This window comes from Bactrocera tryoni, unplaced genomic scaffold, assembly GCF_016617805.1.
Source record: "Bactrocera tryoni isolate S06 unplaced genomic scaffold, CSIRO_BtryS06_freeze2 scaffold_11, whole genome shotgun sequence".
Taxonomy (NCBI): domain Eukaryota; kingdom Metazoa; phylum Arthropoda; class Insecta; order Diptera; family Tephritidae; genus Bactrocera; species Bactrocera tryoni.
This window is the reverse complement of record NW_024395824.1, coordinates 19400874-19472962: the sequence shown is the minus strand read 5'-3', so window position 1 is coordinate 19472962 and position 72089 is coordinate 19400874. Positions and strand designations below refer to the sequence as shown.

At 36.6% G+C, this 72089-nt stretch overlaps 3 protein-coding genes and 1 pseudogene across 7 annotated transcripts; 1 reads left to right on the top strand and 3 right to left on the bottom strand.

The window, feature by feature from the left end:
* Nucleotides 1-23624: 23624 nt before the first annotated feature.
* Nucleotides 23625-23827, bottom strand: LOC120779930 (annotated as a pseudogene).
* A 1178-nt stretch (nt 23828-25005) lies between these two features.
* On the top strand, nt 25006-27159 carry LOC120779895 (glycine-rich protein DC9.1-like). Of its 2 annotated transcripts, XM_040112245.1 has the most exons (4): nt 25006-25310; nt 25386-25885; nt 25947-26011; nt 26896-27159. In XM_040112245.1, exons 1-4 carry the CDS (start codon nt 25113-25115, stop codon nt 27150-27152), a joined length of 1020 nt encoding a protein of 339 aa, XP_039968179.1. In that variant the 5' UTR covers nt 25006-25112; the 3' UTR covers nt 27153-27159. The 2 variants fall into 2 exon arrangements, with proteins under 2 accessions (XP_039968179.1, XP_039968180.1); XM_040112246.1 differs by lacking the exons at nt 25006-25310; nt 25947-26011 and having other exon boundaries at nt 25802-25885.
* Nucleotides 27160-47049: 19890 nt separating this feature from the next.
* On the bottom strand, nt 47050-71247 carry LOC120779486. 4 transcript variants are annotated; one of them, XM_040111768.1, is made up of 4 exons: nt 71076-71247; nt 47714-47859; nt 47443-47654; nt 47050-47379 (listed from the first exon to the last, which is right to left on the bottom strand). In XM_040111768.1, the coding sequence occupies exons 2-4, from the start codon at nt 47787-47789 to the stop codon at nt 47206-47208; spliced, it is 462 nt and encodes a 153-aa protein (XP_039967702.1). In that variant the 5' UTR covers nt 47790-47859; nt 71076-71247; the 3' UTR covers nt 47050-47205. The 4 variants fall into 4 exon arrangements, with proteins under 4 accessions (XP_039967702.1, XP_039967703.1, XP_039967706.1 ...); XM_040111769.1 differs by lacking the exon at nt 71076-71247 and adding an exon at nt 70876-70918; XM_040111772.1 differs by lacking the exon at nt 71076-71247 and adding an exon at nt 70245-70449.
* On the bottom strand, nt 52585-56518 carry LOC120779832. Its single transcript, XM_040112200.1, has 5 exons — nt 56485-56518; nt 53289-53433; nt 53021-53226; nt 52795-52948; nt 52585-52733 (listed from the first exon to the last, which is right to left on the bottom strand). Exons 2-5 carry the CDS (start codon nt 53425-53427, stop codon nt 52585-52587), a joined length of 648 nt encoding a protein of 215 aa, XP_039968134.1. The 5' UTR covers nt 53428-53433; nt 56485-56518.
* Nucleotides 71248-72089: the final 842 nt, after the last annotated feature.

Here is a 72089-nt window from a genome sequence, read left to right as displayed (position 1 = left end):
CAGGTGACGAATCATGGATCTATGCGTATGAGCCCGAAACAAAACAGCAATCGACAAAAAAAAAAATAAAAAAAAACATTTTCGTTGATAAATATGCCTATTTACATTATTAGGCCAGAAATATATATAGCAACCTACGTATTAGCGCAATGTCCGTAAATACAAAGTCCGAAGTCAATTTTAGATAATATTAAAGCTTTTGTTATATTGACAAGAGTATTTGTATGTACTAAGCAGTATTTAGAAGGAAAGAATTTAGTTATATTCAATCTAGAAAAAAGACTTACTCTAACATATTTACAATGCTCTTTGAAAGTTAATTTGTTGTCGAATATAAGTCTTAAGATTCTTAATTTATTAGTATGTGGGAGATCAACGTTTGAAAAGAATATATTAGGAAAGGAGCACTTTTGTTTCCGACATATGTGAAAAGTTTTACATTTGCTAGGCGATATATTAGCGCCTGAAATTTTTGACCAATTACTTATTTTATTCAATATATTTAAAAATATGTGTTTAACTTGGTTTAGATCTTGAGTTTGAGAGAATATTAAAACATCATCGGCATAGATGCAGTGTTTGACAGCTCCACTAGAACTTATAATTGAACTTATTTCATTGAACGCAATGGTAAATAACGCAACAGAAAGAGGTGATCCCTGTGGTATACCATTAAACAGATCGTGTAGGCCGGATTAATAATGCTTATTGGCAATAACAAAAAATTTACGGTGGTTTAAAAACGATTTTATTATATTACATAGTTTTTCGCCAATATCCCATTTTTTAAGTTCCCTGAGTACCATGTGAGGTCAAATCCAGTCAAATGCTTTTTTAAAGTCTAAACTTAGTACAGAAACGTGATTTCGGTTTGGCAAAGCCGTAGAGGCATAGTGTTCGAAAAATAACAGAGCGTCAGTTACTCCTAAACCTTTTTGGAAGCCAAATTGTTGGGGCTTTATAAAAGCGTTTGCTTTGGCAAACCACATAACTCTTACAGATATTATTTTTTCTAGAATTTTGGACATGCAAGGAAGTAAGGATATGGGTCTGTAATTTTCTATTTGAGAAGTGGGTTTATTGGGCTTGGGGATGGGAAGGATGGAAGCTGTCTTCCACTCCTCTGGATAGATTCCCTCGTTGAGGATTTTATTGTAAAGAGAAATTATACGTATTTTAAGGGGTCGAGGGAGATTTTTAAGGATGGGATAGGAAATTTTGTCCAATCCTGGAGTTTTACCAGTCATCAATGCAATTGTTACATCGAATTCACTTATGTAATGTGATGGGAGCATCTGCTTGGACGGCTCTGGGTGAGGGAAATGGGTTATTGTAGTTTTCAGAGATTGTTTGGCTTTTTAAGGTGTTGAAATCATTGTGAAAATTATGACAGTTGGAATTATCTGACCATGTGTCTGCAAACTTCTGAGCAATGTCTTGAGGGTTATAAATAAGACCTTTGGCTGAATGTATAAATGGTATGCTGGATCGTTGTAAGGAGCCTGTAAGAATTTTAATGTCTGACCAAATTTTTTTTGTGCTCGAAAATGGGTTGATATTGGCGGTGAGTGTTTCTAAAGCTTTTCATTTGGCAGATTTTAATTCTTTTCTAAACACCGCGTTCGCTTTTTTATAGCTTATGAAATTATTGTCAGTTCTGGAATGTGTGTATTTGGACCATAATGTTTGTTTATTGTTCCTTAAAATTGTTAGGAGATTTGACCAATATGGCAATTTAGCATGGAAATGCTTGGTACTGGACTGGGATATCGCGTAATGTGCTGCTGATCGGATGATTGTTTTAATAGCGGCAGCTTCAGCGTTTATGTTTTTTGCCAGGGGTTTGTTGTCCGAAAATAAAACAGAAAGACGATGAAAGTTTGCCCAATCTGCCTTCTCCGTTAAGAACTTTGATGTGGGTCTTACTTTATACTAATTAGGGATGGAAATGGAGGTTATAATCGGAAAATGGTCACTTTTATGGAGGTCTTGAAGTGTATTGGAGGAAAGTTTGGGTGCAATTGGTGTGGAGGCAAGGGTGATGTCGGGATGGGTAAACGTTTTATGAGTGGAGAAGTGACTGGGAAAGTATTATATCCTCAATGATTTCTCCTCTTTTATTACTAGCAGGAGAACCCCACAGCGGGCTCCAAGCATTAAAATCTCCTAACAAAACAATTGGGACAGAAACAGTGTTGATGATATTACTAAGGTCCCTATTATTAAAGTTCTGATGAGGCGGGATGTAGCAATTGACAATAGTGATTCTGAAGCCTATGTCAATTTCCAACGCCAAGCAGGAAATGCCAGAAGTGACCGGGAGGAGTTTATGGTTGATGGAGTTTTTAACGCGAATTGCAATGCCTTGCTTACAGGAAGTGTTTTGACTGCTATTAGAAAAGTAACTTGTGTAGTTTTTAGGAGAATACGCTATCTTATTAGCGGGGAGATGCGTCTCTTGTAAAGCAACGATTTCAGGAGAAAATTCATTAATTAAAATATTTAAATCAGGGTAATTATTAAATAGTCCGTTTATATCCCATTGTAATATTTTAATCATATTTCATTTGTATTTGGAAGTCTGTAGGGAGGTAGGATAAGGGGGGAAAAATGGAAGCGGGAGTATCAGAAGAGATAAGTTGGGAAATAAAATTTGAGATAGTTGTTGTTGTTGTTGAGTCATCAACTGGAAAAGTGGTTTGACTGGTATTTATATTGTTTGTTTGACTTGCGTTGTTTCTTTTTCTTCGTCATTTGTTATATTAATATCGGTGTTGTTGTTGCTCGAACGTATTTGTTCTGCTTGGGTTTCATTATTTTTTTGGTTTGGTTGTGTATTGTTTGATTTTTTGATAACATTAGAAAAAGAAAGAGGGGTCTCGTTAAGAGGTATTTGCATTTTTTGCATTTTGATCGCTTCGCACATAGAGCACTTACTATCTGTTTTAATCTTTATTACTTGTTTCAATTGAACAAACTTTGGGCAAGATTTACTGGAAGCGGGGTGGCTGCCAGAGCAGTTTGCGCACAAAGTACGAGAGCATACTTCTGGAGAGTGAGGAGGAAGTACGCATGAGTTGCAGGTGGATGCTTTATTACATCGCTTTGCTGTGTGGCCGAACAATTGGCAATTTTTACACCTCATGGGATTTGGGTAGTATGGTCGTACTTTAGTTGTATACCATGATCCTTCCAATTTCTCAGGCAATTGATATATATGTATCAAAAGTGAGTAAAACTACTCCGCTAGGTACTTGTTTGCCATCAACATATTTTGGAAATTTGTAAACTAACACAACACCCTGGGCTTTCAGGTTTTCAATAATTTCATTTTCTGAAATTAAGACATGGTGCGTAGATTGTGGCTTTGGAGTAATTCAGGTTGTTATGCAGCTCAATTTTTTCATTACATATCCCATGTAAAGTGGTTGTTTTATAAAACTTGTTTGCGATATTATCGTGTTTAACAAAAATTAATAAATTTCCCTCTTTTAGTTCGGATATATTGATGATTTCTGAACTAATAGCTTTTAAAGCTTTATGCACAGCAAAGCAAGAGTACTTGTTTTAAGGTTTTATTGAGTTTGATGCACTTGCCACCAAAAATCTTGGGTTTTCTTTCTTAATTAATGGTAAAGCGGGAAACAAGTCTTTAGTTATAGATTGAGGCTTTTTTCTTTTTGCTTTTGGGTTTGATAACAGGGCGAACCTGTTTTGCCCGAGAGGGGGTCCCTCAAGGGGCATTATTGCTTATGAAATATACACAATTAGTAGAAGCACACGTGGCTTACCAATGGAAGAAAATTTGTTAATGACTTTGCTGACAACACAGGAGAGAAAATTACTCAAAAAAGACTGCGAAACACTGAAATCACCTTAAGCACAACCGTACGCGTTGGGTATCAGTCGATGACTGTGGCGCAAATATACCGCCAGGTATGAGACGGAGTTAAACTAATATAAGCTCGCGCGGGAGCATTGCAAACTTCTTTTAATTGTCTTGTTTTTTAACTGAAAGCCTCCTCTTACTACAGTGATCAATTTGAAAGGTGAATTTTTAATTTATACTTCGCGTGTTTTTCGAATCGGTAATTTTTTTTTCGTCAAAATATTCTTTAGTATTTGAGATACGCGTCGATTTGTGAGGCTCTAAAAGTGAATTCATCGATTTTTACTATGTCTGAATTTATTGATCAAAGAAGTGCGATAAAATCATTAGTAGGTTTAGCGCACTACCGAACTGCAGAATGTCGAGTTAGCGTAGATATGCATATTTTGAGTACCTATTTATGCAAGAAATATGTCTTACGCTGTGTATTTGGAATATATCCAATGGTACAGAGGTGTAGAAGTTTTTCGTAATAGTTGCTTTACTGGTCTTCTCCCATATTTAGGTTTGTTCCATACAACACAATCTTACGCAATTTTTGTAACTTCAGTTTTTAACGCGAATCACCAACATGTTTGGATTATTTCTTCTTTATCGGTACCTGTGTTATGTCGTACAGATTATGTGCACACTTCGGATGTATGAAATGTTGTTCCAATTATTAATTGAATATCGTCCCACGATTGTAATGCTTCGGTAAGTGAATGACGCAAAATCGTAGCTGTTACGATCGATCTTATGGGAACACAATGTAAATGCTGTAAATTGGGGAATTACTGTCGAGCTGATAAGTTGATTATTTTCACTTCTCCGTATCATTACTTGCGTTTTAAATGTGTTTAATGGGGTTGGCAATTGTCTAATACTTCAACTTCTGAAATCTTTGCTAACTATACATATACCTTAGATGAAGTATGATTTGCCTAAATAGAGCGTCTGCTATTGCTTTCATGTCCTGGTTTATGCTTAAGAGTAGATCCATATTCTATCCTGCATTAAAGCTCGGTTGGTATAGTTCTACTTGTTCTTTTAAAACTTCCGAATGGAAGCCTGAGGAACTCATATTTTGCTCCATTTACTAAAAAAGCTTTTTCTACCCTGTCCTCTTTCTTAATCATGATCCCATTAAATCCTGATTTTAAATCTAGAGTAATATGTCACATTTCCTAGGTTTTGGTGTACCATTGTTATGTTTGGAATATAATATTGTTTTTACCAATCTATAACCATTCTTCGCTTGGGTTTTCCATCTTCACCTTCATTGGATACTGTCCATGTTGGTGAACTATAGGGACTTTCACTACTATGTTGTATTATTTTATTTCTTAACAGTTTTTCTATTTCTTTCTTTTCGAATTCATGATCTTTTATGTTTTTTGGTAGACATACCATGCTTTTACATTAATTAGTTCATTAAGTTTAATTCTTTTTGAAAACGGATAATCTAATATGTTTGCAGCACCAGAGTCTATTAATACAATATACCCGGCTTTTCATTTGGTGTAGTTCGTTTAAGTCTAGGCATACCGTGATATCTTATTAAAATTGTTCTACTTGTTCATACCCAATAATTACATTATTATACATGGAATATGCTTTTTCTCTGCTTTCGGTTAGGTGATTAATTCGTGCCAGTTGCCAGCTATTCCACGGAATGGATAAAATGCTTGACTAGGTCGCTGTGGTTGTTACAGCGTTCTTGGTAGCTGCACTACGTAGGTCAGTGATGCATGTTCTCAATTGCATGTTCTCAATTGCTTGAGTTTCTTTAGTTGCCATAACGACGTTTTCATTTATATGCGTCATTTCTATTTTAGACAAAACTACATTGAAAGATTGGTTTAAGTGGTTGAAGTACACATGCACCAGTGATAATGAGATGCCCAACTTATTCCAGTGTGAGAGCGTCTCAAAATAAGCGTTTTTTATAACATTTTCCATTGTGGCCAGATCGAACATAATAAGAATTTAAATTAAAATGCCCAATTGCACTTTCCACACCACCCAGGGGTATGCAAAACGGCGCGTTACCGAAGTTAGTTTTAATATATATAATTATTTACACATATACAAATGCCTACATTTAAATCCCAAATTCTAATTTTCCTTAAACAAAATTGCTTTCTTATTTAAGAGCCTCTTTATCCTAACTGTTTACAAAATTTTCACTTTTTTATTTTCTATCGTATGTTTAAGTTCGCTTATTGTAAACACAAAAAAAAAAAATTGAAACCTATAGGTGTGAAACACACAATTTTTTTTTTAAATTAGGGACAGAAAGGTCTTTTTTTAAAAATTTAGTTAAAAAATATATTCTAATTCTAATAAAAAGGGCTAAAACTATTTTTGGGTCACAATTATCACAACACAAAGGGGGCCTAACATCTTTCATTTTATTAAAAAGAATATCTCCTAGTCCCATTTTATGACAATTACTGTCGAATTCTTCTAAAAATCTTGTTTCAAAAATTTTTACAAATGCAATAAAATTGAGGATAAAATTTGCCTCTTTGTTATGGCGGATAATGCGGTTAAGGACTCTGTCGTGTGTAAGAACTGGTCCGATATCGCATTCCATTGGATGCCCAGTGTTTTTGTTATACTTTCCTTTTCAAAGATTAGGAAATTAGTATCCAATTTGTTATCGTTTGGTATATTTTTTAAGATACTTGGGCGATTAGCGGTGATCTTTTTTAGAGGAAACCCTGCGGTGTTGAGGGCCTTTATCACTTGTGATAAGCACTCGTATGCTTGTGAGAGGCTGTGGCTCCCAGACAGGATATCGTCTACATACGTTTGTGTTTTTAATACTTGTGTTGCCAGAGGAAATTCTAACTTTGTGTCTTCTGCCAGTTCGTGGAGTGTACGAATGGCGAGGTATGGGGCACAGTTTACGCCAAAGGTAACTGTTTTCAATTTAAAGTCGCGTAGTGGACTATTGGCAGATTTTCGGAAAATAATCCGCTGAAAATCTTGATCCTCTTTATGTACCAGTATTTGTCGATCCATCTTTTCGACATCCCCATTGAATACGTATTTGTATATACGCCAATTTAATATGAGGAGCATTAAATCTGGTTGGAGGGTGGGTCCCGTAAATAGAGTATCATTTAGGGAATTACCCGAGCTCGTGGATCGTGAGGCATTGAAGTCAACTCGAACATTTGTTGTTTTTTTCTCAGGCTTTAGTACTGCATGATGTGGCAAGCAGAAAGAGTAATATTTGCCTCTTATGATTTTTTCACATGGACTTACTTCCTCCATGTGATCTAAATGAAGGTATTCTTCTAAGACACCATCATAATGTTGTTTGAGCTCACCTTTTCTAAGTAGGTTTTTTTCCATACTTAGAAACTGCTGTATTGCAGAGGTGCGAGAGTGACCTATGGCGAGTGTATCTGGAAATTGTTGTTTAAATGGTAGTCGTAAGACATACCGACCATTTCCTGATCTATTAGTTGTGGCTTTGTAAAAGTCTTCACAATACTGATACTGGCGTTGTAATTGAAATGGGGGGGAGCTCTTCTACATAACTCCCAAATTGTCATGGTGGTAACTGATTCTGTCACTAGTCCACTTAGTATCCAACCGAATATAGTATTTTGAGCTAGAAGGGTGTTTGAAATTTTTTCAACCCCTTCTATAATAATTTGAGGTATAAGGTCGCTGCCTAATAGAAGATCTATTTGAGAGGGGGTGTTGCAGTTAAGATCTGCTAGCTTTAGGTGTGTAACCTTTTGCCAATGCTTGCTATTTATGTGATAGCTTGGAAGCATGTTCGTAAGTTGCGGTAAGACTATAGCTTCAGCTTGAATGCGCTTATCCGCTTGGGGGGAAATTAGGGTAATGGGGCAGATTTTATTTGAGTTTTGTACTACTCTTCCGCCGATTCCTGTAATTTCATAATTGGCTTGTTTTGTTGGTAGTTTTAGCCTATTTTGTGCCCTAGACGCTATGAATGATCGTTGTGATTCTTAGTCTATTAGGGCTCTCAATTTGAAAAGTTCTCCTCGGTGTACGATGGAGATAACTGCTGTGGGTAGTAGTACCCTACTTTGATTCTCGCTGTGTAGCGTTTGAGTTTTTGAAGCAATTGAATTTGCTTTCGCAATTATTGAGCTTATGTGAGTGGGATAAGCAGTTTGTACAGACTCTGTTTGCTCTGACAAAGTTGTTACTTTCATTGATATTAAGTTTTTAAAACTTTTCGCAAGCTTTCAGCTTGTGCCCTCCTTTACACAGTTCGCATGACGGTTGTTTATATTGTTCGGATGTGAACGATTGTTTTTTAAAAAAGCTTCTGTTTAAATTGTTGCTGTTACTAGCTTGGGGTCTAATGAAACTTCGATTTAGGTCGTGTTAAACGTTTTTAGTTCTGACCGTTTTTTTATCTACCCTTTCCGCAATTTCATATTGGGTAGTTAAGAAAGCATTCATTTGTTGCCACGTTGGGCATTTTCTTCGTGATGAGAGCGATTGCTCCCACAGAAGCAAAGATTTTTCCGGTAATGCTGCGGAGCATATATTTACCAGTATGAGGTCCCAATTGTGTGTGGGAATATTCTGTGTCGCTAGAACCGACAAGCAATTTGAAACAGTGGATTGAAGTTTTACAAACTCTTCACTTGTTTCTTTCTGAATTTTTGGTAAATTCATTAATATTGTGACTTGTTTGTCAACTAATATTCTTTCGTTTTCGTAACGAGCTTTTAGAGCTTACCAAGCATAATTGAAATTTTCGTCATTAAGAGCGAACTGTTTTACTATTGCGCCTGCTTGACCTTTTGTTTTGTATCGGAGGTGATACAATTTTTGCGCTTGTGATAATTTAGGATGGTTTATGTACACGGCCGTAAACATGTCCCGGAAGGACGGCCATTGTTCATAACCTCCGTGAAATATTTCTGTATCACATGTTGGCACTTTAAGGTGAATGCCGGAACTCGCCTCTTGGCTTTGAATTGGAGGCAGCTCTACTCTCGGTTGTGGAGTATGTGCAATTGCTTTTATTAATCTCAATTGATCGGAGCTCATAGCTCTCGTTTCCTCGTACTGGTCTAAGCAGTTTTCGTATTTGGAGCAAGCTAAGGATTTAAAATCTTCCAGAAGATCTGATTCGTCAGATTCTAGAATTGCGTCATACGCAGCTTGGAGACGTGTCCAGAAATTGCCTAGATTTTCTTTTTTGATTTCTAGTACCGATTCAGAATTGTCCTGAATTGTCCTGAATCGGTGAAGATGAAAATCGAGTGCAGTATCGAATTAAACTGTCACTCTCAGCAATAAACTTAGTATATGAAATATCTCTAATTTTTTTTTGCTTTGTAGCACCTTGCTTTGAGCGTGTAGCTTCAGCAGGTGTACATGGGCTCTTTTCTTCAGAAATCATTTTTTGTACTTTCAGATATGGTATCGATTTACATTCCTTAGAATCCCCGTTCATTTAGATAATAGGTTAAAATTGAAAATATGAGAAAGAAAAACTTCTCTCAGTGTATTTCTGGTAACAATAAATACGTTTGAATCTTTAAGATAAAGGGTTTGTATGTGTGTTGTATACAAAACGTATTGAACAACGAACAAGTATTTCGTTTTCCTTAATCTTGAATTTTTGTTGTATACGCAATGTACCAACTATCGAACGAGTGTTTCGATTTCCTTATTCCTAATAGTTAGTGTGCTATTAGTCTGTTCTTCTTTTCTTTCTATTTTATTTATTGCTTCGCACTCCTTAGTTTATACTTGCGTATACGGGCGATAATAAGGAAAGAGGAAAGGGTTAATGACCTTTGTATATAAAAAGATTTTTTTCTGTTTGCAATCCTGCTTGCTTGTGCTTTAGCAAGAACAAGAGGTATTGCTTGAAATATGCCGATTTGATCTTTGGATATATGTGAGAACAATTAGAGATACCAACACGTATGTAAAGTATGTGCTGGTTTTGTCTTTTATTATTATTATTATTTTTTTTTGATTTGACCGTATATCTTTTGGGGGTTAAATTAAAATATTTGTAATTGCAATTAGCGCTCTGTTTAGTTTGATTAAATTTTCAAATTAAATCCCGAAAGTTTAAAATAGTTTTAGTTTAAACGAAGGAAGTCAAAGGCAAACTGCATACCGTGTGTCTGTATGTATGATTTTACAATACGAATGACGCGGGAGAAAAAAATTGGTAAGATGCAGGTATGCACTCTAAGTACACATTGGAATATGTGCAATTTTGTAGAAATTGATATTTATTATAATATTTATACATACATAAGTATGTGTGTATGTTGTTTTCCAACATTGGTTGGTACTTATATGTCAATATATGTAAAATTAAATATAAAATATGAATATAAGAATTTGCATATATGTATGTTGTATTCTATTATTTCTATTTTTCCTTTACTGATCGAATTTGTCCAAGCTTACTATTTGCGCAATCCTGCTTATACTTTTGGAGTATAAGGGGTATTGCCGGAAAATGGGGTCAAGTGTATATTTGAATTTTTTGTTTTTTTTCAAATTTGTGTGTTTGGATACACAAGGGTAAGCGTAAATAGGACCATTTTTCTTAGATATGTATATGCCAGTATACATATAATTATATATTATATTATATACTGTTCATACATATATTGGAGGTAAATACATGTATACATATATATAGCGTACCAAACTGTTTTTCGGTTTCCGGGAAATTAACCGTAAGTTGAAACAGTTTGGCGGCAACCGTTTCCTTAAAAGGTTAACCCGACTTGAATACAGTTTTTATGAAAATAAACTGTACCAGTTACCGACATACATATATGAAAATAAAAATTTTTTAAATAAGAAGTGGAGTCGATACAACTCACTTTGAGCCGCTTCAAGGGGCTAAGGGCCTTTTTTTATGTTATTTATTCATTGTTTATTATTAAATTTTGTTCTTTTTGTTTAAATTAATTTTTGTGGTTTTCGCGCCCGATAATTGCACTATCATTAAAAGCGCCCGTTTTGATACTTTTGCCACTTTTATTTTTCGCGCCCGGTGTTTGAAGGGATTTCATTTTTTGTTTGTTTCCTTTTAACTTTCGGCTTTTGCCACTCAATCTTCAATGTTTATAATATTTTTATCACTTTATTTGTGAATATATATATGGATTTTGTTTTGTTGTTTTGGTAATTGCACTCAGGTTTTTTTTTGTTCTTTTATTTGCTTTTGTAAACAGTTGGCCCGCTTTTGAAGCGGTGTACTAGTTATACTTTTACTGCAACTGCACTTTATGCTTCACATACATACATACATATGTCGGTGTGTATATAATGTTTTTCGTTTTTGTGGTCACCGCAAAATATATATCAACTTTCACTGTTTGGATTTTTTAATGTTTTTTCTCAATAGTGCCTTTCTTTACGGCTCGAAGGACCATAGTTATTGCACCCTTGCACTTACCATTAAATTTTGCAACGTTCACCTTGTTTGGGAGTAGAAACGCTCGGGCTTATATTCTTCTTTGCGTTAGAATTTATTTCAAAAGAGCTTAGGCACGACAAAGGATTGTCCACTACTTAAAACTATATGTTAATCGGATTTATATAGAATATCTTGCACCAGCCTTGTGCTGACGCGCAAATATTTTAATCCCTCGGATTATAGTTTATAAAAATTAGAATATAAAGGATTCACACGCTTAAATGCTGGCCCGCCACTGTTTTGTTCACTGTTTTATTCACTCGGCTCAGAAATCGAAGAAAGGGTTCACAAGTAATAATGACACGCAACTGTCTGGATCACTAAAGGACGGCGATCGAAACTGGCGATATACGGGCTCGATAGTAGATTCGAAACTGAACTGCTGTGCTGCGGGGACGATCCCTTTTGTTGGCTGGTATCCCGCGCGTGTAATCGAGTGTGGTGTGTATGTGCTTGTGTGGGTGTGAGATGCTCTCACCTGTGGGTTGTATTGATGTGGACTGTGGTGTGGTGATGTGGAAGTGAATGTGGTGAGTGTAGCGTGTTGGCGATGTGTGTAGATATGGTGTGGGGCAGGCGACTAAGGCTCATTTAGCCACCCCTAGAAGTGATCTAGTGACCGATGCCCAGAGCATACTTAAATTATGGAGGGAACACTTCTCCAGCCTGCTGAATGACAGTGAACGCACAACGCCAGGAGAAGGCGAACTCGATTCCCCAATCGATGACGATGGAGCAGACGTTCCATTGCCCGACCATGAAGAAGTTCGAATAGCAATTGCCCGCCTGAAGAACAACAAAGCGGAAGGGGCCGACGGATTGCCGGCCGAGCTATTCAAACACGGCGGCGAAGAATTGATAAGGAGCATGCATCAGCTTTTTTGTAAAATATGGTCGGACGAAAGCATTTCCAACGATTGGAATTTAAGTATGCTGTGCCCAATCCATAAAAAAGGAGACCCCACAATCTGCGCCAACTACCGAGGGATTAGCCTCCTCAACATCGCATATAAGGTTCTATCGAGCGTATTGTGTGAAAGATTAAAGCCCACCGTCAACAAACTGATTGGACCTTATCAGTGTGGCTTCAGACCTGGAAAAGCAACAACCGACCAGATATTCACCATGCGCCAAATCTTGGAAAAGACCCGTGAAGGAAGAATCGACACACATCACCTCTTCGTCGATTTCAAAGCTGCTTTCGACAGCACGAAAAGGAGCTGCCTTTATGCCGCGATGTCTGAATTTGGTATCCCCGCAAAACTAATACGGCTGTGTAAACTGATGTTGAGTAATACCTAAAGCTCCGTCAGGATCGGGAAGGACCTCTCCGAGCCGTTCGATACCAAACGAGGTTTCAGACAAAGCGACTCCCTATCGTGCGACTTCTTCAACCTGCTTCTGGAGAAAATAGTACGAGCTGCAGAACTAAATAAAGAAGGTACCATCTTCTATAAGAGTGTACAGCTGCTGATATTGATATCATCGGCCTCAACACCCGCGCCGTTAGTTCTGCTTTCTCTAGGCTTGACAAGGAAGCACAGAAAATGGGTCTGGCAGTGAACGAGGGCAAAACGAAATATCTCCTGTCATCAAACAAACAGTCATCGCACTCGCGGCTTGGCTCTCACGTCAGTGTTGACAGTCATAACTTTGAAGTTGTAGATAATTTCGTCTATTTAGGAACCAGCATTAACACCACCAAGATTGTCTGCCTGGAAGTCCAACGCAGGATTGCTCTTGCCAACATGTGCTACTTCGGACTGAGTAGGCAATTGAAAAGTAAAGTCCTCTCTCGACGAACAAAAGCTAAACTCTATAAGTCGCTCATAATTCCCGTCCTGCTGTATGGTGCAGAGGCTTGGGCGATGACAACAACCGATGAGTCGACGTTACGAGTTTTCGAGAGAAAAATTCTGCGAAAGATTTATGGTCCTTTGCGCATTGGCCACGGCGAATATCTCATTCGATGGAACGATGAGCTGTACGAGATATACGACGACATTGACATAGTTCAGCGAATTAAAAGACAGCGGCTACGCTGGCTAGGTCATGTTGTCCGGATGGACGAAAACACTCCAGCTCTGAAAGTATTTGACACAGTACCCGCTGGGGGAAGTAGAGGAAGAGGAAGACCTCCACACCGATGGAAGGACCAAGTGGAGAAGGACCTGGCTTCGCTTGGAATACCCAATTAGCGCCACGTAGCGAAAAGAAGAAACGATTGGCGCGCTGTTGTTAACTCGGCTATAATCGCGTAAGCGGTGTCTACGCCAATTAAGAAGAAGAAGAAGATTTGGATAAATATGAGCATCGATTAATTTATGCGCACACCGATAACTCGACTTAGAGTCGGTTTCATAAAAATGAACAATATCCGACCAACTTAGCCGACTATTTTTAAAGAAAATCGTATTTGTTAAATTTTGTAAACAGTTACGACTACTTTTTATCAAATGGGGGCTATCGTAAAAAAATACACTTCCTTGCCATCAACATTAAAAAAAGGCTGTGTAGCGAAATTCTGAAAATTGGTGCCCTGGTCGCAAACGAAATGGCAAGGAATTAGTCCTATATTTTGCAGTTGGGTAAAGGCTTCAAGAATGTATTTCTTGAGGACATCCCTTTTGCAGGAACCTTTTACGAAAAAATAAGCCCATGGGTGGGACCAAGGCTCTCCACCTATACCCTGCACCATTATAGTCATTGCAGTAGTTGCTAATCTAGAAGTGCGATTTCCATCGCCATAATCCTCAATACCTTTCACCCTATCGAATTTCCTATCATACTGCAAATGACATTTCAGTGACATTTTATCACATGAAACCGACACGAACTTTTGTTCAAAAGTGAATCCCCTACTTCTAATATCTAACGATTTTATGCTACTTTGGGTGCAACCTGGGAAACGGGGCCAGTCTGTAACAAAGTTTTCCAAAGTACTTTCGGATGGAAAATCTAATTGGTGCTTTAAGTGCCGATAAGCAACTGGCGATAGAAAAAATACACCCAAAGCTATCGTTTTCAAAAAATTGTCATATCGCCGACCATGGGTACGGCGATTACTATTTATAAAACTACTCCTAATGCAAGCACCTAACTGAGGAGGAACTTTACTACAAAATAAAGAAAGAGGGTCTGACTGTTCCCTAAATGAGTTATTCCTTAGCTGTTCCCTACATCTTTCTAACTCTGCGGCCATTTCAACTAACTGGGCCTTTAAACTTCTATTTTCCTGCTCTTTTTGATCTATCATTGTTTTCAAAACCCTACTCTAAACTCTAAAATTCCATCTTCAATCTCATTTTCAATACTTGGAAAAAGCTGCCTCGATACATTTTGTGCATTTGAGACAGCTTCTTCAACATGGGGAGCAAAATCTTCTATACCCAATAAAATTGTATTTTTAGTTCGGAATTTGGGACGTCAAATGTAGGCTCAACTTTTAAATTTATATCTGGAACGGCCCCGAATACAATCGCTTTTCAAGGCGCATTTTAGGCGAAAAATGCCGCTCACAAGCAAAAATATGTTTAGGTGTTTCATCGGAAACACCTAAACGGTTGAGCCAACATTTACGCCTATTAAAAGAAACAAAATAAAATACAAAAAGGCAAACATTTAATTATAAAATATGTATAATAATAATAATAATAATAATGTGCAAAAAGTGTATATTAAATGAATATTTAAAGTACGACTTTTTTATAACTATCAGAAATATTCAATTGTAAATCGTTACTTTAAAATAATTTATTTAATTAATTAACGGCAATGGCAATAAATTGACAGTTACGCTCTGAACAAGTAGAGCGCGACAGACTGCAAGCGACATTTGTTAAATATTAAAATACACATGTTCTTAAGGACACAGTTATTGAGGCAGCTGCACGACTACATAACTGTGTCCATAACAACGTGTGTATTTTAATATTTGACAGATGTCGCTTGCAGTCTGTCGCGCTCTACTTGTTCAGCACATCACATTTAAAAACACACGGAAATTCAATTTTATTTTCCAAAAATACTATTTTCATTGCACAATCGAAACAATGATTTCATCGAAATTTTTCAAAAATTCACAAACACTTTTTGCACTATTTAATGTTTTTCATTCACCGTTCGAGGTCCGTTCCACTGTTTGGAAAACTAAATGTTCTTCCTCCCTCGTTGCAGCCAACAACACATTTTCTCCAGCTGCTGGTTGTTTTCGGTATTTTATTTGTAAAATAAATAAAAAAGTATTAAATAAATGCAAGTTTATTTAATAAAAGTTAAAATAGACTCTCATCTTTCAACTTACGTGCTGTTTCGCCTTCGTTATTCTTCGAACTAATGGCCGTTACAAATGGAGACAAAAAAATAAAAAATGTCTCCATTCGAATAATAATTTGGCGGGATTTTAATCTGTTCGTCCCTCTTTTCCAATTACAAAACGTCAAAACCTCCCCAATCCAGTCAACTGTCAAAGTTTAGGTGGTTTTGACGTTTAGCAATTGTTCTCCCACTTCCAGTGAGAGAGGAGTTGGACATCTCTTTATCTCTGACATGCACGGACCAACGTTGTAATGTCGCATTTCAACGTTTCTTCTTCCAATACAAATAGAGATTATTATTTCGGCGAAGTTATGTTTGGTCTTATTGTTTATTAAAATTTTGGCAGCTTTGTCTGTTATTTGTCCTCGTACAATCAAGAACCCTGCTACAATGATGGAGTCATTTTATGAGCCAAATCGTGTTTAACGCTATCTTATTTCTTTCGGGTAGAAAATATTTGAAAGTTCTTACTACTCAGTGTATAAATTATTGAAATAAATAGAATTGAAAGTCTTATTAGGATTTGATCATTTTTTAATGTAGGTGTGTACATACATACATATATGTTTTTGTAATCATATTATGGCCCACTATAATTTTTGCAAAACTGATAATAGGCAAGTACGGAGTTCGTAATTATTATGCGTTTATTTTTCAAAACACTATGGAAGCGTACGTTATAGTTGCCAATGCATTGATATGCGTTTACAGTTATAACGGTTGTGTTCAGTGACAACTACGCGGAATTATGTCCTAAATTTCATCGCGACCGGTTGGTATTGTAAAGAAAAGTTTACAGACGTTAGATTTTGAATTTTCGAAGCTGACGTTGTTGTTGGTGTTAATGCTGGTTCAAAGATAGACGAAATTATCAACGACTCGAAGTTATGACTGGCAATAGTGACGTGGGTGCCAAGTCGCGAGTGCGACGACTGTTTGTTTGAAGAAAGAAGATATTTCGTCTTGTTCGTTCATAACCAATCCCATACACTTTGCTTCCTTATTCAATCTGTAGAAGCAGAACTAAGGCCAATGATGTCACTATAATTTAGGTACGCCAGCAGCTGTACACTTTTACAGAAGATTGTACCTTCTCGGTTGAAGAAGTCACACGATAGGGAGTCCCTTGTCTGAAATATTCGGAGAGTTGCTTCCCGATCCTGACAGGAATTTGAATAGCTCGGCCAGCAATGCATCGGCCCTCGCCGCTTTGTTGTTCTTTTGACGGATAATTGCTATTCGAAATTCTTCATGGTCAGGCAATAGAACGTCTGCTCCATCGTCATCGATTGGAGAATCGAGTTCACCATCTCCAGGTGTTATGTTTTCACTGCCATTCAGCCTGGAGAAATGTTCCATCAATAATTTCAGTACCTTCTGGTCATCAGTCACCAGATCACATCCGGGGTAATAGCGGATTCTGACACCGCGTTTTGCAGTTTCAAATTTACTTGGCAAAGTGGGAGACAATGGTGAATGGAATGGAGGAGAACGGCTTGCTCTAGACTTAGTGTCCTCATATCGTGGTAGAAATGTGACTATCTATAATTTTTTTAAGAGTCATAAAATTTTATTAGTACTGCTAAAGCAAAAAATAACTATTATTGGTACAGTGAGAAAGACAAAACTGTGCTTTCATGCTATAGCAAACCAATTGCGTAAGCTTCCAATTTACAAAGATTTTTTTTCGCCCCAAAGAAACTCTCGTTACGTATGTGCCAAAAAATATAGAATGGTTTGTTTGCCTAGCACTTTTGACCATGACAGTAATATTTAACAAGATTACCAAAAGAAAACTCCGGAAAGCAATTAAAACCATAATTCGAATTTAATACTATAAGGTAGACACAATCGACCCAATGGTTCATAGATATTCGTGCAAACGAAAATAAAATCGGGTACCAGTTCTCTGATCTCTAATTTAATAGATATTTCTGCTATTAAAAATAAAATTAACAAAAAGGCGCATTATATGCAACTCGGAGAAGCATTAGCACGGGAAAATATCAGGAGGCGTAGACGGCTTCCCCGAGCAGAAGTCTCCTTATCATTATTGCGCATTTACTTTCCCCAAAGAGCAAATGCGCTTGTGAAAGGAAAAGGTGCAAATTTTGCCCATCGAAGATGTGGAAAAAGCTTCTTCTGACTGCACAACTTGCCTGTCGTGTCCATCACACCGACACAAGAGAAGTAAAACGATAACATGTTCCTACCATCTTCTTCTTCTTTTTTACTGGTGTAGACACCGCTTACGCGATTACAGCCGAATTAACACCAGCGCGTCAGTCGTTTCTCCTTTTTGCAATGTGGCGCCAATTGGAGATTCCAAGCGAAGCCACGTCCTTCTCCATTTGGTCTTTCCTATAGAGGGGAGGTCTTTCTCTTCCTCAGCTTCCCCCGGCGGACACTGAGCCGAAAACTTTTTGAGCTGGAGTGTTTTCGATCATTCGGACGACATAACCTAGGAAGCTTAGCCACCGTCTTCTAATTCGCTGAACTATGTCAATGTCGTCGTATATCTCAAACATTTCATCGTTCCATTGATTGCGATGTTCGCCGTGGCTAATGCGCAAAGGACCATAAATCTTTCACAGAACATTTCTTTCGAAAACTCGTAACGTCGACTCATCAGGTGTTGTCATCGTTCACGCCTCTGCATTATATAGGAGAACGGGAATAAAGAGTGACCTAAAAAGTTTGGTTTTTGTTCGTCGAGAGAGGACTTTACTTCCCAGTTGCCTATTCAGTCCGAAGAAGTACCCGTTGGGAAGCATTATTCTGCTTTGGATATCGAGGCTGACATTATTGTTGGTGTTGATACTGGTTCCAAGATAGACGAAATTATCTACGACTTCGAAGCTATGACTATCAACAGTGAGGTGGGAGTCAAGTCGCGAGTGCGACGACTGTTTGTTTGATGACAGGAGATATTTCGTCTTGCCCTCGTTCACTACCAGACCCATTTGCTTCGCTTCCTTATCCATTCTGAAGAAAGCAGAACTAACGGCGCGGTCATCGGCGTACGCCAGCAGTTTTACACTCTTGTAGAAGATAGTACCTTCCCTACTTAGTTCTGTACGCCCCTCAAGGTATCAAATGGCAATTTATACCCCCAAGCGCTCCTCATAAGGGCGGTTTATGGGTATCAGCTGTAAAAAGCTTCAAATCCCATTTCAAACGAGTAGCTGGAAATTACAAATTCCGAAGAGTTCACGACGGTATTTAATCGAACTCACCGTACTTTCGCAACATCCCTCAGATTTCACGGCTTTAACTTCAGGGCATTTTCCCAAAGAGCACCCATTCTTGCCATAACAACCGTTAAATTTAACAAACCGTCCAAAATAACAAAGAAAACCAACAAAAATGGTCGATCAATACGACGACCCATTCATGCCACATATGGTGGCACGATCACCCATGTCGAATTATATGACAGAAATCTATACTCAACCATCTCCTTTATACAGATTAACATGGGTGTAGATACGCCATTAACAACAATGCCAACCGCTTGGTCGGCAACCAATGTGCCACGCAGCAGGCCTACCCTAGGCTCCGAGCTGCAGTTGCAACAGCACCGGCAACAACGACGGCAACTGCGCCCGCAACGGTACCTGCACCTGTACAGATATTTAGTAAGTTCATTTTTACTTAGTAAATTTTGCAGCACATGATTTCATGTTTTTCATGGTAGACATAAATTGTTTAATACGCTGTGTAAGATTTATAATCATAGTTTTAATATGTACTTCCATTTGGAGGATTTTGCGGCAGGTGCATTTGTACAGTGTTGCCTTTCACCACATTTGCTTAGCTTCCTTGCATATTATTATTGCTAGAAGTAATAGGATGGAGTCATGTGTAGAAGTTCACGCAAGTGAGGAAAGTTCTCTGATCGCCATTCACTTGGGAGTGGCCAGAAACGATTCTTTTACACATGGCTCAAGCAGCTCACTACTTCCGGTCTTTGACCAAGTATCCTCTGGGTAGCCTAAGAACATCCGTTCGAAGGCGAGCTAATGTGAGAAGGCGAAACGTCCCCCTACATAGGGTTGTGCGCTGGGTTTGAGACCCGCCACGTAAAAAACAATACCAATGAAAACTAAACGACAGCCTCGGATGAGAGACCCCCCTTTTGATGACGACCATGGCAAACGAAATAAGGACTACGATTTGAGGGCATGCACCTGGAATGTCCGCACCCTTAATTGGGAAGGTGTCGCGAAAATAAAGGCTGACATCACCGCCGTCCAAGAAATGCGATGGACGGGACAAGGACAGAGACGAGTAGGTCCTTGTGACATTTGCTACAGTGGCCATATAAAGGAGCGCAAGTTTGGTGTTGGATTCGTGGTGGGAGAGAGATTCCGTCGCCGAGTACTATCATTCACTCCGGTGAATGAACGATTAGCCACAATCCGCATCAAAGCGAGGTTCTTCAACATATCGCTGATTTGCGCCCACGCCCCGACGGAAGAGAAGGATGAGGTTACCAAAGATGCCTTCTATGAGCGCTTGGAGTGCGCTTATGAGTGCTGCCCCCGCCACGATGTCAAAATCGTGCTTGGCGACTTCAACGCCAGGGTGGGCAAAGAAGGTATCTTTGGCACTACGGTCGGTAAATTCAGCCTCCACGACGAAACTTCCCCAAATGGGTTGAGGCTGATTGACTTCGCCGGGCCACGAAATATGGTTATCTGTAGTACTAGATTCCAGCATCAGAAGATTCATCAAGTTTCCTGGCTGTCTCCGGATCGAAAACCTACCAACCAGATCGATCATGTTGTGTTAGACGGAAGACATGTCTCCAGTGTTTTAGATGTTCGTGCGCTCTGAGGTCCTAACATCGACTCGGACCACTATCTTGTTGCAGCCAAGATTCGCACCCGCGTCTGTGCAGCAAAAAACGCACGCCAAAATACACAAGGAAGGTTCGACGTCGAGAAGCTGCAATCACAACAGACATCCGAACGATTTTCTACTTGGCTTGCACTCCTGCTCTCTGAGAGCACTCGTCAACAACTCGGTATAAGGGAACTGTGGGAAGGCATTTCAAATTCCTTACGTACAGCTGCAACCGAAGCCATTGGTTTTCAGAAAGTGCAAAAGAACAGCTGGTACGACTAGGAGTGCCGTGTCACAGCGGAGAGAAAACAGGCTGCCTACCTCGCGACGTTACGATCGACCACAACACGTGCGGGATGGGATAGATCCCGAGAGTTAAAAAGGGAAGCGAGACGCATTTGTAGACAGAAAAAGAAAGAGGCCGAAATGCGTGAGTATGAAGAGCTTGATAAGCTGGCCGACAGGGGTAATGCTCGGAAATTCTACGAAAAAATGCGGCGGCTTACAGAAAGTTTCAAGACCGGAGCATACTCTTGAAGAACCCCCAAAGGTGATCTAGTGACCGATGACCAGAGCATACTTAAATTATGGAGGGAACACTTCTCCAGCCTGCTGAATGGCAGTGAACGCACAACGCCAGGAGAAGGCGAACCCGATTCCCCAATCGATGACGATGGAACAGATGTTCCATTGCCCGACCATGAAGAAGTTCGAATAGCAATTGCCCGCCTGAAGAACAACAAAGCGGCAGGGACCGACGGATTGCCGGCCGAGCTATTCAAACACGGCCGCGAAGAACTGATAAGGAGCATGCATCAATTTCTTTGTAAAATATGGTCGGACGAAAGCATGCCCAACGATTGGAATTTAAGTGTGCTATGCCCAATCCATAAAAAAAGAGACCCCATAATCTGCGCCAACTACCGTGGGATTAGCCTCCTCAACATTGCATATAAGGTTCTATCGAGCGTATTGTGTGAAAGATTAAAGCCCACCGTCAACAAACTGATTGGACCGTATCAGTGTGGCTTCAGACCTGGAAAATCAACAACCGACCAGATATTCACCATGCGCCAAGTCTTGGAAAAGACCCGTGAAAGAAGAATCGACACACACCACCTCTTCGTCGATTTCAAAGCTGCTTTCGACAGCACGAAAAGGAGCTGCCTTTATGCCGCGATGTCTGAATTTGGTATCCCCGCAAAACTAATACAGCTGTGTAAACTGATGTTGAGTAACACCTAAAGCTCCGTCAGGACCGGGAAGGACCTCTCCGAGCCGTTCGATACCAAACGAGGTTTCAGACAAAGCGACTCCCTATCGTGCGACTTCTTCAACCTGCTTCTGGAGAAAATAGTTCGAGCTGCAGAACTAAATAGAGAAGGTACCATCTTCTATAAGAGTGTACAGCTGCTGGCGTATGCCGATGATATTGATATCATCGGCCTCAACACCCGCGCCGTTAGTTCTGCTTTCTCCAGGCGGGACAAGGAAACACAGAAAATGGGTGTGGCAGTGAACGAGGGGAAAACGAAATATCTCCTGTCATCAAACAAACAGTCGTCGCACTCGCGACTTGGCTCTCACGTCAGTGTTGACAGTCATAACTTTGAAGTTGTAGATAATTTCGTCTATTTTGGAACCAGCATAAACAACACCAACAATGTCAGCCTGGAAATCCAACGCAGGATTGCTCTTGCCAACAGGTGCTACTTCGTACTGAGTAGGCAATTGAAAAGTAAAGTCCTCTCTCGACGAGCAAAAGCTAAACTCTATAAGTTTCTCATAATTCCCGTCCTGCTATATGGTGCAGAGGCTTGGGCGATGACAGCAGCCGATGAGTCGAAGTTACGAGTTTTCGAGAGAAAAATTCTGCGAAAGATTTATGGTCCTTTGCGCATTGGCCACGGCGAATATCGCATTCGATGGAACGATGAGCTGTATGAGATATATGACGACATTGACATAGTTCAGCGAATTAAAAGACAGCGGCTACGCTGGCTAGGTCATGTTGTCCGGATGGACGAAAACACTCCAGCTCTGAAAGTATTCGACGCAGTACCCGCCGGGGGAAGCAGAGGAAGAAGAAGACCTCCACTCCGTTGGAAGGACCAAGTGGAGAAGGACCTGGCTTCGCTTGGAATATCCAATTGGCGCCACGTAGCGAAAAGAAGAAACGACTGGCGCGCTGTTGTTAACTCGGCTATAATCGCGTAAGCGGTGTCTACGCCATTTAAGAAGATGAATAGGATTTGAACTTTTATCTGATACCATGTTCAGACCCACACTTAATCACAAGATTTCGGCTGTTGAGTGGTTTATGCTACTAATCTTATAAATTTATCAAGATTTCGCCATACAAAAGTGACAGTTCAAGATCACTCGTCGAAGTGAAATCTAATAGTCCTGGCGATAAAACTCGCACACACATTTCCACATATTATTCCCCCAAAAAACCCTTGCGGGAAGATAAAGTGAGTTGTATCGTTTCCATTTATTATTGTTGCATATTATGCACGTTTGTATGTATGCCTGACGTCACAGTTTTAGGTATGTAATCATACATAAAACCTGTAATAAAAAATCCGCTTGGTTAATATACAACATAAATTAGACATTATGTGTAACATAAAAAAAAAGGAGCGCGGAGTCCCTACGCGCGGATGAAGTTATACTTCTTAGTGATATTCCAAGAAATGTATATCATTTTGTATGAAATAAAAGTAGAAAACTTAAATTCACATTTTATAAATTTATTATAATTTATTATCTCCCCGAGCATGGCTTTGCCAACAAGTCGTCTTTTCGCGACGACGCTTCTCGCAAAAATCTGCGTCGATATGTATTCACGATCATACGTATACATACATACATATTTACGCATGTTTGTAGGCGAAGCTGCTACAGCGGCAAGGGGTGACAATCGGCGGCCATTCCTTTACTTATGCCATAGAAATTCCATTGCTACGAATATGGAAATGACAACGAAATAATGCAAATATGCATATTTCTAAAGGTCATTAATTTCTTTGAAGAAATGAAAGGAATTAATGATCCTGAGAAGTATAATCTTAACTTTTCAACGGCCAACGCAGACCAACCAAAAGGAATTTATTCATTAAAATCACCACTCAGAAGTCGTTTTATCCGTTGTAAGCGAACGATTTTCGAAGAAACATCATTTCTAATATGCCACAAGACCAAATTAGAAATGAACTTCTTAAACCTCACGCTGTCAGATAAAACGATATACCTCGTCATCGCGGGTCGATTTCCAAAAAATGTAAATGAAGACTAACTACAGAAATAATCCTGTAAAATATAGCCTTAATTTTTCAACGGCCAACGCAGGGTATTTCAACAAAAGTCACAGAAAATAGTTGAGAATTCGCAGAAAAGAAAGACAAAGGAAAGAAAAAGCAGTATAACTTCAATAATGAACAAGCGCACAAACATACATATGCGCAGCAGCAGCAAGAAAAGAGGTAACAATCGGCGATCCATTGTATATTTCTTTCATGCATAACCAAACCATAATTAGGACAACTCAATTCAAGTGTCAATGGTGGTCTAGGTGGTAAGCGCTTCAAAAGTTACGACGAGCACGAAGGAGGTGCGTAGGTTCGAATCCCAACAGAATTTATTTTTAATTGAATATGTGATCTTATTTTATAATAACTCATTTTAAATATATAAAAGATTTACCTAAACATTATGATGATATTTTCATGATTCATACGCAATGTACGAATGTAAGCAATTTCGTTTTGCCATCGGCATTTCAATTTCTCATGCTTCAATTTCTGCTTTCAACCAAGAAATCGCTTGTATGTATGTATGTACATATGTGCAATATATGCCTTTGCGTTTTGCCGTCGGCATTTCGATATTGACATGCAAAAGTAACTATGTATGTATTTCATTGTTTCGTTTTGGCCCAATTTTGTATATTAAGACAAGTGTCAATAATTGCGACAAAATCAAATATATTATATATTCATATGTAAACATGTTTTAAATTTTAAATAAAATTGAATTATCAATAATTGCGACAATTTTCATAAAGTTGGAAATTTTGCGCGAATAAGACGTGTGCAGGTTAAGTCGTGAATTTTACTTATATTAATTAATTTGAAAGTGCCGAAAAATGCGAAACGAAATTTCAATAAATTTAAGTAAATTTACATGTATTTTCATTTATATTTAATTGTCAATAAATTTTTGAAAAATTGTTTGCCCTAGTTTTCCATTTTTTTATTTTCTCACACATTTCAGCCGATTTTTGTATAGAAATTTGACCGGCGTAGAAGCAAAATGCGAAACAATCATACATACACATATTATGTCGTTTGCACATTTGTCTGTATATTTGCGAAAGCAAATTTTCTACAAAAGCATATTTCTATACTTAAACAAAATTATTAGAACCATCGTATGTTTCTTATGTACATGCATAACCAAACCATACTTAATATCTTTGACAGACGACAGCGTTAACCCTGATTAACTGCGCACTTAATCAGATCCAAATTTATAGGTGACAGACAGCAGCGATGCGAGTTAGCGAACAGCTGATTGGCATATTAATAACATTTTCAAATTGATGGAACAAAAATGGATAGAAGACAAGCATTGCGATTGTTAGCCGCACAGATGGTGCAAAACCACAATTTGTTAAACCAAAGAATAAAAACATTACTAGTGAACCTGCTTCAAAAGATTAAAACGATAAATGAATTGACAAAAGCGATACTGGAAACTAGTACCAAAGTGGCGTCTTCGGAAATAAAGGAAAGAAGTGCCTGGAAATTTGTAAGTTTAATATAGTATATATTGTATATTAATATTTTATACCCCTCATTTATATACATATGTCATTAATAAAAGGACCGCAATGGCAGTTTTTGGGAATACGATGTCAAAAAGATGGATGACATCCGATTTAAAGAAAACTTTCGTCTGAACAAAGAAGCTTTTCACAAAATATGTGAAAAGGTTAAGGAAATCGGAAAGTCCAACAGCAACATGCGACTTTGCATTCCACTTCAGAAAAGAGTGGCTATTACGTTGTTTGCGTTAGGTTCTTCAGCGGAATACAGAACTGTAGCAAGTTTATTTGGCGTAGGACGCACCACAGTTGGGCAAATAGTTGTGGATTTTTGCAAAGCTGTGTGCACAAATTTATCAGATTGCATCAATTCCTATCCCCCAAGCACAGAAGAAGTAGAGCGAAATGTACAAGGTTTTGCACATCTTGGTTTTCCGCAATGTTTTGGAGCAATAGATGGCTGCCACATTGAGGTTCAGCCGAAAAAGGAAGATGCGATCGATTATTACAATTATAAGGGGTGGTATTCGGTTGTTCTGCTGGCAAGTTGCGACTATAGGTAAATTTAATATATAGTACTTATTGGAAATATTTATATAAATTCTTTCACTATTTTATAGATCAAAATTTACATATATACATGTTGGGTCAACTGGAAGAAATAACGATTCGTACATTTTTGAAAGTAGTTCCTTAAAAAAATTCCATGAAACCGCTGATATTTTTGCTCAGAGCATCACTGCAAATGATTGGAGATGCTAATGTCCCCGTATTACTTATTGGCGATTCAGCCTTTCGATTGTCGCGTTACATGATGAAGCCTTTTCCATACTCACCAAATCAACCAGTGTTAGAAAAAACATTTAACTATAGTTTATCCAAATGTCGGAGAGTTATAGAGAATGCTTTCGGTCAACTAAAAGTCCGATTTAGAAAAATTGGCAGAGGTTTACCGGTAGCTCCAATAAACGTTAACGTTATTATACATGCATGCTGTATTTTGCACAATTTTCTAAAAATTGAAAATGATGAAATTCCTTCTTCGTGGATCCAAGATGCTGCAGAAATAAGTACAGAAATTCAACCACATCACACTACAAGAGCTGGGGAAAATGATGTAACAGCATCGGCTATTAGAAATGCAATAGCTCTGAGTTTTCGTGATTATAGATGTATAGAGTAGCAGAAAACAAATATTAGTACATAGAGTAGTACAAGAGATTATTTTTTATTTAAATTCATTTCTTGTTACACTTATAATGTTTTAGGACTAGAAAATAACAAAACATTTCATTAAATAATGCATAGGACTAGAAAAAAACAAAACATTTCATTAAATAATGGCTTAGGACTAGAAAAAAACGATAAAATTATTTTAAACTTAAAGTTTTTCTGCGATGTTCTCCATAAGAGTTAAAAATCTTTCGGACAAATTATTGTGCTGTAGAACAGTCTGAAGTATTTCCTCTGAAACGTGCTTTGTTTCATCCGCAACCCTTTCTAATATCTCAGTTTGTTTTTTTAAAACCTTTAACAACTCGGCGCTAAAATTGCGTTTTCTTGTTGCAGATGAAGGTGATGGTGACGGCAGCGGACATGATGGTGATGGTGACGGCAACGAAGGTGGCAGCGGACATGATGGTGGTGGTGACGGCAACGAAGGTGGCAGCGGACATGATGGTGGTGGTGACGGCAAAGAAGGTGGCAGCGGACATGATGGTGGTGGTGACGGCAACGAAGGTGGCAGCCGACATGATGGCGATGGTGACGGAGGTGATAATGGTGGGTCGGACGGCGGCAACAATTGTGTTAATGTTGAATTCTAAAAAAATAAACTTTATAAATGCATGTGTTTATATAAATAAAATAAATTCGTTTTTTACCTCGGAATACGAGTAGGCCTCTATATACAAAGCCGAATTAACGGCAGTACACCCTACTATGCGATTCACAGCATTATAATGCCTCCAAGGCGAGGGACTACCACCAGAAGGGCCAGTTTTGGTTTTCTCCTCTCTGAAAGTAGAGTTATTAATGTGTTAAAAGAAGATATGTAATTATTGAAAAAACTCACCTGTATTTCTTGGTAATGTTTTTTACTTTGCAGTGAATTTCCTCGGCGGTATATTTTTGTGCCATTTCCTGCGAAATCTATTGTATATATGAGCATTTCGCTTTGCACGCCGGAGGTCGTGGGAACGTGCCTCCCATTTTTCCAGCAGCTCCAACTCATCCTTTACGGTTCACCCTGAACGCTTTTTTCTGCCAGCCATCTGAAATTAAAACAAAGATAGTAATTTTCGTTTAGAAGGCAATGCAAAATACTAAAATTACTTACTTTTTATCTTTAATTGTCGCTTTTCAAAATAACTTTGTTTACATTTAAACGTAAAATGGCTGTCACTGTTCTTATTTTTCATTCACAATAGTATACAGCTGTCAATTATTAACAATGTTGCCAACGAAAATCTCACAAACTCCCTAAAATTTTGAGAGTTATGTTTGGATTCAGCAACGGAGTTAGCTGCGGTAACTCCTGAATTAATCCCGAAAAATGCAATTAATCTGGTTTAACGCTGCCGTCTGTCAATGCAATTACAAAGTAATCCCCTCGCGCTGCAATGCACTTATGTCAACGAATTTTCCAGTAATCATAGCACTTGGAAAAATTCTCCGTCGTGGAGCCTTCTTCGATTCTATATCCTCAATTGAGTCAAAACAGTGTCCTCGGAGTGGTCATGTAAATTTGCTGACAAGCCAGAAATTACACGAAGATAAATCAGGCGAATGCGGTGGTTGCGGCACGTTATTAGTTGAAAATGTGGCGAAATGATCACGAATAACCCCTGCGGTATGAGATGGTGCATAATCGCACCTCTTTGTTCAATAAATTCAGGCATAGTAAAAATCGTAGTATTCACTTTTAGAGCCTGGCTCTTTGTTCAAAGCTCATTTTCGCACCGATAACACAAACATACCGACACTTAAAACACAATAAATTCACTTCCAATTGATGAAATGTCATGAAATTCTCACTGGACAATCGATAAAGATAGCAGATTCGATCGCACTAGTACATATAGTTTGGGGGCGCTAGATTCAAAAAGTCCTGTTTACTTTGGAACGCACCTTGTACTAAAGAATATTTGACGTGACATTTAGCATAAACCACTACAACCAACATACAGAAAAAAAGCGAAGCATAAATAAAAAATTCTCTTTTCAATTTGATCATCTCATTATGTCATTATATAGCTCTTTATGTGAAATTTTGCAATTTGAGAGAAATTGTTGGTAAGCCAAATTAAGGTATAAGCCATCGATAGTCAAAATGTACTATAGATTTTAAGACGAGAATAAAACTATCTAACTAATTAGTCCCATCGAATGTTTTGCTACTCTAGTCTCTAGTCCCTCTAGTCGACATACCGTAATAAGGAAATTGTCTGGAGGGTAAGGGGAATTCGGAATGAAGCTAGAGGCGGTGGTTAGAGTTTTTTTAAAATTGTGTAAGATATCTATATCCAATCGAATTATAACGGGGCATCTCGACAGGATAAAATCTATGTCATGCGAACTGTCAAATCGATTGCTATTGCCATTGCCAAATCTGTATGTGGGCATTTGTTATCATAAGATAATCATTTGCGCAAAGGCGTAGGGTAGGTAGGTTCGAGCTGATGTAGCGCATGTGGAAAATAAAAAAAGGATAAAGATCCTTTTTTTACAAATGTATATTTCTGGGAAAAATAAGAATTCATATTTTTGGACTACTATGTAACAATTGTGGCATTCATTTTATATACCAATTAAAATAATAAATTTAAAATAAGCAATGATGTTTTAATTTTTGCTAGTATAAGTTTATTAAATTTAAGATTTCGCTTATTCCCAACCCAATTTGCATAATTTTTCTGTAAGTTAACAATATTAAACTAAATATTAATTTTTTGAAAAAATATTATTTTGAAAATGTACTTTATTTTTATAATATAACACAAGCGTCTTAATACTCGCTCTTCTAATTTTCATAGAAATGAAAACTGCGCTGTCAAACTGCTGAAGTGACAGCTTATAGCTTACGATATATGGCATACGAATTAGTTTGCGATATATTGTAAGCTATAAGCAATGTGAAGTCTCCACAGGCAATAGGCACGGCAATACAGTTCGCAAGACATAGATTTTATCCTGTCGAGATGCCCCGTAAAAGCGTTTATTTGTCTTTGTTTACACTTGTTTATATGATACTGATTTAAAAATTTCAGTTCTGTCAATCTTACATACATATGTATGTATATGTATATAAAAATCAAACGCTATTTCGGTATGTCCGGGACCGAACCACAGCACGGAAAGACGTGAAAATTTGCACGGGTATTCCTTTAGTCCTGGAGAAGGACCAAACGACGGCCTTTTTTGCAAAATCACCCTCGATTTGACTGAAAATTGGTGATGAGGTAGCTTGGAACCTCGCTTCTTTCTATTGTTTTATGTTAAAAGTGACAACAATTCAAAATTAAAAAAAGTATATTTCAAAACATAATATCAACCATGTGTTCAATATTCATGTAAGAATTATTTGAGTATTTTAATACTTCAAAAAAAAAAAAAAATAACATCAAACAGATACTGGCAGGATATAGTATTTTTTGTTTACGTACATACATATGTACAGAGATTGTATTTGAAGTTGTTCCTGAACTAGAAAAAGTTGAATCACAAATTAAAATTGGTGCATAATAGCTCACATATATTCTTGAAGCATTGCACTAAACAATACAATAGGGGTATTCTCTTGCTCTTGCAAAACCCTTGCACGGTGCACGAATTGCAAAATTTTCCTCTTGGTGCAACGGCATACCAATAAACACACGCAGAAAATTATTTGCAATGGCTGTAAAATACGTCCGACCAAAACCCATGTTTATTTTCGCAGCAGTTCATATATCACTAGATTTTGCAATGGGTGCTCTCTTGGCCTTGCATATTTCGGTATAGGATTTTTGCATTTTGTGTCATCGTGCAATCTTGCAAGAGCAAGAGAATCCCCCTAATATTTAAACTGAAACGATCATGTTTGCGTTTTCTGAAGTGTCTGGGTTTTAGCTGTCAATTTTATTATTACGTTCGTTGAATGTTAAACAAATTATTACCATATGATTAGACTAGCCGCGTCCTCTTTACTTATACACTATAACAAGAAACATTTGTATGTGTAACAATATACGATCGTCGTATTATGCAGAGACCGTGACATACATGTTGTATTGCATCACTGACCTGCGCACGCATGCAACTCTAAACATACACGCTGGAAGAGACTGTACACAATTAGTTCAATAAACAATGAGTTGCTTTGGTATTGAGCAAAGTTCTTCTAAAAAAAATAAAATAAAGGAATGCGCAATAAAACTGAAAAATTGTTTGAGCCTGTACAAAGCTGGTTATGGAAATAAAGTTGACGCTACGGTATTAAATTTTTAAGATTTTATGGTGAAGGAAGAAAAAATGCAAGCATGATATCGATATCAGTGGCATGCGTCAACAGCTGTACACTATTATAGAAGATTGTATGTACTCGATTTAGCTCTGCAGCTCGAATTATTTTCTCTTGCAGTAGGTTGAAGAAGTCCCACGATAGATAGTCGTCTTCGCTGAAACCTCGTTTGGTATGAAACGAAACGGTGCGGACCTTCCTGATTCTGATGAAGCTTTTGGTATTACTCATCGTCAGTTTCACAGCGGCATAAAGGCAGCTCCTTTTCATGCTGTCAAAAGCAGCTTTGAAATCGACGAAGAGGTGGTATGTGTCGATCGTTTCCAAGATTTGGCTCAACTTTGGTAGTTTGCTCAGGTTGTCGGGTCATCCTATTGATGAAATAGCTAGAGCACACCTCAATTCCAATCGTCGCGCATTTTCGTGCCATCATGATCGGGCAATGGAACGTCCGGTGCATCGTCAACGATTGGGGTTTGATCTTCTCCTGGTGTTATGTTTTTACTGCCTTTCAGCAGGCTTCGGTCTTGAAACCTTCGAATACTCGCCGCATCTTTTCGTAGAATTTTCGAGCATTACCCCTGTCGGCAAGGTTGTCAAGCTCTTCCAATTTCGATCTCTCCCTTTTTTTGTGTGCAAAGGCGTAAATAAAATTCCGAGATAGGCAGTCTATTTTTTCTCCACTGCGACACGGCACTCGTCATCGTACCAGCTGTTCTTTTGCCTTTTGCGAAAACCAATGGTTTTTTTTTTGCAGCTGTACGTAAGCCGTCCACAGTTAACTTATACCGAGATGCTGATGAGTGTTTCCAGAGAGCAGGAGTGCAAGTCGTGTAGAAAATCGTTCGGCTTTCTGTTGTGATTACAGCTTGACGACGTCTAACCTTCCTGGTATTTTTCGACGTGCATTTTTTGTTGCACAGAGGCGGGTGCGTATCTTGGCTGCACCAAGATAGTGGTCGGAGCCAATGTTAGGGTATGCACATCTAAAAGACTGGATGGAGACGTGTCTTCCGTCTATCACAACATGATCGATCTGGTTGGTGTCTTTTCGATCCGGAAACAGCCAGCCAGCTTGGTGAATTTACCCGTGCTGGAATCTAGTACTACAGATATATAGCAAATGCCACCAGGATCTACTCATTTCAGTCCTTGTGCGTCCATCGCATCAACCAGATTTTTTTACATATATTGAAGTTGTTGCGGACCTATTATCTGAAATTATTAGTAGCATTTATGTATGTTATGGAGGCCAGTGCCTTGGAAAGTTCTGATTGGAAATGATATTGAAACAAATTTAAAAAGGAAAAGAAAATGTCCCAAAGTAATATTACTAATAATTTTTCATAACATAATATTTGTATGCAAATAAATGAGTTTTTTTGTGTTTGCTTACCTGCTCATTTCACTTAGGTGCACTAAATCGTGTGTAATGATGTAACAGCTAAACGAAATATACCATATGATTTGAAATATAGTTCATTGGCAGTTTTGTAAAAAATGTCTGATCAGACAATGAAGTTGATATTGTCACGTGGCTGTCGCTCTTAAGAAAACGTGTTTTTATGGGCAGAATTTGACTTCGCATTCATTAATTATACCCTAAACAGAGTATATTAATTAGGCACTACATATGTATGTTTGCATGACTCACAAGCCCTTATAGTATATATAACAAGTAAGGAAGTAGCTACTTAGCTCTCCTTGTCTTGCAAAAACTTTTCTTTAAAAAAGGTTTGTACGAATTCAATATAAATATTTTGAAGATACTGAATGGGATACAATAAAATTTTATATCATTTTACTTTTATTTATTCCAGTCATATTCAGTGTTAAACTACATTATTTTCTAAGGAGATTGTCCATTTAATTTCACTGAATCATCCCACATATTGACCGACAGAAGCTATTTAAAGTCAGATGAAAATCCAAGTACGAGGAATTTTAAAATTAAAATTAAAATTGATGTACCCCGTTCAAAAAATTATATTATATGTGCAATACTGCAACTTTAATTAGTTTTGAAAGGAAAGAATGTACATTTTTTTCTTGACTGTTGAAATGGACTTGACTAATGGAAGGAACTAATCTTAAATAAACAAAATTATATTAAAAATAACTAAAAGTTTCCGAAATTTCTATATATGTTATATTAGTATGTGCAAAAAATATTTCAATGAAAGTGTGTACGTATCTATTTATTTAGAGATAAAATGGTATTTAATTTTTGAATAAGGGATTGTGTTAGCTTCCTGTTGTCTAGAAACTCAACAAAGATTATTCATTCCTTACCTCTAGTGGGTGGAAATGAAACAGTCTTTCGTCGGGTGAGAATTTATTTATTCTTATTGTTTTATGTTCTAATATGCGGGAATATACACCCGTCTTACAATTATTTTTGTTTTAATTTGAATGTATTTTGAACAGGGCTTTTTTGTATATCGCCTGTTTTGTAAATACAGGACTTTTTTGTACTTGGCTGAGCTCTTTATCCGGCTCGAAGACCAAATGTAAAAACTCAACAAAGATTTATCATTCCTTACCACTGGTGGGGGGAAATGAAAAGACCTTCATCGAGTGAGAATTTATGCATTGATTTTATTTTGTTTTTCTTTGCTTATATACAAATTTTAAAACTTCCTTATCTAATTAAATATATGTATGTGTATGTATGTTACAGCACACCACATGGGGTCGTTTCCAGTATACAATCCAGTATACAATTTAATACATGTGTGTGTGTGTGCTGTCATATAATTTATGTTGTATGGTTTGGGCTGTTTTCAAGTGCACAAGTGCATTTGTAATCAATTGCCCAAACCTAAGTAAATATATTTATATTACATATCTTGAGTGCATGCTTATTGCATTTAAATGCATACCCTACAAGAAACTGATGATCGTTTCACTAATACACGCACATTTTTTATGTCAGAGCTGACGAAAAAATGACACTCAAATGACTGTCAAAGCTTATGTTAAAAAGAGAAGCCTATGAATGATATTGCTTATATATGTAAGAATGAAATAGCTTAATTATTCAACACTGTCATCATTGACAGTAAAATGAAATTGAATTGAAAAAATCAATGTTGATTTTTTTTTTTAATAAACACTTTTCAACACTAAACATCGTTTATCAACACTGATCTGTATGCAGAAAAGCAACCCTGTAAAAAGAGATACATACAATTCCATATATGTACGTTTATAAAATGTTGCGCAAAAAAATGTTTACTGTTATTCTTGCCACAAACGAGAAGTGTTGCGCATTAATTCAGTGAATTCTAAATTGAATTATTATATTTCGTGCGTTGTTTAAGTGATTTATGTTTTGTGATTAAATCTACAGTTTACTATATTATTAAGAAAAGATAAGTAAAAATGAAAAAAACGACATTTCAAAATCATTTAAGTAAAGAAAAAAGGATTTTCAAATCCAAAATAATAAAATATAAAAATTTTGTGGAATGTGCGGGGAAGTTAAATAGTGCGCAGAATAGTGAACTCATAAATACGATGAAATATGTTGCAAAAGAAAATGACGAAAATAGTGATGTTGCATTTTTTTTGCATTCCTCACGTCGAACAGTTTCTTCTCATTCCTCTTTTGCATCATCTCTTTCACGATTTTTCGCAACAACCCGCACATTCTGCTTAAATGATTTTAATAACATAAATTTAATAAAAATTTCAATTTTACATGAGCTCTACAAGCAATATGTTTGGCGAATCAATCTATATATGCATGTATATTATGTGTTTATTTATTGTATGTATTGTATTGCCTCGGCATTGGCGAAGATAAGCCTGTTCAATATATTTGAACATATTGCAGAAGGAAAAAGTAATTGATCAATTTTAGTGGACTGTATGTGTTTCTAAAATAGTGAGAATTACATTGTTTCATATCTTACTAGCTGACCCGGCGAACTTCGCACCGCCTAATTATTGGAGGCATATTTAGTAAGTCACAAACACACAACACAATACTTTTTTAATTTTATTGAAATTTGCTGCTTTTAGATTTTTATAAATATTAAAGAATTATAGTATAGATGCACAGCAAAGAGACGTTTTTTTTTTGAGTGAATACTGACAAATATTTACACTATAACTATCAAACTACATCTGCCGTTTTTTTTTTGACGATGGCCATGGTTAGGAAAAGAAGAAGAACTACATCTGTCATCGAGAAAATAAAGAATTCAAACAACTATAATATAGTTATAGTGAAGCTATATATCCCTCAACTCCTTAAAATGCATTGTCCGTTTTGTAAAAAGTGGATGGAACGGCAGAAAAAAAATAATAACTGTCCAGATTGTATTAAATTATTATTAAGATGCGACGAATGCTACAACATAATCGCTGTTACCTTCAGATTTTGTACCAAGTGTGGTAAGAATGTAGAACGAATAATATGCGTGAACAGGGCAAAAGTACAAAAAAATATATTAAAGCAAAAGCTGCTATCTAAACCAAAACACGTTTCTACAATGCCATCTTCATCATCTGAGGAGACATTCTGTGAATTAAATTTATCGGCCGAAGACATACAGGACATTCAAGTTATTGAAGACGGCCAAAAGCCCAACATCAAGAATGTTCTGGTAGATATTGATGTTATTGAAGACAGCCAGCAGCTCAGCATTGATAATGTTCTGATCGAATCAGATTTGTCCGAGTCGCCTAGTACTTCCACCATATTATCATGTCCTGGCGAGCCAAGTGGTTCCCAAGTAGATGGAGTTAAGTTGATGGAAATAAAGAGTTACTAATACACGTTGACATTAAGGATCCAAATGCACATATTATATACATATTAAGTCATTTATATATTTATACACTACATACACAAAAAATTTAAAATTTTCTTGGATGTGCTCGTTTCTGGACTGTGAACATAATAAACAAATCTTTGCTTAAATTAAATACAACACAGTTATGATCATATACAGTTAATTAATATAGTGCTTTCTGGTAGACAATATTTTTAGTTTTTTTTTTTTGCGGTGCGTAAATAAATAAGGATGTTGGTTTTCCGACACGCGAACACGCAACGTACAATTGTCTATGTGCGAAACTGGGAAACTCTAAGTTTATTCCGCAAACTTGCAACGATTGGCCTTGCGATTTATTAATGGTCATCGCAAACGCCAGACGCACGGGAAATTGCAACCTTTTAAAATCAAATGGCAAATCCGTTGGAATCATAGGTATTCGTGGGATTAAGACATCCTTTCCTTTGTATTTTCCTTTGATTATTTTAGCTTCGATGATGTTATTCATGAGTTTCTTCACAACCAATCTCGTTCTATTGCAAAGTCGAGGTTGATTAATATTAAGCAGCATGATGACAACTTACCCTACTTTTAATTTCAAATTATATGGTGGTAGTCCAGGCAAGTCCGTTTTCATATCCTTCAAGTGGTCATGGATAATATGATACGAGACTCTTTGATTCGAGAGAGAGCTGTCAAAACTCGCATTTTTATAACATTTGCCAATGATGCCACTGCTGAAAAATATTAGATTGGGCATTTTATAAACTACTTTTGGACATTTTGCAATTTCCACACTACCACTTAGGTATGCAAATAGCGCGTTACCGATATTATTTTTGGGTGCTCGGTTCCCCAGTAGGCCTATATCACCCATATACAACATATACATATGTACATATTAAAAATAAATACATAGTTAACAAATAAAAAAAATGTATATAAACATCAGAAACGAAAACAATTCATAAAAAATATCACAATATGTATGCTACATAGTACTAATATGTAGATGAATAAATACATTTCTTATAACTAATGTAACAATTTAAAATAATAATGAACACAAAAACACACAAAAAAAAAAATTAATGTAATAAAAAAACAGAAAAACCAAACAATTCATTAAAAATATCACAAATTGAAGACATATGTATTCAATACATATATATACTTAATTAATATAACCTAAAATAATATTTACAGAAATATACATATACGCAAAGCCAAAGTTTCCCAGAACTCAGTTTTAAATAACAAAATATAATTAAAAAGACGAAACAAGAAGCCGAAGAAAAATTAGTATATAAAATTGTCTCGAAAATATTATATTTAGGTGCCAATTTTGAAGCTATTTTTTCAAAAAATCCTACATATGTGAAACACATAATATTTTTGTTTTATAGTGAGGTCTACTAAGGTTCCTATTGAAAAACTTAAGGGCGAATATACGAATCCTAATATATAGAGCTAGATTAGCATTACTGTCGCTTTTACTACAACATTTATAAGGGCTGACATGCTTCATTTTATCGAATAATAATTGCCCTACGCCTATCCTGTGACAAACGCAATCAAATTCCCTAACAAAAATTATTTCTATTTCTTTTAAGTAATCTAAAAATCCCTGAGGCGGCTTAATTAAATTGCATCTGTCAATTTGCCTTTCTTGCGTAAAGAGGTATTCGACTGAAAACTCATCTCCTAAATAAGGTAAGGGTTGAGAGCAAGTGTGTGCCCTAAATGTTTTTAAATAAAAATAGCCACTAACATATGCAAATGCATTGTCTCTAGAAAAATCTACCTCAACATCATCTACCTCGAAGTTGCTGTCTAATCCTAGCCTATTGAACAAATGTTCAGGTCGTGGAAGTCCCTGGAACTCTTGCCACGATAAGTCCTGCATTAAACGGTCATTACACACACTTTCTATTATATCATTCGAAATGTTAGGAGAAAAGCAAGTTGGCGTAACGCAACCCCCATGACTTTTTAAACAAATTGCAGAACATATAAGGTGTTATCCTTACAGATCTGCCACCGCCCCTTCTGATTTGTCCAAAATAATTTTCAAGGTTGTCCTGACATAATCGTCTCGTCTGTACATGTTGAAAACCTGAGCGTGACAAGAATCGCCACAATCGTTTTAAACTATTTATGTTAAGGATCCAACCCTTAAGGTAGTTGAAAGATGAAGTTATGTCAGCCCCGGTGTCATCGTTAACCGTCTAAAAATTGCAACTGTTCGGGAGTTGCCGAAAAACTTTTTATTGGGCAAAATAGCTTCAAAATTACTACTATTAAATATATCAAATAATTTATTAATAAATAAAATATATTCCGCCGTATTACAGTAACTATGTTGTCCCTCAAGACAAGTCAAATGACCGGAACTATAAATCGATAACATTCCGGAAGCGACTGTGTCACTGAACACTTGACTAGCAAGTTTGACACTCACTTTTTGAAAATTATTTGACGCAATATGAGCATCAGACAATTTCGGTGCACAGCGAATGTGATTTTGCGAATCTTTATTATAAAAGTGCACTATATCGGACGCGATTTAAAACATACTTTATTTTTACAGTTTTCGAGACAATTTCTGGTATTTTTTAAAAGGTGGGGACAATCATTAAAAAAAAACACCTCTTTGCCATTTACATTGAAGGATGGGCGCTCTTCGCAAACCCCTAAGACCCTAGCTAAATTGAGAAAGTTAGAACCCTGATCACAAACAAAATGGCATGGATTAAGACCTATCTTTTGTAGCTGGGTAATGGCCTCAAAAATATATTTTTTGGCTACATCACCTTTACAGGAACCATGGACAATAAAATACGATAGGAGGTGAGACCAAGGTGTTCCACCAATACCTTGGACCATCAGAGTCATCGCATTACCTATTACCTATTCTACAAGTGCGATTTTCATCGCCGTAATCCTCAACTCCTACAATTTTGTCAAATTTAGGTAAATATTGCATATGACTCTTAAGTGCCATTTCGTCACACAAAATAGACACAAATTTTTGTTCCTGACTAAATCCCCGACTTCTCAACTCTAAACATCTAATACTACTGCTATTACATCCTGGATCGCGGGGCCATTCCGAAACAAACTCCTCCAAAGTTCTCTCATCCGGAAACCTAAGGATTGGCTTAAGGTGTTTGTAAGCTAAAGGTGATAAGAAGTATACGCCTAAAGCCAGTGTTTTAAAATAACTGTCGTATCTACGACCATTGGGATTTCGGTTGAAATTTTTTATACTATTGCGCACTATGGCGCTTATCTGTGGAGGAAAATTACTATTACTATTAAAGTGGCCTATTAAATCAAAACCTTCCTCTTTCTCCTTTAATTCCTTCTTTATTCTTCTGTATTTCTTTGCTAAATCTTCTAACTGATATTTTAAGTAACTAATTTCCCTTTCCTTTTCTTCTAATTTATTTTTCAAGCATAAATTTTCCTCCACCAATTTTTGTTCCCTAAGAGCTCCTGATACTAAACTTAAATTTGTTTGACTGCCTATTTCCCTGGAATTAGCTTTCCCTAAAAACCCTACTTCCTTCTGCGCTTCTTTTGCCACGGATGCTAATAGCATCAAATTATTACCGTTATCAAGCAATCCTGATTCGGTATCATTATTTAGAAAAGAAAAATCTTCCGTTCCCATTTCAATTATTGAATTGGGACTAAAAACATTTTTATATTTAAAACTAGGTTCCGGTGCATTTGGCAAATGCGTGTCCGGAACAGCATTAAGCCTTAGCTTTTTCTTCAACTTCATGGTTAAGGAAAAGTGCCGATCACAGGCAAACAGATGCTTAATTTTGGTGTCTCCTACACCCAACCGATTCAGCCAAATTAAATATCTAATAAAAATACAAATAAAGAAACCCTACACCTTACAACCAAAATCTTATTTATATTTATTTTAATTGAAGCAAATACTATTATACTTTTCTACTTATTAAACTATTATTTATTTTTAAATACTACACGTAATATATATACTATTCTAATTATATTTTTCCTACCAAAATACTGTAATTTTTGAAATTATTTCTACACTAAGTACTACAATCAATAATGTGATACAATAAAATATTTATTTTTATTTAACATAAAAGAACGTAGTAGAATTTAATTACAAATATATTATTACTATATGTACTGAGATTAGTAAATTACATATTTTTAAGAACTACTATATTAACTCTATAAAATATCATGCACAAAGTTTAAATTTAAAAAATACTATATACAAATACTCATAGTTTTTAACTTTTGGACTAATCTGTCTTTATCCTTTTCCTTACAAGGAAAGTTGAAAATATGCTCTCCGCCTTCGCATCCAACCACACACTTCCTCACTTTCGGCATTTTTACTAAATTATACAAAATTAGTAAATTAATCACTTTGAAAATACATATATAAATATTAATACACACAACACACCAAAATTTTTTTACTCACTTCTATGAAATTTCGTTTCACACTGATTTTGTCAGTTAATTATAGCGGTTTATTTCTGGCATCCCGCCTTTTCTGAAATCAACTGTCAAAAATTCCCTGATCTCCTTGTCTGTCAAATAATCAAGGAACGCGTTTGACAGAAAAAGAGAGCCAACGCTAAAGTCTCGTATCATATTATCCATGAAGTGGTGTTCTTTGTTTACGACGCTGAAAAGACTTTGATGATGCGTTCGATGTGTAGTAGCGCGGCATATCAGCATACAGCAAAGTGCGAGCGAATTGATCAGTTGCACAAATTGAGAAGAAACCTGTCAATGTGGTCACAGGTGGACGTGCCGCTCTATCCACAGCGTTGTTTGGGTTGAAATACACTCGTTGTCCATTTTCTAAATGAACTGCCAAATGCAATACAGTGGGATTTCTTTCATGAATTGCAAACGAAAATATGCGCCAAATAGCCTCATTGCTGCTTACATAGCGACCCATCTGATAGTGAGACACTTCATCATTTGTGTTTGTTACTGCGAACATGGCCATGTCGCTACCTTTGTTAACATATTGACATATGTACTTTATGGATTTCACAGAGTTACAAAATTCCACGTTGATGTGAGCTTCAAAAGTTTTGGACAATATGGGCGAGAACGGCACAATCCAACTATCTACATGAAAATCTTGTCCTTTTATCTTGACATCTACAGATCGTCCACCGTCCTCAACTGATCGCCGACGATACAATGGGTAACCATCGATTCCCGAGATGGTTTCAGCAAGCAAGTTTCTCGGGTACCGTTTGGAGCACTTGCCGTCGATCATACAGGGTGAGCTGTTGTTGAAAACTCCGCAAGGTCCATGTATCATGTGTTTAGTTACTATCGTATGCAATTTTGGGTCAACCGTTTCATCAGGAATTTCGGCTGAAATAATGCAATCAATTTCTTCTGGCCTTATTTTGTCAACCAACCAGACTACTATATGAGCATGTGGCAAACCACGCTTTTGCCACTCAACAGAGTACATCCAACAACGTACTTGGCCATACACACGATGCTTTGTAATGAAATTCATTAAAGATTGCAATTTTTGCTTGTAAACTCTGGCTGTGATGTCATGCCTATCAAGTGGTATTTGGTTGTGTAGCAGTTCTTTTTTTATTTCAATCCATTGTGGATTACAGGTGAATGTAATAAATAGGTCTGGACGGCCACATTTTCAAACATAAGACATCGCATCTTGAGCGTACTCGTGCATGTGGCGCGGGCTTCCGATGTAAGTGGCCGGTAAAATTGTCATTCTTCCTACATTATTTACATTGCCGTCAGCATTGATTGCATCGCGAAGATGAATATACTCTTCAGATCGAAGCTGCTGTTGGTTACGACGGATGTATGTCAATCTTTAAGTCTCAATTTAGACGTACATGTCCACTGCATACTGATGAAAGAGCCGTTGACACATCAAAATGTGATTTACTTCACCTTCACGAATCATGAGTCTGTATGCATAATAATTCATGGCACTGACTTTTTTGTGTGTATCAGCACCTGGAAATACATATGATAAAAAAATACATTTATATATTGAACATATAAAATATTTTATTTTGTATAATCTAATTACCTGTTGTTGGAATAACCATCTTGATATTAAAATGGTACCCATCTTCTCCCTACCAGAAAATTAATGGGTATTGTAAAGCATCATAATCTCTATGCGTTTCATATACACGTTTTAATTCATTGTTCCGGCGATGAAGTACAATATCTCTTGATTGCAAATTCTCTCCAACAACGACAATAGCCACTTCATCTATTGTCGGTGAATTAAACCTTCTTGCATGCTCTCTAGCAGGTGTTTTGTCGGCTCTTATTACAATATTATGGCTGTCTGATGGCATCCGATACAGTGCCATTTTTAACATCTTCACTAATTCATTATTCTCGTGAAGAAATGTCTGCAGTTGTTGGACAATGATTCGCTTGACGGTTGGATTATGACCACAACGTGTATCAACTTCCACATCTTGATTGCCCATAAAATAAATTTGCAAAAATTTATGATCTGCATCTGGCACTGAGCAGCATTGCCCCCAGTAGGTGATGAATTTGTCCTTGTATCTGTAATTGTTTAAGAACTGGTTAAATTAATTGTGATACAAATACAAATTAGAATTTCACTAAAACAATTATGGTATACTACCTTGAAAGTAGGTATGAACCCGTCTTGTACTATATGCGTTGCACCAAACGATGTCATTTGGGGAAAGAAATTATTATATTTTTGGATGTTAGCCAAGAAGTGTTTTGAGCTGCACTTTCCATCCCATTAACTTTTTGGCAGTGTAACGGTTCAGGTGGTAGGAACCATTGAAGACAATGACACATTACCGCCAACTGCTGCATAATCCTGCAGGTTCACTACTGTACTTTAATGCTTTACAATGTTGACAAATGATTGACATTTCTCCAATCGTCATACATTTGTCGGCACTATAATCAAATTCCGGATCGTAGGAAAATGCTCCTCGTTCGAGGTTTACAGGAGCATTGCGTCTGCGGAATCGATTAAATTCGTTATCCCGTGCTCGCTGCTGTTGTGATCGATGTGCACGAACTCGTTCCATTCTCCCCCTATCCACTTGATAGTTATTATTCTTGAACGTAATTCTCCCATACTTGTACGACTGTTATCATTATCAGCATCTCGCTGGTCATTAGTGCGGTTGGAGCGTAAAGTAGCTCGTTGCACATTTACACGACTTCGACGACCTATGTCAGGTCGTTTTCTTTTCCTCGGCATTGTAAGCAGCGAGAAGAAAATCACTTTTAGCAGTATTTCAATATTTCTCCAATTAAATGTTTCTTTTTTTTTAACATGAGATGACAAAACCAAGGATGTTAAAGTAGGAGCGCAGCAAAAAGTCTCTAAATTTATGGACAAAACAATGTAACGTTCGGATACCCGTACTTTTTACATGAGATGATAAAACAATGGAACGTTCGGATACACTTATTACAGGTCATCTCGACTGGTAGGTAGCTGATATAGGGCACGTTTTGAGCTCTTGAACTCCTTAAATCTTTTGTGTGGAACATAAAAAAAGGATAAATGTCCTTATTTTACAAATGTATTTCTGGGAAAAATAAGAATTTATATTTTTGGACTACTATATAATAATTGTGGCATAACTTTTATATACCAATTAAAATAATAAATTTAAAATGAGAAATGATATTTTGATTCATGCCTGTATAAGTTTATTAAGTTTAAGACTTCACAACCCAATTTCCATAATATTTCTATAAATTAACAATATTAAACTAAATATTAAATGTTATTTTGAAAATGTACTTTATTTTTATAATATAACACAACCGTCTTAACTCGCTCTTCTAATTTTCATATTACCGAAATTAAAATGCCGTCGGCATATGTGGAAATGGAATATGTTGCCTCTTCGAAATGTTCATATAAATGAAAACTGCGTTGCTAAACTGCTGAAGAGACAGCTTCTAGCTTACCATATTTGGCAAACTATGTAGTATTCTATATCTAGTAAGCAATGAGCAATGTGGAGTCTGCACAGGCAGAGATGTCCCGTTATTATAATAAAAGTATTTTTGAGAGTTGGTCAACACATTAATTATATTTATATATTTTGAAATTTGAAATTGAAATTTAAATACACGATGTTATGAGCAACGTTGATATTATGTTGTCGATTAAAAAGTCTTGTTTTAATGCGTTCTTCAATTCGAGTGGAACTGAGAGTACAAATACCGTCAAATGTTTGACAGCAAGTAAGTGGTCAACTTTTATATGGGAAAATGGAATTGTCGTTTTACTCTATCTTGCTCGTAATTAAAGACTACGACAAACATTTTAAAACCAAAGTCAGCTCAATCGGCCCAGCCGTTCTCGAGTTTTAATCAGACTAACGAACAACAATTCATTTTTATTTATATAGATGTAATATGTTGAATATTCTTAAGTATAATAACAATGCGTACTGAATGTCCATGTTCATTTTTGAACATTCTCCTGGGCGACAAAAGTGACTTCCAACCGCAGATTGTAATCGACGTTTCGTTTGTTAACGCAAGCTGCCATGGTATTAGTAACTCTCAAATGGTTGTTACTACATCCGCTTTTCCAACTGGAACTCTTTCGGCTATTTCAATGGTTTTATGTATGTACTTCTTTTTTTACTTTTACGTCATTTTTAATATGGTCCTTCTCCTTTTCTTTATCGCGTTGCTTATCTTTCTCCACTTCAGGTTTCTTTGATGCATCGTCCTTCTTTGTATCAATAGTTTTACGTTCTTTACAGAAATAGAAATTTGGCAAACTTTCACTCCAGATAGACTCATTTCTTTAGTCAACCCACGCTGCTCATCTGACGATTCAGTTCTAGGTGACATTTTTCTACAAATGCAAAAAATTTATTTATATACAAATATTTTTGTCGTTTTAAAACTTTGTCTATGTACTGTGCTTACATTAAAGGTTTTGTCTTCGCTTTGCGTACTGACATGTTTACTTGGCACCAGTCGGAATAAAAATAGTTTATTTTGCATATACTTGTATAATTATTTTATACCTAACTTCATCGGTACTATGGAAACGGTGCGGGCATGAACTTTTTAAATGGTTGTAAACCATAAAGTAACAAGAAAAAACGTTAACTTCGGCTGCACCGAAGCTAATATACCCTTCACAGGTGCATTTCTTTTTGTAACTATGTGTTCAGTTTATACGGAAGCTATATGCTATAGTAATCGGGGAGGATGGAGTCTTGTGTAGAAGTTCACGCAAGTAAGGAAAGTTCTCTGATCGCCCTTCACTTGTGAGTGGCCAGAAACGATTCTTTTACATATGAGAACTAATAATTCCCGTCATGCTATATGATGCAGAGGCTTGGACGATGACAACAAGTGATTAGTCGACGTTCCGAGTTTTCGAGAGAAAAGTTCTGCGAAAGATTTATGGTCCTTTGCGCGTTGGCCACGGCGAATATCGCATACGATGGAACGATGAGCTGTATGAGATATATGACGACATTGACATAGTTCAGCGAATTAAAAGACAGCGGCTACGCTGGCTAGGTCATGTTGTCCGAATGACGAAAATACTCCAGCTCTGAAAGTATTCGACGCAGTAGCTGCCGGGGGAAGCAGAGGAAGAGGAAGACCTCCATTCCGTTGAAAGGACCAGGTTGGAAGGACCTGGCTTCGCTTGGAATATCCAATTGGCGCCACGCAGCGAAAAGAAGAAACAACTGACACGCTGTTGTTAACTCGGCTATAATCACGTAAGCGGTGTCTACGCCAATTTATATTACCTTAAGCAGTAATCCATGTCAAATTTCGTAAAGATACCACGTCAAATGCGAAAGTTTTCCATACAAGCCCATGATTCCTATCGTTCGGTTTGTATGGCAGCTATATTATAGTAAGCCGATCTGAGCAATTTTTTCCGATATTACATTATTTCTATAAACAATAACTCATACCAAATTTCGTGAAGATATATCATCAAATAACGAAGTTTCCCATGCAAGTATTTGATTCCGATAATTCAGTTTGTATGGCAGCTATATGCTACAGTTAACCGATCTGAACAATTTCTTCGGAGATTACATTTTTGTCTTAGAAAATAGTCTATAGCAAATTTTGTGAATATATCTTGTCAAATGTAAAAGTATTCAATACAAGAACTTTTTTCCGATCGTTCAGCTTGTATGGCAGCCATATGTTATAGTAGTCCGATATCGGTAGTTCCGACAAATGAGCTTGTGGCTAAATCGACTCGGCTCAACATACTGATCATTTATATACTTATCTACTTTATAGGGTCTCGGCCGCTTCCTTCTGTATTTTACAAACTTCGTGACAAACTTAATATACCCTGTTCAGGGTATAATAGCAAGAAAATGTGTATGCTAAACATGTTTACTGTGTTCTAGTATAAAACAATTTTCACATATAGTATAATTATTTGACTGATGTACATTTTCTTTAAGACCGATAAAATTTTAGCTTTAGTTTACCTTGCCTGTAGCAGACCCTAAGTTTGAACGAGTTGCTTTGAACTTGGTGATTTTCGTTTGTTAATTGATCAAAGAATTGAATTCTTGTCCAAAAACAATAAGGTAACGTTGTTCCATCCTCCATATTCGCCAGACATGGCTCTTGTGACTTTTTCCCATTTCCAAAAATAAAGAGAGCCTTAACTGGCCGTATTTTTACAAGCATAACTGACATTAAAAGTGCATTGCTGAAAGAGGTAAAGGTTATTTCAAAAATCGAGTGTGAGAAGTGTTTCGACGATTGGAAGAAGTGCATGATATCGAATAGTTACTACATATTTTCAAAGCGACAACACTAATGTAGACAAATGAATAAAAAAAAATCTCAAAAAACGAAATTTCCCGTTATTTTTTGAACACAACTATCATTTGGGAATACATTTCATTACAGGAAGATAGCTCACACACCTACAGATTTATTCGATATATATGTATACCCAGTAAACAATCGCGTTTGTAAATAAACTTAAAATAAACTTACACTGGTAAACCTACTTGTAAAGAACCAAAAAAGACTTGTAAAGAATCAATCATCAAATCATCAAACTTGTAAAGAACCAAAACGTTACATTACTTTGGTCTTTCTCACATACTTGTAAAATCGCTTATTTTTAAACTTAAAAGTAAGCATTTATTAAATTAATATCCAACCGCTTGTAAGTTTATTTTCAAATGTATTTGTAAACGTGTTGTAATGATTTTTTAGATATATCATTATTTTTTTTATTAGTTTTAATTCATTTAATATTATTTATTATATATACATATTTACTTATGCTAAAAATTAAAATTTATAAAACATTCTTTAAAAATGAAATGATAGAAAAATAGTTAGGTAAAATAATTAATTTGCTGCATTTTGGTCCTTCCGTTTTTGTCTATTTTTGGCAAACTGAAAAATCGTCTTGGTGCCACTTATATATTCAGTGTCATTGCCCTTCACTTCATGTAAGAAGACATCTGAAATTTAAGTTAATATAATATATAAGTATATAAGTACACATATAAAGTTTATTAAGTTTTATTATTAAGTAGCTGGATGGCGGATAGCCATAGATACTTTTAAGACGCGGACAGGTTTTTTGTCTGACGTTCCACTCCAAGCAAAATGTTGAGCACATTCATCGGATACCAATGAGCGCCAAGCTCTTCTGACGAATTTCGCTCCTGTGTATTTAATATTTTGCATAAGTTCCGATTTCTTCAAAAAAAAAAAAGGAAATTGTAAAATTGGCTTTCAAACAGTCAATAAATATTTACTTACAAATTTAGCATATTCTTCATCCTTCTGGAGTAAACTCTCCAATTCCATAAATTGCTCCACTGTGTTTAAAGGTTCCGCTGGCATAATCTTTTTTGATGGAACATTGTCTCTGCTATTCCTCAACTCTGCGATATCTCGCCGCAAGCTTCTTACCTCCTCGACGATTCTTCCCATAGATTTGGATACAGCTGCATCAATGGTGCTTTGAATTGCTGCAAAAAAACATTTTCATTAAAAAAAATGTTTCAAATAAATAATTGATATTGACTACCTTCTAAAAATGTGGGATCCAGTGTGGTTATTTCCGTTTTGGTTGATGGATGTTTCAAATTGCAAATGCACTCCATCCGTATTTGTTTGGGCTATTGGTTCTTGGGAGTTGTATGTGTATGATTTATTGGCGGACATTATGTGAAACTAGAGGAAGAAAGGAATGTGAATCACTTTTAAAGTTATGTAAATAAAGTACTTTTATTATTTTGGTTAGGATATGGGAACTTAAAACATTTGAAAAAGTTAAGCTGTTTGTATTATACATATGAAATACTGATGATTATAATTTTTTGAATCAAATTGGAGTCCGCTGGCAATAAGATCATTCATTTCATCAACAAAAGGTTTTAGATATTCATTAGCAGATATTGGATGAGAACTACCGGCAAAAATTCCAACAACTAACACAGATTCTGTACCATAAATATTTATCAGAATTGGCCACAAATTTTTCTTTAAACTTTTAGATATTGGTAAGCCATCTACATTTATATTTAATGCTAAATCATTTGAACTTAGTGAATGTAATTTTGTTTGAAGAAAATCTGTCAAACAATCTTTAAGACCATAATGGAAATATTGCCCTTCACTTAAGCAAGTAGTAGGGGTGTCTGTTGGAGTTTTTTTTAATGTGCGAACATCCTTTGGTAGTCCAGGAATTTTAGTGCCTAAAATTTTCAAAAGCTTATTTCCCAAATCGTTTGAAATGTTTGATTCAATAACCCATGATGTAAATTCATCTATGAAGATATCAATTGGTGGCTGATGCTCATAAAATTCTAAAGGACTTAACTCATCTGAATCAGAACTTGATTCACTCAAATTTTGTTCAATTAGTTGAAATTCACATTCATTTCTCTGCGGCGGGGAAGAAGTGGATGGGATAGGGCAAGGATTAGGTGAAGCTGCGGAGGTTGTAGGTTGCGACTGTTCATTATCATTTGAATACAACAAGTGCATCAAGTGGCAACTAAAAGTTTTTGCTGCTCTGTATATGTAAGTAATTTTTCAATTAATTATTTTTAGTTATTAACTTTTCCACTGTTTTATTTAAAACGCTCGTCTTTACATCTCAAAAATCCAATAATTATGAACTGCGATCACTCAAAAAAGGAAAAACAGTCGTCAGAGAGTCGGCGAAAAAACTAACGGGAAATGGTAAACGGTTGGTTTCCTTTTTGTGTTTACGTGTAAACCGATTTGAAATGTTGCATCATAAGTTTACATTTATGTTTGTAAGTAAACGTTTTTTCAACGCATTTATTTTAAACTTACAAATATAAGATAAGTAAACTTATAATTAAACTTATTTCTCACATTTGTAAGCAAGTTTACTCAAATGTTTGTAGATAACTTTATTTTAGCGCAGATTTACGCAACATTTACGCAATTGTTTATTGGGTATATATATATATTACATTTGCGGCAGTAAGCTAATGTACTTGTATACGTATATCCAGCGCCTTACGTTCATTAAATATATTTAAATTTGACCGTGTTCAAATGTATACTCGATATATCTCATTAAATATGAGGCGAGGCGGCGATACTTCAATTTCTGGAACAATTTGTCACTGCTGGCGATCGAGTAGACTCGGATCGTGGTTGAATTTAGTAAATGGAGGAGAATAGCGTGAGGCGGAGTGTATATGCGAAAGTTGATGATCGAACTGTATGTGTCGCACGAATTGCTTAGAACCAGTTGGGTCTGCCTTCCCGTTGCCCATCCTTTTTGTTGAGTGGGTTGGTGTACAGATGTATTGAGTTGTGTTGTAGTGTCATCAGCTGTGGTGAATTGCGCTATTGCATTAGGATGCGCCAGTTTTACCGAGGAGAGGGGATGGATGCTTATTTCATTTAAACATCCTGGGCCCCCTAGGCGAATATTTTGCCTAGTTTTATATATATAATCTGAGACATACAACTCGGCTTACTGTTGGAGGAGTAGCCGAGGGCGCAGAATATTAGCTGTAAGAAACGATTTTGGTTTTAATAGAAATTTTTGTTTTGTGTAGGTATTGGTGCTTGAGGCAGTAATAAAAGCGTGTTTTGTCGACTTATTGTATTATTATAGCAAAAAAGTTATTTGCTTTTTTTTTAATTTTATTAGCGGTAATTTACAATTTCCTATTTCATCGGTTTGGTATACCGGTATAGCCTTTTCTGTATGATCGGAAAATGTTTGCATTTAATTTACTCTTGGCTTATGAAGGATAGTAACTCCACGCCTGGCTCAGATATGGCCAGAATGGGTACTCCTTAGCCTTGGAGTTAAGACTGTGACAATAGAGGGATCTTGCGAGGGAGTGAGAGTGAATAGAGGACGGCTTCGATTCGTGGAGTATATAATTCTTTGTACTTAATTTGAAGCTTTGTATAGTTGATTTCCATAACTCACCCATATGAGCAGCGCTTGAATAGATGCGTTAAAGGCGACCTTTATTTTTTGTAAGTGTACTTGCGTCACTTTATCGCATTGGGAGTATGGTGATCCCTTAACTTCCTTTTGAGATTTTATTTATTTTTGAACATTTATGAAAAGTATCGACTTTTTGATACAACTATGTTATGTTTTAGTGCGTATGCACTAATTTGGCGTTTAGTAGCCCGCCGCCGCTCTAGGATTTGTACAGAATTGTTTTTTTCTTTTCATTATTGGCGAAAGCCATCCTGCGGCGCCGAAAAGTTGTATGTGCTTTTAATAATTTGGATTGTCAGAGGTAACTCTGACGTGGTTTTTTATACCAATTTGTGGAGTATTGGAAAATTGTGGCTGTAGTGGTAGTCGTACGACGTACCGGCCAATATTTGATCTAGTAGTTGTGGCTTTAGAGAAGTCTTCACAATACTGATCTTCTACAGTTTTGTTTGTTATACGAGGAAGTTTCCTTAACTTTTGCAATTTCCTTAATTGTGAATTAAGTTATTTGTTTGTATTAATCTCAACTTTAGTTTGTAAAGTGGTAACTGATTCTGTAATTAGTCCACTTTGTGTTTCGCTGTGCAGCTTTTGAACTTTTTGTGCCTTTGAGCAACATGGTGTCTCTTTGCAATTTTCGGGATTTGCTTTTGTAACTAAGCCCGTGGTTCTTTTTGTTTGAGGTAAGCTACATAGGAAATGTGCTGTAGTGAGCATTGAATGGTGTCTTTTGTGACAATGTAAGCAATTAAATTAGCTTTTGCAATTTTTATATGAATGCGCATGTGACAGACAATTTGTGCAAATTCTTTTTGACCTGACAAAATTATTTCGTTCGTTAACTTAACCCTCTAAAGCTTTTAAACCTCTCGCTAGATTTAAGTTTATACCCTCTTTTACATAGTTCGCATGACGTAGGTTTTCGTTGTTCAGATGTGAACGACTGTGGTTTGTGAAAGTTTTTATTTAAATTGTTTTTGTTACTAACTTGGGGTCTATTTAAGCTTCCATTTTGGTCGTGTTTACTGTTCTTAGTTTTGATTATTTTTTCTTCTAACCTTTCCGCAATTTCATATTGGGTGGTGAGAAAATCTTTCATTTGTTGCCACGTTGGGCACTTTTTCGTGATGAAAGCGATTGCTCCCATAGAAGTAACGATTTTCCTGGTAATGCGTCGGTACATATATTTACCAGAATAGGGTCCCAGCTGTCTGGGGGAATATTTTGTGTCGATAGAATCGACAAGAAATTTGAAACAGTGGATTCTAGTTTGATGAATTCTACACTTGTTTCTTTCTTAACGTTTGGCAAGTTCATTAGTGTCGTTACTTGTTTATCGACCAGTATTCTTTAATTTTCGTACCTTGCTTTTAGGGCTTCCCAAGCCAAATTGAAATTATCGTCATTAAGAGCGAACTGTCTTACTATTATGCCTGCTCGACATTTAGTTTTGTATCTGAGGTGATACAATTTTTGCGCTTGTGATAATTGCGGGTGGTTTATGTATACGACCGAAAACATGTTCCGGAAGGACGGCCACTCTTCATAACCTCCGTAAAAGGTTTCTGTACCACATGCGGGCACCTCGAGGTGGATGCCCGTACTTGCCTTTTCATTGTCTATTTGTGGCAGCTCTACTCTACTGTGGGGAGTAGGTGCAATTGCTTTAATTAGCTTTAATTGATCGGATATCATAGCTTTTGTTTCTTCGTACTGGTCTAAGCAGTTTTCGTAAATATCATAAGCCGATGATTTAAAATTATGTGGCAAGTCTGAATCGTCAGATTCTAGTATGGCGTCATAAGCCGCTTGGAGGCGAGTCCAAAAATTTTTAAGATTTTGGCTTTTTATTTCTAATAACGATTCCGAGTTTTCGTGAATCGGTGATGCGGCAAATCTAGTGCAGTATCTTGTTAAACTGTCACTTTGTGAAATGAATTTAGCAACCTGTTTTGGGCGTGTAGCTCCTGCAGGTGTATTTGGATTAGTGTCGTTATTAACCATTCTTGCAAAATAATATTATTTATTTATTTTATTTTAGTTTTAAGTTTGAAAATATCCGCACTTTTAATTGATTAAATTATTACTATTTAGGTACACTCTAATACTTGGACTTGCATGTCTGTATATATGTGCTTTCCAACATACTAAAACGCTTTGGAAATAACTTGTAACAAGCTTGCTGCCCTAAGCCTTATGCTTAGGAAACTGTAGTGACTACTGTTGTGAAAGGCTTTTTAATAATTATAGAATAAAGAAAAGCGATCCCTCGCTATAAGCTTAGTAGTCGAAGTATACAACAAGCTTAGAAGTCTAATTATAGAACAAGCTTACTGAAAGAATAGTTTTCTAAACATGCTTACAATAAGCTTAGTTTAGCAAAATTTTATAAGCTTGTGAAAAATTTAAAATAGTAAGCGTTTTTAAATTGTTGTATTGTTATTTCTCATTTATTTCATTTCATTTGAGATTACAGTTGAGCTAATTTTTTTTGATTTATATTTTTCTTTGCTTTCTTGGCGGTTTTTGGCAAATTGGAAGAGAGACTTTGTGGTCCGGACGAATGCATCCTCTCCGATTCCAATAGAAATTGCGGCATCTGAAAAAATTGTGAAAAATAAATTAATATATACATTTCAAAAAAAAATTTAAGAATTTACTTCTAATTGATTTCGATGTACTTAGGCTGCGAACACCTTTTTTTTGCTCCGTCCCTTTCCAACACAGTTTTTCCGCCAGTTCATCGACCAATAATTTTCTCCAACAATTTTTGGTAAAGTTGGGCTTTTTTCCAACAGTTTTGAGTTCCATTTCCTTTGATTAAAAATAAGAAAAAACAAATGATTGATTATCGAACAAATTAATTTAGTATTTTAGTAAACTTACGAATGAAGCAAACAAATTTGGATCTTCCTGTAGCTGTTTTTTTGAAATGGCTGTTGTGGGATGACCAATTCTGTATATATATATCTGTCCTGTTTTAACACTGACTTCCTTATGCAGAGATTTGACCTCCTGACGCAATAAAGTTATCTCGTTCGTCAATCTGACGAACATGGGTTCAAGAGTCGCAGCAAATTTTCGAGATATTTCTAGAAATTAATGAAAAAAAATAGAAAGTGCATACAAATTTATTATAAACAAATATTTTTACCATCAAATGACACAGCTTCAACTTGTAAAGTGATTTTATTTCCATTAATCGAATCGTTATATACTGTTTGGAGTGTAGATAAATTTTGTGTCTGTTGAAAGATGTTGTTCAAATTATTATTCTGTTTGTCCGCTATCATGAAATGCTGGAAAAAACCCGAACTCATTATTTTTATTGGAAAGAGCACAGATTTTATTTATATTTTTAGAAAGATGTTCGTAAGTGTCTTGCGAAAGTGTTAAATTTGATGTTTTCCATATGTTGAGAAGAGATGATTCTAGCGGATTTTGAAACATAGATCTCAAATTCAAAACTTGATGACCAATAACTTTGCTATTTATTATTGATGAGACTTTATAAATATTATTTCCAACGCTGTAATAATTGTTTGGGTTGGTTTCTGACAAGAAAGGTATTGGTTTTTTTCAAAATTTCCTTGACTTGAGGGATTAATGCTTTGCTCCACCAAACGATTATATAGTTGTACCGATATGTTGTTTTTTTTTAAAGTCTCTTTAATATTCTATTTCAAATTTGAAGGCGCTGATAGTTTCGCTTGATCCATACAGCAAACAATCATTAGCCAGGTGAGTGAGACAATGAAAGTTGTAAACTGATATAGATGCATCATAATACTCAGGCAATAACTTCACAAAACTCTGCAATAACTCATCAGCACACCTATTGTTAGTTTGGCATTGCTTACTGTCCAATAAAATCCTCATAGATAAACTGAATTGCAGAAAATGCAAATACCGTTTTTCGTTTAAAACAGTTTTTAATACAAACGGCCCAACATACAGCAGAAAAGTTCGAAATTCAGTCGCTTTATATCTTTCGAACTCTTTCAAATCTCTCGTACTTCTCCGGAATTCGCTTGGTAGCTTTCTTTTTAAAAACAGTAGCTGATCGTTAAGGTTAACTATATTTTGATTTTTAAGTGAATATGGTTGGTTTTTTTTTTAATCCTATCATTCATCAATGTTTTCACAACACCCAAACAAACCTCACCTCTATGGTTACATTTATGGCAAGAACTGTAGCCTGTATGACTTTTTATTCCCATTAGTAGCGACCTAGCTGAAGCATCACATATGATGGCATGACAATTAATTTTATATATTTTGTTATTGTATGCAAAATTTTCGTTCATTAATTCTCTTAATTCGTCCACAAAAGGTTGTATAAACTCGTTAACATCTTTTGGCTTGCTGTTTCCACCATAAATGCCAACAGTTTGTACTGCCTCCGTACCATTAATGTTAATTAAAATTGGCCAGGACTGCGCTAAGGAACTTTTAAATCAATTATATCATTTAAATATGTTGTTTGACTAAAAAAATCGGTAAGGCAATCTCTTAGGCCGTAATGAACATAATTGCCGCCTTGTATTTGAGTTATAGGTGCATCACGAGGTGTTTGTTTTAAAGTTCTTGCATCCCGTGGTAGATATGGAAAAGTTTTTCGTAAGATAATCAGTAACTCATTGGTTGCACTATTTGACATAGTATGCTTAACTGACCAAATAGCAAGATCTCTTTTTATATCCGCGTTATTAATTAAGAGCTCAGCATTATTATTTTCCTCAAAACTGTAAATTTCATTTTCTGTTTCATTGATTTAATCACAAATAATATTTGCTTCACTAAAATCATTTTGACTGGAGCTGGTTGCAATATCCTCATCTTCATTATTCTTGTTTTTCTTTTTTGCACTTAATAACAAACTAACAACTTCACTAGACTCATTACGAACCCACTGTTTTATTTTATATGGCATTTTAAATTATTTTAAGATATTATGTTCACTCTCACCTTATTCACTTCGGATGAAATTTTACAATGACAATGAAAAATGTGAAGACGCTAACAACGGCGTGACAGAATAACGGTAAACGAAACAGTAAGCTTTGAAAACTGTATTGAGCCTAAGTCTGTTGCAAGTGTTGTTGCAAAACTGTAGCGAGCGTAAGTTTTTTGTAAGTTTCATGTACACACCAGAGCTACAAACTATAGCGAGGTTTAAGTCAATTGCAATCATATTTGTTATGTTGTTACTATGTGAATAATTTTTCAAGCACGTTTATAAAAGTATTATTATTTTATAATTAAATAAACCTTTCATAAATATGCTTATTAAATGTTTTCGAAAAATCATTACAATAAGCTTATTCTATAACTCTATTGCCGTTCGCTTATTGAAAGGTTTATTGGGTTATGTTTTGTGCAATTGAGAGCTCGCTGAAGAGATCAATGCGCTATTTACATATGTAAGTATGCACGAATTGTTTCTGTGTTTATGATTATGATTTTTTCGTAAGCAATTAAGAGCTCGTTAGAGAGATCAATTCGCTTTTTGTACCCAAACCTATTTGTTTTTGTTTGCCAAAGAAGAAGAGGTATTGCCGAATAATTGCCAATGTGGACTTTGAATATGTAACTATGTGTATACGAATATGTAGTGTTTATGTTCAATTATTTTTTTTATGCTAAGCGCGTTTTTGTTTATTTTTTTTTTTAGATTTTAATATATTATGTATTTGTTTTGTTTGTTAATTTCCCCAACCCGTTTATTTAATTTCCTAATCAAAGTTTACTTTTTTAATAATTTTGTAATAATTAATTTACCCAATGTATGTAGGGTATAGCATAGGCAGATTTGTATTGAGGTATGCTGATATTCTTTAGCAATAGAGAGAGGACGCGAAAACGGAATAGAAAGAAGATGTTTTCTCAGGTATATACATATGTTCATACGTAAGAAAATATGCACATCTACATAGTTTCTATTGAAAACGGCTGTCTTTATAGATAAGTATAGTTGAGTACATAGATATATACTTTGGGTTTGCCGGAAATTTTTCGCTAGTAATTGCTTAAATTTTTCTTTGTGTTTTGTGCTTCAATACATTTTTACATATATAACTATTTTGATATATTTTACCGTGTTTGGTAAAATTTCAGCCGTTGAAGTGGATTTTAATTACAGGTATAATAATAAGTACGACTGTAATTTTAGACATATACATACATATGTATGTGCATATGTTAAATAAATAAAGGAGATAATACGCTCACTTGGTATTCCTTATGCTTTGCAGGGTGTATGTACATACATAAGTATGTTGGAATATTTTGAGTGTACTGCACTGCACTTTCTTTTGTTTCTTGTTTTTTTTTGTTTCTAATATACTTACATCTAATAATGTTGGTCTTTTTGTTTTTGTTTTGCTTGTTTAGTGCACTGCTTTGTTTTTGCACTGCACACTTTTATTTGGATTTTTTGGTTTTTTTATACTCTCGCAACAAAGTTGCTAAGGAGAGTATTATAGTTTTGTTCACATAACGGTTGTTTGTAAGTCCTAAAACTAAAAGAGTCAGATATAGGGTTATATATACCAAAGTGATCAGGGTGACGAGTAGAGTCGAAATCCGGATGTCTGTCTGTCCGTCCGTCCGTCTGTCCGTCCGTCCGTCCGTGCAAGCTGTAACTTGAGTAAAAATTGAGATATCTTGATGAAACTTGGTAATACGTGTACCATTGGCTCCATAAGAAGGTTAAGTTCGAAGATGGGCAAAATCGGCCCACTGCCACGCCCACAAAATGGCGGAAACCGACAACTTATAAAGTGTCATAACTAAGCCATAAATAAAGATATTAAAGTGAAATTTGGCACAAGGGATTGCATTAGGGAGGAGCACATTTGGACGTAATTTTTTTGGAAAAGTGGGCGTGGCCCCGCCCCCTACTAAGTTTTTTGTACATATCTCGAAAACTACTATAGCTATGTCAACCAAACTCTACAGAGTCGTTTTCTTCAGGCATTTCCATATACAGTTCAAAAATGGAAGAAATCGGATAATAACCACGCCCACCTCCCATACAAAGGTTATGTTGAAAATCACTAAAAGTGCGTTAACGGACTAACAAAAAACGTCAGAAACACAAAATTTTACGGAAGAAATTGCAGAAGGAAGCTGCACCCAGGCGTTTTTTAAAAATTGAAAATGGGCGTGGCCTCGCCTACTTATGGACCAAAAACCATATCTCAGGAGCTACTACACCGATTTCAATGAAATTCGGTATATAATATTTTCTTAACACCCTGATGACATGTACAAAATATAGGTGAAATCGGTTCACAACCACGCCTTCTTCCAATATAACTAATACTGTATAATACGAGTATAAACATTAAGAACCAATGATGATAGCGGAATAAAACTTTACAAAAATACGGTATTTGAAAAATATGTAAATGACGTATAATGAAATCTCGATTATCACTTTATCATGCGAGAGTATAAAATGTTCGGTGACACCCGAACTTAGCCCTTCCTTACATGTTTTTTGTTTGTTATATACGTATGTATGTATATATTGTTTTTTTTTTTGTTTTTGTTCGCCACTGCACTGTTTTTTGTTTTGTTTTATTTTTGTGGTTTGTCTTCCTTTTTAAAATTTTGTCACCACAATTTTAAAGTATTTGTTTCTTGGACGAAACCAATGGCACGGTATGGCTCGAAAGACCATGTTCAAATGTGTGTATATGTATATATTGGGTATTGGATATATTGGGGAGCACTCACCACTGCGTTAAGTTAAATAAAAACATCCAGTTTTTATACCCTCGCAACAAAGTTGCTAAGAAGAGTATTATAGTTTTGTTCACATAACGGTTGTTTGTTAGTCCTAAAACTAAAAGAGTCAGATATAGGGTTATATATACCAAAGTGATGAGGGTGACGAGTAGAGTTGAAATCCGGATGTCTGTCTGCCCGCCCGTGCAAGCTGTAACTTGAGTAAAAATTGAGATATCATGATGAAACTTGGTACACGTATTTCTTGGCTCTATAAGAAGGTTAAGTTCGAAGATGGGCAAAATCGGCCTACTGCCACGCCCACAAAATGGCGAAAACCGAAAACCTATAAAGTGTCATAACTAAGCCATAAATAAAGATATTAAAGTGAAATTTGGCACAAAGGATCGCATTAGGGAAGGGCATATTTGGACGTAATTTTTTTGGAAAACAGGGCGTGGCCCCGCCCCTACTAAGTTTTTTGTACATATCTCGGAAACTACTATAGCTACATATGTCCACCAAATTCTATAGAGTCGTTTCCTTCAGGCATTTCCATATACAAAAAATGGAAGAAATCGCATAGTATCCTCGCCCACCTCCCATACAAAGGTTATGTTGAAAATCACTAAAAGTGCGTTAACCGACTAACAAAAAACGTCAGAAACATTAAATTTTACGGAAGAAATGGCAGAAGGAAGCTGCACCCAGGTTTTGTTTTTAAATAGAAAATGGGCGTGGCGTCGCCCATTTATGGACCAAAAACCATATCTCGGGAACTACTCAACCGATTTCAATGAAATTCGGTATGTAATATTTTCTTAACACCCTGATGATATATACCAAATATGGGTGAAATCGGCTCACAACCACGCCTTCTTCCAATATAACGCTATTTTGAATTCCATCTGATGCCTTCTCTGTATAATACATACATTAGGAACCAATGATGATAGCGGAATAAAACTTTACGCAAATACGATATTTGAAAAATGTGTAAATGACAGATAATGAAATCTCGGTTATCACTTTATCGTGCGAGAGTATAAAATGTTCGGTGACACCCGAACTTAGCCCTTCCTTACTTGTTTTTTTTTTATGCATTTAGTTTTTCAACAATTTTATTTGAATTTAAATTTATTGATTTTATCATATAAATCTCATTAAATATGATATCGATGGGCGAGGCGACGATACTTCAATTTCTGGAACGATTTGTCACTGCCGGCATAGCCTTAAGAGCCGAGGTGCGTGCTGCTTGGATCCCCTCTATCGTCTCAAAATGCTTGCCTTTCAATGGCCTTTTCAAGAAACAAAAAAGTCCGGAGGGCACATCTGTTTGTAGAACGGCTGCGGAATCGTGGGGATACCGTCCTTGGTTAGGTAGCTGTTTAAAAGGAAGGCGGTGTTAGCCGGGGCGTTGTCGTGGTTCAACTTCCAATCGGCTGCAATGTCTTATTTTACCCGACTGACCCTTCGTATTGTCAGAAGGAGCAAATTCATGGTGGACGATGCCTTTGATGTCAAAAAAGACAATGAGAATCGTTTTCTCTTTCACGCTCCAAAGTACAGTCAATTCGTTTTGTGATCCTGAATGTTTATGCATATATACATACATATGTAACTCCGTATTTACCTCGATCAATATTAAGTGATGCAAACAATGGAATGAACTACTTGTATAACTTCATTGCTATTCTATTTACACACGCTTAAATAAAGGTAGGATGTGAAACGTTAAACTTGTTTATATAAAAAGTCCAACTTTTCTCATTTTCATACTATGAGATAAAAATATACCAAATTTGGTTAAAACTGGCCCAGTAGTTCCTATTATGTGGGATTTCACCTAAAGATGGTTGATGTCACGACAATTTTTAAATTTTTACCGGCTTTTATCAAGCTCTTCTGTGCATTTGGGACCACTTATATGTTAACTTCTTTTATTGAACTGCGATTTCATAATATTTTAAGAACATTTTAAAACGTACAAATTTTATTTGTTAATAAAAATGGTTATTATAAAAGTAAAACGATTAACAATTGATTTTGGAGAAAGATACTTCGATGATAATTTAAGTCGTCATATGCGTCAAATGGTTTTTACAAAAGTAAAAAGGATTAACCGTTAATTTTGAAAAATAAACTTTGAAGGTGATTCAATTCGTCAGATGCGTACGGCTACGCGTTCTTTCGTCAAGTCGTCGTCTATCACTGGCATTTTTTGGTTCGGAGTCTGTTGTTCGAAACTTCTTGCGAAAAAGGGTTTCCGTGTTGCTCAAACCCCACAACTCGGCCATCCTGCATTGTTTTCGACCTCGACTACTCCGTCGTCTTCATTATGAAAATTTTACCATGGTTTTATAAATTCTGCACAAGTCGTCGTTCGATTTGGATCTTCGGCTACGCCAACTTTTTAAACATCATAGTTAGACTTTAGTAATTTGATATGGATCCAAATATATTGGTTTTAATTTGAGACCGCCACCAAACTGTGTTCTCTTCACGGCGACTAAATCGTTTTATGAATATTGGTTAGCTTCTTTGCGTCTAAGATTGTATGTCTTTTTGTTTTCAGTTTGCATCTTTAATATTTGTTTGGAGTTATGATCTTATTTCTTCTTCGATGAGTTGTTTGATGCTTAAGTCGTCAGATGTACGAATTTAAACGCCCGTTAATAATTCGAGAGGTGTCATGTCAATACTTCTGTTGTATGCGGAATTTATTACTTGTTGGACTCTGTCTGCCTGTCTGTGCTTGTTTTTTTTCTAATTACATGACCCATCAACTCTACTCGCTTTTTTTATACTCTCGCAACAATGTTGCTAACGAGAGTATTATAGTTTTGTTCACATAACGGTTGTTTGTAAGTCCTAAAACTAAAAGAGTCAGATATAGGGTTATATATACCAAAGTGATCAGGGCGACGAGTAGAGTCGAAATCCGGATGTCTGTCTGTCCGTCCGTCCGTCCGTCTGTACATCCGTCCGTCCGTGCAAGCTGTAACTTGAGTAAAAATTGAGATATCATGATGAAACGTGGTACACGTATTCCTTGGCTCCATAAGAAGGTTAAGTTCGAAGATGGGCAAAATCGGCCCACTGCCACGCCCACAAAATGGCGGAAACCGAAAACCTATAAAGTGTCATAACTAAGCCATAAATAAAGATATTAAAGTGAAATTTAGCACAAAGGATCGCATTAGAGAGGGGCATATTTGGACGCAATTGTTTTGGAAAAGTGGGCGTGGCCCCGCCCCCTACTAAGTTTTTTGTACATATCTCGGAAACTACTATAGCTATGTCAACCAAGGTCTACAAAGTCGTTTTTTTCAGGCATTTCCATATACAGTTCAAAAATGGAAGAAATCGGATAATAACCACGCCCACCTCCCATACAAAGGTTATGTTCAAAATCACTAAAAGTGCGTTAACCGACTAACAAAAAACGTCAGAAACACTAAATTTTACGGAAGAAATGGCAGAAGGAAGCTGCACCCAGCCTTTTTTTAAAAATTGAAAATGGGAGTGGCGCCGCCCACTTATGGACCAAGAACCATATCTCAGGAGCTACTACACCGATTTCAATGAAATTCGGTATATAATATTTTCTTAACACCCTGATGACATGTACGAAATATGGGTGAAATCGGTTCACAACCACGAATTCTTCCAATATAAAGCTATTTTGAATTCCATCTGATGCCTTCTCTGTATAATACGAGTATAAACATTAGGAACCAATGATGATAGCGGAATAAAACTTTACAAAAATACGGTATTTGAAAAATATGTAAATGACGTATTATGAAATCTCGATTATCACTTTACCATGCGAGAGTATAAAATGTTCGGTGACACCCGAACTTAGCCCTTCCTTACTTGTTTTAGTTTACAGTTTTCCCAATTAATTACAAGTCCATAGTCTTTACACTGATTCAACACTTCTTCTAAATTACGCACTCTATCATTTTCGTTCATTTCTAGTACAATTATATCGTGTATGTAAGGTAGTGCTATTCCCCTACGCATCAAATGGCAGAAAATTGCATTTACATGTCTTTGGAAAACACCGGGAGAGTTCGATAAGCCAAATGGAATTTTTAAAAACTGGAACTGTGCGCCATATGTAACGAATGACGTGTATTTGCGGCTAGATTCAGACACAGGCACATGAAAAATCCATTTTTTAAGTCAATTGTGCTAAATATTTTTGCATTTTGCAATCGGTCTAGCTGGTCTTCTATCAAGGATAATGGAAACCGATCTTTTACAATTACTTTGTTTAATTGTCTATAATCTACACACAATCTTGGACTACCGTCTCTTTTTTTACTAAAACCACCGGACTACTAAAATCAGAATATGAGTTTTCAATTATGCCGTCTTTGATCCACTGATCTATTTGATCATTAACAATACTTCTTTGTGTTAATGGCAGTCTACGTGGTCTAAACGATATTGGAGTTTCATCACTTAAAAAATAGTCATTTGCACATTTGTTGGTTTGCACTTATTCGGCTTATATTCGCACACCTTACTACGCACTTTTTCTTTCGCTTTCACACTATTTGTTTCATCGATATCAAATTTATCTACTACTGAGTCCATTTGCATCATATTAAAAACGCTTTCTACGTTGTCCCAAGAAATTTTCGAATGGAAAGTGCATCACGATTTTTTTGTTTATCTGCTTGCAATGTCCATTAATTTTGATGGTACTACCAAAAAATTTAAACAAAAATATTGATTTTCAATACTTATATCAATACTAAGTTCTCCAATTGGTGTAATATTATTACATGCCGTACGTTCACCAACTTTAACGCCAGGGTGGGCAAAGAAGGTATCTTTGACACTACCGTCGGTAAATTCAGCCTCCACGACGAAACATCCCTAAATGGATTGAGTCTGATCGACTTCGCTGGAGCCCGAAATATGGTTATCTGTAGTACTAGATTCCAGCACAAGAAAACACATTAAGCTACCTGGCTGTCTCCGGATTGAAAAGCCACCAACCAGATCGATCATGTTGTGATAGACGGAAGACACGTCTCCAGTATTCTAGACTTGCGTACGCTCCGAGGTCCTAACATCGACTCGGACCACTATCTTGTTGCAGCCAAAATTCGCACCCGCCTCTGTGCAGCAAAAAATGCACGTCAACAAACACAAGGAAGGTTCGAAGTCGAGAAGCGGCAATCACAGCAGACAGCCGAACGATTTTCTACTCGGCTTGCACTCTTAATCTCTGAGAGCACTCGTCAACAACTCGGTATAAGGGAACTGTGGGACGGCATTTCAAACACCTTACGTACGGCTGCAACCAAAACCATAGGTTTTCGGAAAATGCAAAAGAACAGCTGGTACGACGAGGAGTACCGTGTCGCAGGGGAGAGAAAACAGACTGCCTACCTCGCAACGTTACGGTCGACCACAACACGTGCGGGATGGGATAGATACCGAGAGTTGAAAAGGAAAGCGAGGCGCATTTGCAGACAGAAAAAGAAAGAGGCCGAAATGCGTGAGTATGAAGAGCTTGAGAAGCTGGCCGACAAGGGTATTGCTCGAAAATTCTACGAACAAGCGGCGGCGGCTTACAGAAAGTTTCAAGACCAGAGCATACTCTTGTAGAACCCCCAAAGGTGATCTAGTGACCGATGCCCAGAGCATACTTAAATTATGGAGGGAACACTTCTCCAACCTGCTGAATTGCAGTGAACGTATAACGCCAGGAGATGGCAAACCCGATTCCCCAATCAATGACGATGGAGCAGACGTTCCAATGCCCGACTATGAAGAAGTTCGAATAGCAATTACCCGCCCGAAGAACAACAAAGCGGCGGGGCCGATGGATTACCAGCCGAGCTATTCAAACACGGCGGCGAAGAACTGATAAGGATCATGAATCAGCTTCTTTGTAAAATATGGTCGGATGAAAGCATGCCCAACGATTGGAATTTAAGTGTGCTATGCCCAATCCATACAAAGAGAGACACCACAACCTGCGCCAACTACCGTGGGATAAGCGTCCTAAACATCGCATATAAGGTTCTATTGAGCGTATTGTGTGAAAGATTAAAGCCCACCGTCAACAAACTGATTGGACTTTATCAGTATGGCTTTAGACCTGGCAAATCAACAACCGTCCAGATATTCACCATGCGCCAAATCTTGGAAAAGACCCGTGAAAGAAGAATTGACACACACCACCTCTTCGTCGATTTCAAAGCTGCTTTCGACAGCACGAAAAGGAGCTGCCTTTATGTCGCGATGTCTGAATTTGGTATCCCCGCAAAACTAATACGGCTGTGGAAACTGACGTTGAGCAACACGAAAAGCTCCGTCAGGATCGGGACGGACCTCTCCGCGCCGTTCGATACCAAACGAGGTTTCAGACAATGCGACTCCCTATCGTGCGACTTCTTCAATCTGCTGCTGGAAAAAATAATTCGAGATGCAGAACTTAATCGAGCAGGTACAATCTTTTATAAGAGTGTACAGCTGCTGGCATATGTCGATGATATTGATATCATTGGCCTCAACACCGGCGCCGTTAGTTCTGCTTTCTTCAGACTGGGCAGGGAAGCAAAGCAAATGGGTCTGGCAGTGAACGAGGGCATGCCGAAATATCTCCTGTCATCAAACAAACGGTCGTCGCACTCGCGACTTGGCTCTCACGTCACTGTTGACTTTGAAGTTTTAGATAGTTTCGTATATTTGGGAACTAGCATAAACACCACCAACAATGTCAGCCTGGAAATCCAACACAGGATAACTCTTGGCAACAGGTGCATTTCGGACTGAGTAGGCAATTGAGAAGCAATTGGCGCCGCGCAGCGAAAAGAAGAAACGACTGGCGCGCTTTTGTTAACTCGGCTATAATCGCGTAAGCGGTGTCTACGCCAATTAAGAAGAAGAGGTTGTTTGTATATTTGCGCACTGTTTACGATTGTTTTAATTCTTCTTCTAAAGCCAATTTTAATTTTTGCCACGATGTGATTCCGCGTTCACTTTGATTAAACAGTTTAGCCAAACCTCGTAGAGATTTTTTTGCAAATATAAACTTTTGGTATTCGTCCCTCTCATTAAAGTAGAAGTTTTTTCGAATTCGCCTAACCACTCTTCGACATCAATTTCATCACTTCCATGAAACCAACGAATAGAATATTCTATGTCACGAAAGTTCATTGAAAAACGAGACATTTGTGTTTTTTCTGTTTCTTCCCCTCTTTTGCACACTGTAGGTTTAACCAAAAATATATGTGAACGGCAGGCTTAATTCACCTAACTAAGTATTGAAAGATCAAAAGTCAGTTGTTTTAATATACCATAAAATCTCAAGAAAAAATGATTTAAGTAGTTTCTCCATATATTAAAAGTCCAATATCCTTATAGTAATTTTTGATCATAAGAAATGATGGGTGTTTTAATTCAAATGTCCAAAAATATTATTTTGCCCGATCTGGCTACAATGGAAATTGATATAAAAAACGCTTATTTGAGGCGCGTTCACACTGGAATAGGTAAGGCATTCCTTTATCCCTGGTTGCATCAGTGTTTCAACTTGCAATGCAAATAATTGTTCCCCATTGTATTAGGAAAAGTGCCTTACTACATCCGAGGAGAACTTTAGCATTTAGCCAGTTAAATATGTCAAATCTACTAGACCACTGATCGATGTAAATCGGTAACTTTCTATGTATTTCTAAGGCATTCCGTTTCTCGTGTATTCGTAGCACCTGTCGTAGTTCTTCCTATATTGAACTATTCGATGTACTCAGTGCATTACATTTGCCTCTGTGTAATATGTACATATATATTATAGTCTACTACTTTTAGTCCCATACACAGGTTATTTTCGGCTATATTGGAATTTTGTTTGGCAATCTAAATACTTCATGTTAGGGAATCTAAATACTTCATAACTGGTTCGAGTCGTATTTAAAAGTTACGGAAAATCAGATGAATTACAACTTAATTGTAAAACGTCAACTTAAAACAGCGCAAAATACTTATTTATGGTACTTTAGTTCAAGGTTGTATTTATTTGCTGTAAGTATTAATAAATGATAACTAATTTATTGTTGACACTCATTTTAGCATGACAGCAGTCGATAGATCAAATAATATTTTTTGGGGTTATTTTGGATTATTATTACCTGCATTTTACTAGTAGCTTTTTATGAAATAAATAAGGAAAGGCTAATTTCGGATGTAACCGAAGCCTGCAGGTGCATAAGATTTGTATGTTAAAGTAATTTTCATCCGATTTTATCCATTTTAACGCAAAGATGAACCGTTGTAAGAAAAAACGTTCTCTGTGATTTAAATAACTCATACATTTCAAACTCCTTACGTACAGCTGCAACCGAAACCATTGGTTTTCGGAAAGTGCAAAAGAACAGCTGGTACGACGAGGAGTGCCGTGTCGCAGCGGAGAGAAAACAGGCTGCCTACCTCGCAATGTAACGATCGACCACAACACGTGCGGGATGGGATAGATACCGAGAGTTGAAGAGGGAAGCGAGACGCATTTGTAGACAGAAAAAGAAGGAGGCCGAAATGCGTGAGTACGAAGAGCTTGATAAGCTGGCCGACAGGGGTAATGCTCGAAAGTTCTACGAACAAGCGGCGGCGGCTTACAGAAGGTTTCAAGACCGGAGCATACTCTTGTAGAACCCCCAAAGGTGATCTAGTCACCGATGCCCAGAGCATACTTAAATTATGGAGGGAACACTTCTCCAACCTGCTGAATGGCAGTGAATGCACAACACCAGGAGAAGGCGAACCCGATTCCCCAATCGATGACGATGGAGCAGACCTTCCATTACCCGACCATGAAGAAGTTCGAGTAACAATTGCCCGCCTGAAAAACAACAAAGCGGCAGGGGCCGACGGATTGCCGGCCGAGCTATTCAAACACGGCGGCGAAGAACTGATAAGGAGCATGCATCAGTTTCTTTGTAAAATATGGTCGGACGAAAGCATGCCCAACGATTGGAATTTAAGTGTGCTATGCCCAATCCATACAAAGGGAGACCCCACAATCTGCGCCAACTACCGTGGGATTAGCCTCCTCAACATCGCATATAAGGTTCTATCGAGCGTATTGTGTGAAAGATTAAAGCCCACCGTCAACAAACTGATTGGACCTTATCAGTGTGGCTTCAGACCTGGAAAATCAACAACCGACCAGATATTCACCATGCGCCAAATCTTGGAAAAGACCCGTGAAAGAAGAATCGAAACACACCACCTCTTCGTCGATTTCAAAGCTGCTTTCGACAGCACAAAAAGGAGCTGTCTTTATGTCGCGATGTCTGAATTTGGTATCCCCGCAAAACTAATACGGCTGTGTAATCTGACGTTGAGTAACACCAGAAGCTCCGTCAGGATCGGGAAGGACCTCTCCGAGCCGTTCGATACCAAACGAGGTTTCAGACAAGGCGACTCCCTATCGTGCGACTTCTTCAACCTGCTTCTGGAGAAAATAGTTCGAGCTGCAGAACTAAACAGAGAAAATACCATCTTCTATAGTTCTTCTTCTTAGTTCTGCTTTCTCCAGACTGGACAAGGAAGCAAAAGAAATGGGTCTGGCAGTGAACGAGGGCAAGACGAAATATCTCCTGTCATCAAACAAACATTCGTCGCACTCGCGACTTGGCACTCACGTCACTGTTGACAGTCATAACTTTGAAGTTGTAGATAATTTCGTCTATCTTGGAACCAGCGTAAACACCACGAACAATGTCAGCCTAGAAATCCAACGCAGGATAACTCTTGCCAACAGGTGCTACTTCTGACTGAGTAGGCAATTGAGAAGCAAAGTCCTCTCTCGACAAACAAAAACCAATCTCTATAAGTCACTCATAATTCCCGTCTTGCTATATGGTGCAGAGGCTTGGACGATGTCAACTACTGATGAGTCGACGTTGCGAGTTTTTGAGAGAAAAGTTCTGCGAAAGATTTATGGTCCTTTGCGCGTTGGCCACGGCGAATATCGCATTCGATGGAACGATGAGCTGTACGAGATATACGATGACATTGACATAGTTCAGCGAATTAAAAGACAGCGGCTACGCTGGCTAGGTCATGTTGTCCGAATGGGCGAAAACACTCCAGCTCTGAAAGTTTTCGACGCTGTACCCGCCGGGGGAGGCAGAGGAAGAGGAAGACCTCCACTCCGTTGGAAGAACCTGGCTACGCTTGGAATATCCAATTGGCGCCACGTAGCGAAAAAAAGAAACGACTGGCGCGCTGTTGTTAACTCGGCTATAATCGCGTAAGCGGTGTCTACGCCAATTAAGAAGAAGAAGAAGATACATTTGCCGATGTATGCGGTATAAAGTCGAAGTTCGAAAATCATTCTATTAGGAATATAGGCCCTAAACAGATGAATAGAATGAATGATCTGATTTAATCCAATTGTGACATAGAGTCATACAATTATTAGAAGTATTCTCTCCGAATTTCTATAATGTGAGATAAATTATAATAAAATATATTGATCCACATACGGTAATACGCCCATCATTCTATTTTTAAGTTCTCATGTAACAACCTAGGTGTAAAGTTTAATGCCGCTGGCGTACTTATTTATTAATTTTTTAGTCTTCATATTGTCTTTAATGGAACCGTTATATGGGGAGTGCGCAGCTTAAGGGATTTGTCCTGAGCGATTGTGGATATTGTATCTTAAGCAGTTGTTTTTACATTAAACCTCTAAGAGTGCGCTACCATACTCATTTTTTTTCAAAAGTTTTAGCTCACAGGTGCCCTTGTAACTGCGATCGCCTATGCCAATTAACAGTTTTGTACCTTAATTTAGTGCTTACATAGTTAGGGCATTAAGATGGACAGTGAAAAGGACGGGCGGAGAGAAAGACCACTTGTCTCGTCATCCCAATCATTTATATATACATAACCCTATATTATACTCTGTAGCAACATGTTACAAAAATACATTGTGACAAATAGGTACACGGAAATTAAAAATAAAACGCAAAATATTTAATTATTCATCAGATGTCATTATTCATGAGATGTCATACACTTATGCCAATGATTTTTCCAGTCCTCAAAACACTTTTCATAAGCACTTTTTGGGATGGCTTTCAGTTCCTTGACCGAATTTGTTTTATCGACTGAGAACGGGTTCCACGCAGCGGCAATTTCAGTTTGTGGTACAAGAAAAATCATACGGAGCACGAATCTGGTGAATACAGTGGTTGATCGATGGTATTCAGTGCTTTTTTGGCTTTAATTTCTATCACAATCAGGCCCGATGCAACAGTGCATTATTGTCGTTTAAAATCCATGAATTGTTTTTCTTCAGTTCCTGCCATTTCCGACGGATATTACCACGCAAACGCCTCCATACAAATTGAACTCCTTATTGACCGTCATTCATTATGCACCAAACCACAAATACCGAAAAAACAAACCTTAATTTTTGATTCCCTCCATTCCATGTTTGTTGACTTGTTTGCATGTCAAAATCATAAACCCATTTTTCATCGGCAGTTATAATGCTCTCCATTAATGTGGACGCACGTTCTGCATGTCCAAAGAAACCTCTTTATGGTTAAGTTAGGCAAGTTGGCCAATGTAGAGAGAACGCTCGTGGACTGCTGTATGTAGTCCTTTGCGAAGCCATAGAAAAGAAGAACATACATCTTCTGACGATGTCTATTGGCACTATGTGCAAGATCGGAGAACATAAAACAATAAGAAGGTACAAATTGAATTTTGTATGATGCTCGATTTGACGGCTAACAGAGCTGAAAAAAATCAACCGTGAAATTCACCATATTCGCTGCTATTTAGCAGTAATAAGTAAAAGACGACTGTTCACATACAGAGGAACGTCCACGAAACGAGAAAAATGAAAGAAGTTAAGCAGAAAAAAATGTCATGTTATATATGCATGATAGTTTTTTCATGAAGAAAAATTGGAAAAATTATATTTTTCTACAATGCGGAATTGATAATATGCGAAAGTTAAGGCTAAACAGTGGATTTCTTACCTTTTTTTACAAATTTTGCATATTTTGGTTAAGAAGTGCAAAATGTGTGTATACACTTAATGGATCATTCCTTTCATTTTTGGCCGTTTGACTTACATATATTTTTAAAGGTTTATATGCAATAATATATATTGATATGAGTATAATTTTGTATGAATGCATGCAATGTAATATTTATAGTCAATTCGGACTTGCATATTTAATAATTTTATTTACATAATATGATTTACTGATAAATATTTTTGTATCATAAAAGAAAAATAGAAATTAAATGTATCACAACAGTATATATGTATATACATCTCCTATCATATTAATCTTATATGCGAATTTCAACATGCACATACTTGTATGCATGAATGTGTGCATTCAGAAATTCAAATTGTTATTTTATCACTTATCAATATACTGCACGTGCGCGAGTTAAGAAACGTATTCCTTATACATAATAGTATTTTATCAAAATATCGTAAACAAACAAAATCAAAACAACCTTATCTTGGAACAATAGAAGTGCACTATATGTACAACAAACAATAACAACTCAAATAGTTATTTACTAGTAAGCAACCACTATCTCAATACTATAAGTAGCACTAAGATTTACATACATATGTACACAAACCTAAACAAACAATATGTTATACTTAAACAAATTAACAACTAGTAATAAGTAAACATACTCGTTAGTATAAATAGAAGTAAGAACCATGTAATTAGTCAGTCCTAAGAGTATTAATTAAGAGTACACATTTCGGTGCAGCTCAAAAATATATTCTTTTGACTCATTTTTACTTCATGTAAAAATTAACTCGCTGATGACATTGATCTATTTGGACATACTTGCATACATATGTATATCTATATGTGCACCCTGCCAACCACGGCTACCCATTTTTGTCAAATATTTCAATACAACTACATTTTTTTTTTCATGCACTAACACCAACGCACATTTTCGGGTTATTTTTTGTTTACCTAAATGCGATTAAAAAAAGTTTCAGGTAAATGTTCAGGAGAGCGGCTTTTCCGAAAACGTGCACCAATTTTCACGGGAAATGTCTTAAAATACTCGTTTTTAATTCTTCTTTACGAATATGTATGGCGCGTGCCTTTATAAACAATATTTTCTTTGTTTTAGTGAAAAAACATCGTATTTCCCGAAATTAAACACTCACTTTTACACTTAACACGCCTTTAGATGTTAAAAATATATATTCTATCAAATATATACACGTAATTATTGATGTTGTTTAGTTAATCAATAAGAGAAATTGGTTTTTAAGTTGTTTTTATAAAAATATGAAAACAATCACTTCACTTCAACGAAAATGGCAAGGTTATGTTCGAAGTTATGGCATCCCTGTTGTAAATTCGAATGGGTACTATAGATTCATGCAGTGATCGTTTTCGAATTATCGATACTCTCGATATTCGAGACTGAACGAGAATTGATAAAAATGATAAATACATAATAGACAAATTTATAATTCATTATTATTGCAGAAAGAAGAAGAAGTTGAACACAGAAGAATTATAAACGCCGGGGTGTTGTGTCCAACTTCTTCTTCTGCCTGCAATAATAATGAATTATACATTTTTCTACTATGTTATATTTTTCTAATGTCTTTTGGTAAAAATACCAATTCTCTTTCAGACCCGAGTATTGAGAATATCGATATTTTAATTTCTTTTTATTTTTCCATTTATTATTATTTTTCTATTATGTGTCTCTCATTTTTATCAATTCTTTTTTAGTCTCGAATATCGAAAGTATCGATATTTCGAAACCGATCACTGCTTGTATCACTAGTACGCAAATGAATTTCGAACAGTGATGCCATTTATAGCGTAAATATCTTGCAAAATCATAAAATTATTTTTTGTTTTTATTACAAAACAACATAAAAATAGACAACGCGCCATATATATTCGCAAATTGGAATTAAAAACACGAATTTTATGACATTTCCCGTGAAAATTGGTGCACGTTTTCGGAAAAGCCGCTCTCCTGAACATTTACCAAGTTTCTTTCATTTCTTGATTTATTCGAATGAGTGCGAAGGAGAAAACATAATTGTCAATAGTGACAAAAGAAAATCCCAAAAAGGGTAATAAAAAAACGATTAAAAGACGCATGACATTCGTGCTCGTACAACAAGAAGGTAAGTAAGTGAATCTTACGTGATTTT

What these genes read in the sequence shown, in the direction of transcription:
- LOC120779832 (XM_040112200.1), bottom strand. Translation starts at nt 53,427, where the DNA reads ATGATAGCGGACAAACAGAATAATAATTTGAACAACATCTTTCAACAG. An exon ending in CAAATTTGTTTGCTTCATTC is followed by an intron (nt 52,949 to 53,020) that starts GTAAGTTTACTA and finishes TTTTAATCAAAG; the next exon opens with GAAATGGAACTCAAAACTGT. An exon ending in TACATCGAAATCAATTAGAA is followed by an intron (nt 52,734 to 52,794) that starts GTAAATTCTTAA and finishes CAATTTTTTCAG; the next exon opens with ATGCCGCAATTTCTATTGGA.
- LOC120779895 (XM_040112245.1), top strand. Translation starts at nt 25,113, where the DNA reads ATGGATAGAAGACAAGCATTGCGATTGTTAGCCGCACAGATGGTGCAA. An exon ending in AAAGAAGTGCCTGGAAATTT is followed by an intron (nt 25,311 to 25,385) that starts GTAAGTTTAATA and finishes CATTAATAAAAG; the next exon opens with GACCGCAATGGCAGTTTTTG. An exon ending in CGATTCGTACATTTTTGAAA is followed by an intron (nt 26,012 to 26,895) that starts GTAGTTCCTTAA and finishes TTCTTGTTGCAG; the next exon opens with ATGAAGGTGATGGTGACGGC.
- LOC120779486 (XM_040111768.1), bottom strand. Translation starts at nt 47,789, where the DNA reads ATGGAGTGCATTTGCAATTTGAAACATCCATCAACCAAAACGGAAATA. An exon ending in GGATCCCACATTTTTAGAAG is followed by an intron (nt 47,655 to 47,713) that starts GTAGTCAATATC and finishes GTTTTTTTGCAG; the next exon opens with CAATTCAAAGCACCATTGAT. An exon ending in ATGAAGAATATGCTAAATTT is followed by an intron (nt 47,380 to 47,442) that starts GTAAGTAAATAT and finishes TTTTTTTTGAAG; the next exon opens with AAATCGGAACTTATGCAAAA.